General features: G+C 45.3%; 1 protein-coding gene across 1 annotated transcript; it reads right to left on the bottom strand.

The window, feature by feature from the left end:
* Positions 1-4,814: 4,814 nt before the first annotated feature.
* Positions 4,815-36,150, bottom strand: LOC142187944 (vomeronasal type-2 receptor 26-like). Its single transcript, XM_075261760.1, has 6 exons — positions 36,125-36,150; positions 35,355-35,646; positions 31,819-32,838; positions 8,938-9,105; positions 7,869-7,992; positions 4,815-5,722 (listed from the first exon to the last, which is right to left on the bottom strand). The coding sequence occupies exons 1-6, from the start codon at positions 36,148-36,150 to the stop codon at positions 4,815-4,817; spliced, it is 2,538 nt and encodes an 845-aa protein (XP_075117861.1).
* Positions 36,151-72,089: the final 35,939 nt, after the last annotated feature.

Below are 72,089 nucleotides of genomic sequence, written 5' to 3' on the forward strand. Positions count from 1 at the left end.
TGTCTTTTGGTCTAACTTACTCTTCAAAGTGTAATGATGAGAAGACCCCAGTTAATGTATTTTTCTTTGACATGTATTGTACTATAAACAAATTACTAATCTTGTTAGTCCTATATTGTGTTTACATTGCTGGTCGATTCTCCTCAGTGGTGTTACATGTATACAGCCCTTTTATTGTATATCTCACCCTTGCCCCCTCTCAGGAGCTGTTTTTGGGTTCTTTTCCACTCTTCGACTTTGTTCAACCACTTCAAGAATCCAAGGAGCTAAAAAATTTCTCTGTCCTGATGTCCAAACACTGGAGCATCCACCATCTTCTGCCGATTTTGTGGTTGTGGACCCGCAACCAGCGTTTCTCAGCCTTAGTGATGATGACGAGACACTGTTGCCATCAGGGCAAGGCTGTGGTTATGTGCGGTTCGCAGTAAGAGGAGAGTGAGCAATTGGAAGAGGAGGTGGTGGAGGACAAGGCCACCGACCCAACCTGGACAGGGGTGATGTGTAGCGTGGAAAGCAGTGTAGATGTGGAGGCAAGTGCAGCACCAAAAAAGGTGGCTAGAGGCAGAGGCTTGTTCAGAGGCACAGGACAGCTGCTTCACAGAAGCCAGGCCAGATCCACCGAGGACCAAGATGTTCCCTGTACTAGCCACTCACCCATCGAAGCAACATACCTCGATGGTGTGTAGATATTTCAATCTATGTGCGGAGGACAAACTGAGTGCAATTTGCACACTGTGCAACTCAAAACTGAATAGGGTATCTGAGAAAAGCAATCTGAGCACCTCAGCCATGCATCATCATTTGCAAGTCAAACACTGGGCTCAGTGGGAGAGAGCAAACGCAGGACATTGTTTGTTTGTTTGCTTGTTTGTTTGTGATAATGGCCAAAACCTGGTAGCGGCTCTGAAGCTTGCCAGACTAAAACACGGTCCACGCCTGGTCCATGGTTTCAACTTGGTGGTGCCAACCTTACCAAAACGTACACCAAAGTTCATGAGCTACTAATGAAAGAGCGGCCACTTCCGTAAGTCTACAGTAGCCGCTGCTAGCCGGAAAACCCTCCAGCTACGCCTACATCTGCCTGAAGCACCGGCTGTTGTTCGAGGTCACCACACACTGAAACCCTAGATAACATGTGTTGAGTAGGGTGTGTGAGCAGCGGAGACCTTTGATGGAGTTCCATCTCCAAAACCCAAGGGTTCATCAAAGTCAGCTCCCTCAGTTTCTCAACCATGAGTGCCCATGGATGGCAGGCTTATGTGAAATCCGATCCCATCCTTTCTACTGGACACTTTCCAAACTCGATAGAACCTCTATGAAAGTCTAAATACTTTGAAACCTTCTTTCCCCAACATTAGTATGGACAGAAACGAAAATTTAAAGCAAAAGAAACATTAGCATGAACCCTTTTAAATCACATTGCCCATGACAACCACAGATTGCATAGGCAATAAGAAATCCAACAGCCCCCACCCTTAACTGTCATATTGTGTGATGTGGTAAAAAATTTAATTTTGACGGGCTCACGTTAAGGGCCACAAAAGTGAGTTAGAGCCCCTTAAACTGAGCTACCTTCAGAGATTGAGACCCTTGAGGTAACTTCAGCCTTTTACCAGCACAAAATTGGTATACAATCCATCAGTTTGTGAAGTCACTCATTCCTGTATACTGTCATACAGTATATAGGACCTAATATATGTTCAATATATCTAGCCTCGGTGTATACAAAAAAAAAAAAAATGTATACATCTCAAAATGCTTAAGGCTAGTGCTAAGGGACGTGGACGAGGACGTGCCCAGGGGCGTGGAAATGCTGCTGGGGTGCAAGGTTGCGGTGAAGCTACAGCTAGAGGCAGAGGCATGTCCAGAGGCAGAGGACAGCTGCTTCAAAGAAGCCAGGCCAGAGCCAGCAAGACCCAAGATTTTCCCTGTACTAGCCACTCGCCCAAAACTCGCCCATGTTGGCCACCTCCCTCGATGTTGTGTAGATTTTGCAATGTATGCGTGGAGGACAAACTGACTGCAATTTCCACACTGTGAAACTCAAAACTAAATAGGGGCTCTGAGAAAAGCAACCTGAGCACCTCAGCCATGTGCCGTCATTTGTAAGGCAAGCAGTGGAAGAGAGCAAACGCAGGACAATTGTCGGCCGGTGTTGCCAACACTGACTCTTCTGCTATTTCCAGTGCTGGCGCTGCAGTCCAGACCACCAGCCAGGACACCGCCACATCTGCCTCGGACACTATGGGGACTTCACCCTCATCCTTCGCTTTTCCTGCCTCTGCTCCTTTTGCCTGCACCATCATGCGCCTCTTCCCAGCAAATCTCCATCTCCCAGGTGTTTGATCGCAGGCAGAAGTACAGCGCAACCCACCCACATGCCCAAGCCTTAAACACCCACATCTCAAAACTGCTGGCCCTGGAGATGTTGGCGTTTCTGCTTGTGGAGACTCGCTATGCTGCCCCTAGCCATCACTACATCTCTTGGTGTGCCGTCCCCGTCTTGCGCCAGCATGTGTCCCATAACATCAATTAGGCGCTGAGTTCCGCGCTTTGCTCTAAGGTCCACTTGACCACCGATGCATGGACGCTGCTTCTCTATAATGACAGGCAGGGTGAATGTAGTGGAGGCTGGGCCCAGCTCACAAAATGGGGCAGCCTATCTCCTCTCCAAGCACAAAATTTATGCCTGGGGTCCTCAGAAAGCCTGCTGCTCCACTGCAACATCGACCACACCTGCGAGCTGTAAACGCTGCAGCACTGGCGTGTGGAAACGTCAGCAGGTCGTGCTGAAGCTCAGCTTGGCTGACAGAACCACCCCCCCCCACCCCCCGAGGTGAGGGATGTCATCCTAGTTGAAATGGCAATGTTGTTGTTGCCGATGCACCTGGGCCAGGCATGGTCGTGTGTGATAATGGCCGGAACCTGGTAGCGGCTCTGGAGCTTGTCAGACTCAAACACGGTCCACACATGGCCCACGTTTTCAACTTGTTGGTGGTAAGGTTTTTAAAAACCTACCTCATTGTGCCTGATATACTGGTGAATGTGCAGCCATTTTTGTAAGTCTAAAGTAGCCGCTGCTAGGCAGAATACATTCAGAGCACACTCCTGTCATCTTCTCATGGTTGGATGATGGTGGAAGAAGAGGAGCATGAAGTGGCAAATGATGTCACTGTCACACACGAGGCTAGCGGGGAAATTCAGTGTGTGCCATTGCTTCAGTGCGGATGGTGTGAAGGGGAGTTGAAAATGGAGGAACTGGAGAGTGACCCTTACAGTTGGGGGCTGCAAAGTCATGCCAAGTAACACACTGGCACACATGGCTGACTTCATGTTGGGTTGCTTTTCCAGAGATAAAGGCATAGTTCACACCATGGAGAGCAACCAATGCTGGATTTTTGCAAGCCTCAATCCCCGGTATAAAAATAACATCTTGTCTTTCATTCTGGTAGAGGAGAGGACCAATCGCATAAATGATTGCCACAAGCACCTGGTGCAGAATATGATGGAAATGTTTCTGTCAACCCTCGCTGGCGGCAGAGAGGATATTTCCTCAAAGAGACTAACAACTACCATCTGGTCCACAACCACCAGGGGAACACTCTCCAAGGTGCAGGACACGATAATGCCCCCTCCCCCTTGCCAAACTACCACCACTGTGGGCCCTAGTGTCATCAGGAGGGAAAAGTATAGGCACATGTTACGTGAGTACCTGGCCAACCACAGCCCTGTCCTCTCCAATCCCTCTGCGCCTGACACGTATTGGGTGGAGAAGTTGGACCTGTGGCCCTTGGGGTGAGTGGAGGCTTCCCACAGGTGAGGTTTGGGTGAGTTTGGTGAGGGGGTGCAAGTAGGCCCCCCAATTAGCCTTTTTGGTGGCATAGAGTGTACACAATGAACCCCAACTTTCACTTGCTGAGCCACTCTTCTACTTGTAACTTCATGATAGAACCTGCGTGTCTAGGCTTTCTTTTCAGTTCTACTTAGATTTGTGCACCTGCATTTCAAGTTTATGCCCCATTCTGGCCACAAGCAGAGATTCAGCCGTGCCACCCCCAGTAGTAATTCTTTCACCCCTCTTTTCACTTGTGACTTTCCCCAGCAGAGTTTACAGTGTCAGCCCAATCCTGTCGCTTCAGCCCAGGTATATACCGTATATCAGTGCTACGGAATTTCAGCCCTAAAAAGTGGTTTTGAGAACTTTCTGTAGGATGAGCCTATAAGCTGATGGTGTTTATAGACTCATCAAGCAGTGTTGCTGTTTTCTTTCCTGCCTAGAAGAAGCTAAAATTTCTCTCTGACCCTCAGCACGAAGTCTCTATCTATCCCAGCCGCAAAAGACACAAACATGGCTGCCACTATTCTTATAGATCCGAAGTCACCTGATTTTGCCAGCCAATGACTTTTTCCTATTCTTTTTCAATGCCTACGTTTTTCTGCTTCCTGTCCCACCTCCCCTGCACAGTTATTGGTGCAAAAAAAAGCGCAAGGGAAGGTGGGAGGGGATACAAATTTTTACTGTATTTACCGCATGGTATTCGATTGGAATCGGATATGTTGAATACCTTAATATTTGATCAAATATCTACTCGATCGAACTGTATTCGCTCATCTCTAAATGTTACTAATTGTTAAAGATTATGTAATGTTCTAATTACTGGAGAAATTACTGTAGACAATATCATAATAATCCTATATATACATGAGTCATTAATATACAAGATGTAGAGAAGCTTTGATTTTAGTGTAATATAGTTTGAAAATTTGTAATGTTCAGAGTTAGTCACTATTATAAGGGGGTTAATAGTTTACAGTCATTCCTTTCTTCTCCCCAGCAGATCAGTTTTTCTGTTCATTTCTGATCTAAATAAAATAATAAAACATTTTGGGAAAAACACACAAGCTAAAAGTCCAGCACTGGAAGCCATTACTGCAAATATCTCCACGGCCACCATGTATTTCCCTCTGGTGCTCAGATAAGCCGGGATCATGGCCATCCAGACACTACAGAACAGCAGCATGCTGAAGGTGATGTACTTGGCCTCATTAAAACTGTCCGGTAATGTCCTCACCATGAAAGCCAGAAGAAAGCTGACAGCGGCCAGGAGCCCCATATAACCCAACATGGAGTAGAACCAGAGATCTGAGCCCTCATTACACTGAATGATGATCTTCTCAGGATAAGACTGAGTGTCCAGGTCCTGGAATGGGGGAGAAATAGACAACCACAGAACACAGATGACAACCTGGAAGGATGAACACAACAACACTATGGTATAGGGCAGCTTCACACTCAGCCATTTTCTCCAGGGGCTTCCAGGCTTGGTGGACTTAAAAGCAACACAGACAATAACAGTCTTGGCCAGAAGTGAAGAGACAGTGACTGAGAAGAAGACTCCAAAACTGGTTTCACGTAATCTACAAGTGACATCACTGGGACGACCAAGAAACAAGAAGACAGAGAGGAAGCTAAGGATGATGGAGACCAGGAGGAGATAACTCAGGTTCCGGTTATTAGCTCTAACAATAGGAGTGTCCCGGTAGGAAATAAATATTCTAAATATGGAGCCGGTCACAAGACATCCGAAGAGCGAGACAGAGGAAGATACAGAAGCAATGGTGTCATTATGGTAAGAGATGAATTCCATTACTTTAGGCAGACATCGGTCTCTCTTCTCATTCGGCCATTCGTCACTTTCACATTTCAAGCAGTTCTCGGCATCTGTAGGAAAAAAATCATAATCCATCACATTTTATGGAGCACCTACTATGTATCTATCTATTGCTGGGAAGGTGGCTTGGTAGAAGCAGTGGTGCAGACCCAACCAGTCAGAAACAGAGACACAAATCTTTCATCAAAGTGGATTATTTAAAAAATAAATAATAGCAAAATAAATAAACCTTTATATCAGACACAGGAGAAGCAAAATAAAATATAGCCTTAACTTCAGGCAAAATAACATCAAACACCGTGATCATCTGAGCGTTAACTAAACTTTCAGCCACACAAAATCAACCAAAGAAACACTGTACCGTATCACAAGCCTCTCAGTGTCAGGACAGACCCAGCCACTTCCTCTCCCCCCATGAACTAGATACTATTTAGTACTACTACTCTTAGTAGAACATCATCACACTAAGACAATACTACTACTCCTATTATCATATGCCAGTTATATTGCAGATGTCTCCTTCTGAACATCACCATACTAGTACAGTCATGGCCAAAAGTTTTGAGAATGATACAAATATTAATTTTTACAAAGTCTACTGCTTCAGTTTTCCTAATGGCAATTTGGTAGCTTAACAGCAATTACTTGCAAAGTAAATATTTGCCTAGAAAATGAACTTTATCCCCCAAAACATATTTCAACATCATTGCAGCCCTGCCTTAAAAGGACCAGGTAACATTGTTTCAGTGATTGCTCCATTAACACAGGTGTGGGTGTTGATGAGGACAGGGCTGGAGATCAATCTGTCATGATTAAGTAAGAATGACACCACTGGACACTGTAAAAGGAGGCTGGTGCTTGACATCATTGTTTCTCTTCTGTTAACCATGGTTATCTCTAAAGAAACACGTGCAGTCATCATTGCACTACACAAAAATGGCCTAACAGGGGAAGAGTATCGCAGCTAGAAAGATTGCACCTCAGTCAACAATCTATCGCATCATCAAGAACTTCAAGGAGAGAGGTTCCATTGTTGGCAAAAAGGCTCCAGGACGCCCCAGAAAGACCAGCAAGTGCCAGGACCGTCTCTTAAAAGTGTTTCATCTGCGGGATCGGGCTACCAGCAGTGCAGAGCTTGCTCAGGAATGGCAGCAGGCAGGTGTGAGTGCATCTGCACGCACTGTGAGGCGGAGACTCTTGGAACAAGGCCTGGTCTCAAGGAGGGCAGCAAAGAAGCCACTTCTCTCCAGAAAAAACATAAGGGACAAACTGATATTCTGCAAAAGGTACAGGGAATGGACTGGTGAGGACTGGGGTAAAGTCATTTTCTCTGATGAATCCCATTTTCAATAGTTTGAGACATCTGGAAAACAGCTTATTGGGAGAAGATGAGGTGAGCGCTACCACCAGTCTTGTCTCATGCCAACTGTAAAGCATCCTGAAACCATTTATGTGTGGGGTTGCTTCTCAGCCAAGGGAATCGGCTCTCTCACAGTCTTGCCTAAAAACACAGCCATGAATAAAGAATGGGACCAGAATGTCCTCCAAGGTCAACTTCTCCCAACCGTCCAAGATCAGTTTGGCCATCAACAATGCCTTTTCCAGCATGATGGAGCACCTTGCCATAAAGCAAAGGTGATAACTAAATGGCTCAGGGAACAAAACAGAGAGATTTTGGGTCCATGGCCTGGAAACTCCCCAGATCTTAATCCCATTGAGAACTTGTGGTCAATCATCAAGAGACGGGTGGACAAACAAAAACCTACAAATTCTGACAAAATGCAAGCATTGATTGTGCAAGAATGGACTGCTATGAGTCAGGATTTGGTCCAGAAGTTGATTGAGAGCATGCCAGGGAGAATTGCAGAGGTCCTGAAGAAGAAGGGTCAACACTGCAAATATTGGAACGCTGCATTAACTCATTCTAACTGTCAATATAAGCTTTTTTTACTCATAATATGATTGCAATTATATTTCTGTATGTGATAAAATCATCTGACAAACACACATAAACCAGAGGGCAGCAGATCATGTGAAAATAGAAGATTTGTGTCATTCTCAAAACTTTTGGCCATGACTGTAGGACATTACTTCTACTCCTACTAGAATATCATCACACTGGTAAGACAGTACTACTACTCCTACTAGAACATCATACACTGGTAAGACAGTACTACTACTACTACTATCATATACCAGTTACATTGGAGATCTCTCCCTCTGAACATGGCACGCAGTCATAGCAGCAGGTGTGAATTGTTTCTCTTGCCTTCTTTCTGCTTCCAGGTAAACATGGCTCTGAGCAGCGAGATATTGGGATCTGAAGGAGAAGACAAGAACCTTTACTGGAGTGACACAGAATGGACATGTATGATAGCAGTAATGAGGTGACCTCGGAGCGTGGACTATAGAAGGTGAAGTGTCCATTCATATTGTTAGGGGCACAAGACCCCTGAGTTATGTTGTCATAGTTCTAATTGATCCACAATAGGGTGACGAGCTCGGGAAAGATAACAGACAGACAGCAGTGTATCTTATCCAGAATGTTTCAGTTTATTAACACAGAAGGGCAGGTTTATAGATCATCACAGTCACAGCCAAGCTACAAGGCATTTATCCTTATCTGATCATGTTCTTAGTTTCTTACAGTTTTGACTAGCTTGATCCAGTAGTATTTACAGTTTCAACACGTACACAGGACATAGTGTCTCCGTTTAACCAGTTTAACCGGCTCCTTGTGTAACAGCCTGCTCATCTCTGAGAGACAGAGATAGAGAGAGAGCGAAGATAGAGCAGTCTTGGCTCCCACCTTTGTTCATACGTAATTTTCAAAAGAATTTCAAAGCCTCACATCTCCCCCATTTTAAACGTTATTTTCATATTGATTAGTACCTTCATCTAGATCCCTAGATGCCAGACCTGCTGGATTCCCCATCTGATATTCCTATAATGTCTACCACTTATATCTATCTTTATCATAACATCGATTAGAACATATCAAAATTAACTTGAAAAAACAATATATAAGCGATATGATCATACCAACTTGTACAATGGTTTGTAATATCCCAGTTATCCATACACCTATTCCCTTGAACCAATTAGCAGGATTCAAAAAGGAAAAAATGTCTGACCACCAGCTATCTTCATTTTCCACAAACTCCTTCTCATATTCTTTCCTTAATCTGTATATATTCTCTGATTCTTGTTTTCCTTTGATATTACCTTCTGGATCGATATAATGGCAACAGGTAGGTGCCACCACCTGACACATTCCACCCTGGGCCGCAGTAATATAATCTAGTACCAGGGCATGTTGGTTGGTGACTATGATCAGCTGGTTTTGTACCGCTATGGTCGTATTAAGTACGCCTAAGATACCCCATATTTGATCATCTAAGTAAACGGTGGCTTCCACCAATTGATCCCACATCTGCATAATCATAGGATATACGAGTACAGTACTCACTATCTTGTTTCCAGCACCTATTTGTACCAAATGAGGTCTACCACTTTCCCTAGGGGCGTCATCAGCTGCTCTCTTATACATAGTGTGTTTAGGTATGGGTTTTTGCATTTATTCTTATCAACTATAAAGGTGGCAGGAGTGAATCCGTTAAGAAAGCATAAAACAAATAATGTCCATCTTTTCATTCCTGCCGTGGTTCAGGAACCTTTTTACAATGGGAAGCGTGTATCCAGGTAGATTTTCCCTCCAATTCGACTGAAGTGACAGTTGTCAGCAGCACTTGGAAGGGACCATCAAATCGAGGTCCAGGGGGTTTTCTGATATGTCTTTTCACGACCACCCAATCACCACCTGCAAGCTATGTGTTCCTGAAAACTCAAAAAGGGTCTGGAATAGAAGAAAACACCTGTTCATGTGTTACTTTCAATCTTTGACACTGGTTCTGGACATAGCTGGCAGTGCTGTCATAACTGAGTTGTAAAGTCTGGGGAAAATACAACCTTAGTCTAGGCACACTTCCAAAAAGCACCTCGAATGGTAACAGACCTTTCTTTCTATTAGGAGTGGTCCTCCCTGAGTATAATGCTAGAGACAGGCACTCTGGCCAGGGCCTTCCTGTCTCTGCCATGGTTTTCTGGATTTTTAACTTGTGTGCCGTTCAACCTTTCCACTTTGCCTGACCTCTGCTCAATCCCCAATGCAGACATTATTTCCTTCATTATTTCACCTGTGAATTGTGTACCTCTATCAGACTCTATCACCTCAGGTATCCCGAATCTACACACAAGTTCAGACATCAATTTCTTGGCAATTACCTGTGCGGTTGTCCGGCCCACAGGATAGGCCTCTACTACAAAAACCAATACGTACTCGTACATTCCAGACTTAGGCAACTGTATGTAATCTACTTGTATTCTCTGAAATGGATACAGGGGTTTTGGTGTGCATTTGGTAGGTGTTTTAACTACCTGTCCTGGATTGTGTAGAGCACATATGTGACATGCTTTTACGTGATTACCTGCAGCCCTTCCAAAACCTGAGGCAAACCATAATTTACCCACTAGTGACTCCATGGCATTTCAAGAGGCATGCACCTTACCGTGGGCCAAACCAGCCATTTGGGGGTATGCTGCTGCGGGCAGACACAGTCTATCCCCCATTTTCCACATTCCTTCACATTCTCTGGCATCAGCCTTTGTCCATTTCTCAATTTCCTCACCAGTCACCTTAGAGTACAGCCCCTTGGGGTCTGCTAGGTCAATATCCATTTTTCTCACCTGGTTGAGACCCTTCCATGGCAACAGTGCCGCTGCTTTGGCTGCTCGATCAGCCTTTTCATTTCCAATACTCTCAGGGTCTCTTCCCTTTGTGTGAGCTCTGATTTTCACAATTGCCAACTGCTTAGGGAGCCTCCATCAACTGACTTACTAAGTTTCCATTCTTAATTGGCTTGCCCTGTGCCATCAGGAAGTTCCTGGACCTCCATATTGGACCATAACCATGTGCAATGCCAAAAGCGTACCTGGAGTCAGTGTAAATGTTTGCTGCACTATCCTTCGCTACTTTGCAGGCTTCTGTAAGGGCTTTCAATTCAACCTCTTGTGCTGACATGTGTGGTGGAAGGGCTTCTTGTACTATGGTGTCATGTATAGTGACTACAGCATACCTTGTAACAAATTTGCCTTTTTCTGTTAGGTACCTGGAACCGTCCACAAATATCTCATAGTCAGGATCCTCCAATGGGGCATCAGTAACATGACTGAAGCTGCCTCTTCTGAGAGGGAGTTCAAAAATTTCTCATCATCTATTCCCCCATTTGAATCATGAACTCCTACTGGTAAAAGAGTTGCAGGATTCAAAAGTCAAACAACGCTGAAATGAGATGTTGGAGGAGGATTGTAGAGCAAATTCCATCTTGCTCTGTCTTGCCAAGGAAATATGACGTCTGTCTACTGGTGTGAGGATTGCATAGATGTCGTGGTGTGTATACCACCAGGGGGTGGTCTAGGACAATGTCTGAGCTTTTCTCAGGCAGGGCCTGTACGGAGAGTACAATCCTTACACAAGAGGGTGTTCCCCTTGTGACAGCATCCAATCATGCACTATAATGTGCCACAGGACACTTTCTATCTCCATGTTGTTATGTGAGAATTGCAGTAGCATGTCCCATCATCTCAGTGACATAGATTTGAAAGGGCTTCTGATAGTCAGGCAAACCTAAGGCACTGGCTCCTGCTCCAATTTCTCCTTGTCAAACAGGTTTTACAAGCACATTCACAGTTTATCTGATCCATGGCTTACAATATGACAGCCGAGCCAAAAAAGGTATGTAACTGAGTATGGGGGGTTGGCACCTGCAGTTCTCTTACCACTTTGGTCCGTTCATCTGAAAGATGTTTGGTACTTTGGCTCAGACAATGACCTAAATACACCACCTTTTGCTTACAAAATTGCAGCTTGTCTTTACTGGCCTTACAACCGTTCTGGTAGAGGAAACACAGCAGGTTTATGGTAGCAGCTTCACACACTTTGGACCATAGCAAGCCACAAAATTCATATTACCCTCTGCAGCCTAGCCCCTAACCCCACTCAATCTCACATACATATACTTTACCACTTTGCCCCTCACCTTAACGATACTCCAGGAGGCGCTCTTTAACGCTCCGGAGCAGCCATGTTTGCCAACCCCCACCGCTCTGACAATCCGCGACACCGCCCACCCATGTCAATACCCCTAGGCGGTCTAATATATGCAAAAAAAAGTTTTAAAAAAAGTAAAAAAAAAAAATATTAAAAACAAAAAAAAAAGGATTAAAAATTCAAATCACGGACTGGTCTTGGAGATTAAATGAATCATTGCTGGATTCTGCAGACCATATCCAATTTCTCTCTAAACACTTGACGGACTTTTTTGAACTTAACGCTTCTCCCTCTATTAGCTTCACCACAGTTTGGGAGACCCACAAGGCGTATGTCAGAGGCCTTCTCATCTCCCTGGCAGCAAAAGTTAAACGACAGCGGCAGAGGGAGATAGATAGCGTATTGTCTCGTATCTCGGACATTGAGCGCGCTCACAAACGAACGCATCTTCTATCCGCACTAGCGGAACTGACCCAGTTGAGGGGGAAACTACTGGACATACTCAACTACAGGGCAGCCAAGCGCTATCTGCATTACAAGAAACTCTTATACGCTCATGGTGACAAAGGAGGGAAGTTAATGACGAGTTTGCTCCGCAAAGAGAAACTGAAGTCCTTTATCTCTTCGATCAAGGACTCTGCTGGTAGGGCTTGTAATTCCACTGACGAAATTGCCGATGCATTTGTTGCTTTTTATTCTGCGCTGTACAACCTCCCCACTGGACAGCAGCAGCCCCCTGGTCATGACAGAGCTGCCGACATACAGATATTTCTGGACAGTTTGGACTTACCTAGCCTCACTGCGGAATCAGCACAATCTCTTCTGTCACCTGTTTCTTTGGAGGAGGTGGTTGCCACCGTGAACAGTTTCCCAACTGGGAAGAGCCCGGGGCCTGATGGCTTGCCCTTACAATATTATAAAAAGTTCAAGACGGTATTGGCCCCCCAGCTCTCTCTATTCTGCAACGCTCTCTTGAAGGGCACCCCCCTTCCCAAACAGTCACAGGAGGCAAACATTGTTCTAATCCCGAAAGAGGGGAAAGACCTACTTCACTGTGGAAGCTACAGACCCATCTCCTTATTGAATCTGAACATAAAGGTCTGGGCGAAAATACTGGCCAAGCGTCTACAACCTTTCGTTCCATCACTAGTTCGGGAGGAGCAGTCTGGTTTTGTCTTGGGGAGAGAGGGTCGCCACAATACCGCCAAACTACTCCCGCTAATTCACCTGGCTCACAAACGCAAAATACCGCTGGTCTTGCTGAGTGTTGACGCCGAAAAGGCGTTTGACAGGGTGGCGTGGGACTTTATGGTGGCGGTCCTTAAGCGATCGGGAGTTCCTGAGGCCTTCATCGCCGCAATCCTTACCTTGTATGCTCAACCCACGGCCAGACTAAAAATAAACGGAATTCTCTCTGACAGCTTCAATATCTCCAATGGAACGAGACAGGGCTGCCCGCTTTCACCCACATTGTTTGTATTAGCTCTGGAACCCCTTCTGCAAGCGGTTAGACAAGATAGTAAGATCTGTGGGATGGAAACTGGCTCACACTCGCTACAGGCAACGGCTTATGCAGACGATGTCCTATTCGCAATTACTAACCCCACTGTCGGCCTCCCCGCGCTTGTGGACCTTCTTAACCGCTATGGCACACTCTGGCTACAAAGCTAATTTCCACAAATCGGAGGTACTGAATGTGACCCTACCTCCACACCTTGTCCGGTCGCTACACTCAGCTACACCTTTTGTCTGGCCCTCCGCACCTCTGAAATACCTGGGTATTCGCCTCACCTCCTCCATTGACAATCTATATGCAGCGAACTTTCCCCCTTTACTAGAGGAGTTAAAACGATCACTACAGGAATATGAGTCTTTGCCACTATCCTGGTTCGGGAGGAAAAACTTGGTCAAGGTTTACTTGTTCCCCAAAATCTTGTACAGATTTGCCATGTTGCCGATAGCCATACCGGACACCTTCTTCAGGTCTCTGAGAAGCCTTATTTCACGCTTCATTTGGAGAGGGAAACCTCCTCGTATTTCCTGGTTACAACTGACTAAAGGGAAGAGACAAGGAGGCGTCGGTCTGCCAGATGTGAGACAATACCATACTGCCATCCGCCTGCTGTGGTGGTCTGACCTAGCTGTCCCACTGCTCTCCCAGGTGCCTGCAGCCTTTTTACATGCCTGTGAGGACTCACCGCTTCCGGCGACTTTGTGGTTCCCGAAACTGACATCCAAATCTCCCAGGAACACCTGCCCTCTTCTTCCGGTCTCCTCAGCTGCCTGGTTGGACTTATTGGAGACGCTGATGCCGAAGCCCTCACCCCTCCTACCACTCAATCTTCTCCCTTACCTGTGTGGCCGGGGCACTACGGTCAACAAAGACATGTGGGATAAATTCAAATCCCTTTCCCTCCTTGACATCACCACTCCCACAGGCTTGCTACCAGCGACCGATGTGTGCCAACTTCTTTCGGAGGTCAAACTGACGTTCTTACATAGACAACATCTGTCATCTGTCCTTGCGGATCTCCAGGGAAAATTCTCTTTCCGCACCCACCTAACGGAGTTTGAAAAATTATTGGCTTCCAAAACATTGCTACTTCGCGGTGTATCTACCTTCCTGCATCGCTTCGTGGCCCCTCCGGACCACTTCAAACCTAAGTTTGTCTTGGCGTGGGAGAAGGAACTCGGCCTGTCCCTGTCGCCCGACGACATAGATGCCATCCTTTCTGCCTCTCATGGCTTTTCCCCATGCATCAGGCTTCAAGAAAACAGCTACAAGCTACTTGCCCGGTGGTACCGTACTCCGGAATGGCTATTTGACAAGAAACTCCACTCTTCGGACAGATGCTGGAGGTGCTTGACAGGACCCGGCTCCTACTTACATATTTGGTGGAACTGTCCGGTCATAGTCCCCTATTGGGCTGAGATCCAATCTTACATAAGGCTAGTGAGCTACCCCTACTTTCAAATCACCCCTGAGATGATTTTTCTTTCTTTACCCTCCAAGGAGTACAGTCCTTCCAAAGACAAACTTGTAACACATCTACTGTCTGCGGCAAAATCATTGATCCCGCTTTTCTGGATGCAGAGAGAATCCCCCCCAATTTCACTTTTCAAAGACAAGGTCAATCAGATCGCCAGATTTGAAGAGCTGCTTTGCTGGTCCTCTCGCACACACGATAAGTACCTTAGGATCTGGACACCCTGGCTGATACAAAAGCGCTGATTTAGCGACTGGCCTACTCCCCCTCCCTCTCCCCCCCCCCCTCGGTCTTTGTCTCTTGTCTTACGTCTCCTCAATGTTCCTTCTTTGTCTGTGTCCTCTTTCACCTTTCTCTTTACTGTCTGTGATTTTGAAATGCTGCCTATTTGACGACTTTGTAATGTTTTCTATTTTACGCCCTTGTGAATATTGAACTTCTGCTGATTGTGTGTTGTTTTAATTCCATACACTCTGTAAGCGACAGTTCTTACGATTTCTGTATTGTTATCACTTTTTGAAAATAAATAAAACTTTTGAATTAAAAAAAAAAAAAAATTCAAATCACCCCCCTTTCCCTAGAACACATATAAAAGTAGTTAAAAACTGAAACACATACATGTTAGGTATCCCCGCGTCCAAAATCGCCCGCTCTACAAAGCTATACAAATATTTTTCCTATTCGGTAAACGCTGTAGCGGGAAAAATGGTCAAAAGTGCCAAACCGCCGTTTTTTCACTGTTTTGATTCTGATAAAAATTTGAATAAAAAGTGATCAAAGCAATAACATTTCCCGATATGGTAGAACTACAAAGTACACCCAGTCCCGCAAAAAAGATGCCATATACATCCCTGTACATGTACGTATAAAAAAGTTACGGCTGTCGGAATATGGCGACTTTTCAAAAAAAAAATTTTTTAACAGTTTTGGTTTTGTTTTTAATGGGTCAAAATGTAACTAAAACCATATAAATGTGGTATCCCCGGAATCATAACGAAACACAGAATACAGGGGACAGGTCATTTTGGTTGCAAACCTTACCTTACCCGCGCTTGTATATACCCACTTCTACAATCACCGCAGACGAAATCGCGGGTACCAGCTAGTCACCCATATATTCTACAGGAGTACATACAAAACCTACTGAGGAGAGTGAGCTAAAACATAATCACAACATCATATCCATGAATATCCTTATCTATACATTGGCACCATACCTTATTTTTCATTTAACCATGGGTTAACCCTTTTCGTCCAAATCATTTTCCTTTGGAGACAACAGATATTATACTTAGTCTTACAAACCATGCTGACACAGACACAGGCCAGAGTTCACTCTGTAATTTGACTCTTCTGTGTTTTCCTATACGTGTGGATAAAGATGAAAGTCAACTAATGCTTGGTTTTTCTACTACATGACAAGAATATGAAAATATGATTTAACCCTATAGAGACACAGCTCAAAAGTGACTTGAGGACCAGGCCTCTTTTTTCAAAACTGATATGTGTCACTTTAAATGGCAATAACTTTGAGATGCTTTAACTTACACAAGTGATTCTGAGATTGTTTTTTCGTAACACATTGTACTTCACGTCAGTAGTAAATTTTAGTCGATATGTTTTGTCTTTAATTATGAAAAAATAGGAAATTTGGTGAAAATTTTGAAAAAAATGCAGTTTTCAAACCTTTCAAATAGAAATCCAAACTACCCAATTTTTTTCATAAATATAATTAACCATGTCTCTGATTTATGTAGCAGTCACATTTTAATCACCCTTTCATTTTTTTCAGATATTATAAGGCTTACAAGTCAAGCAGTAATTTTCCAAATTTTCAAGAAAATTTCCAAAACACATTTTTCAAGGGACCAGTTCAGTTCTGAAGGGTACTTGAAAGGCCTCTCTAATAAAACCCCCCGAAATTCACCCCATTTTAAAAACTGCACCCCTGAAAGAATCCAACACAGCAGCTAGAAAGTTTCTTAACCCTTTCAGCATTTCACAACAATTACAACAAAATGGAGGTCAAATTTACATTTTTCAATTTCTGTCACTAATATATTCATTTAGCCCTAGAATTTACACATTTACTAAGGGTTAAAGGAGAAACTGCACCCCACATTGTGTTACACAATTTCTCCCGAACATGACAATACCCCCTTATGTGCTGGTACCCTAATGTACGGGCACACGGTCGCTCTCAGAGCGGATGGAGCGCTAATTGGATTTTGTAGGGCAGATTTTGCTAGAATACTTTTCAGGCACCATGTCCCGTTTGCAGAGCTCCCAAGGTGCCAAAACAGTGGAAACCCCCCAAATGTGACCCCATTTTGGAAACTAGACCCTTCAAGGAATTTGCCAAGGGGTATAGTGAGCCCTTTGACACTACAGGAGTGTAACAGAATTGGCCCAACAAAAGGAAAAGTGACATTTTTTGCTATAAAATGTTGCTTTAACCCCAAATTTTGCATTTCCACAAGGGGATAAAAGAGAAAATGCACCCCACAAATTGTTACGCATTTTGTCCCAACTACAGAAATGCCCCACATGTGGATGTAAAGTGATGTATGGGCACACTGTAAGGTCCAGAACGGAAGGATCGCTATTGGGATTTTGGAGGGCAAATTTAGCTGAAATCTGTTTCAGGCACCATATTGCATTTGGAGAGCCCCTGAAGTGCTAGAACAGTGGAACCCCCTCCCCCCCCCCCAAATGACCCCATTTTGAAAACTAGACCCCTCAAGGAATTTATCAAGGGGTTTAGTGAGCACTTGGACCCTACAGGTGTTTCACAGATTTTTTTACCATTGAGATGTGAAAATGAAAAATTACTTTTTTCCAATAAATCGTCCATTTAGCGCCATATTTTTAATTTTTACAAGTAGTTAGAGAATTAAAAGCCCCCCCCAGTTTGTTACACAATTTCTCCTGAACATGGCAATACCCCAAATGTGGCCATAATCTGCTGTATGGGTACATGTTGGGGCTCAGAATGGAAAGAGGGCTATTTGGCTTTTGAGGGCAGTTTTCTGGTGCCATGTCGCATTTGCAGAGCCCCTAAAGTACCAATACAATGAAAACCCCTCAAAAGTGACCCCATTTTAGAAACTACACCTGTCAAGGAATGAATCAAGGGGTATTATCATTTTGAGCATAAAAATGCTTCCCAAAAATTAATGTACAAAATGAAAATTTAAATTTTTAAAGAAATATGTCATTTCGGTGCCCAATACGTTGCACCCACTTCGTGTTGTCAGAGACCTGCACTCCTAAAACTATTAAGTGGGCCATCCCGAGGGGCAAAAAATTATATATGAGGGTGTAAACTTCTGCTTGGGCACACAGCAGGGTTTAGAAGGGAAGGAGCACTGCGCTTTTTAGCTTTTGGGGTATAGATTTAGAGGGACTTTCTGGGTGCCATGATGTTTTTGCAGAGCCCTGGAGGTGCCAGTGAACTGGAATTCCCCAAGAAGTGACCCCATTTTGTAAGGGCAATTTTAGGGTCTCTGAAAAAGTGTCATGGCATCCAAAAGAAAAACCCCAAACCGTCTAAGTCTGTGCTACAAAAACCAAATAACCCTTCTTCCCTTCTGTGTCTGGCTGTGCCCTAATATCAATTTATACCCACATATGACATTACGTACGTTATCCCGGGTACACCAGTGTCATACATGTGGCATAAAATGCAGTTTGGGCGCACAGCAGGGCACAGAAGGGAAGGAGCGCAACGCGGCTTTTGGAGTACAGATTCAGATGTTTGGTATCTGGACGCGATGTCATGTTTGTAGAGCCTGTAGGGTACCAGAAAAGTGGATTCCCCAAAGGAGTGACCCCAGTTTGAAAACTGCACCCCTCAAAGAATTTCTCAGGGGGTGTAGTGAATATTAGTTTCTCAGACGTGACTGCACAGCGGATGGCGAAGAGGGAATATATAAGCAGTGCGGAGGACATTGGGGTCATCAAATTCCCTACTATGTCCCAGTAGCTCCTATAATTGGGGGAGTCACTCTGTGGGTCACTTTGGGGTCACTTCTGGTGTCTTTTCCCTCATAAGCTGTAAATCTGGGGTGTCCCCTGATATCCACTCGCACAGCTTATATATTCTCTACCTGACACAGCCAGTTGAGTTCTAATAATTTGGCGATTTTTGCGGGCTTTTGTTCTTGCATTACTAGATGCTATATTTTCTTTATTTTTCTGGTGACGTGGCCATATACGGGCTTGTTGTTTGCGGGATGAGATGTATTTTGTAATGACACCATCTTTGGGTGCCTACAACTTACTGAATACATTTTATTAACTCTTTTTTTGCTGGATTTAAATAAAAAAAATCAATTCCGGTATTGCGTTTTACCTTTTAAATCTTTCGCCATGCAGCGTACAGTATAAGTAACATATTATCTTTATTCTGCGGGTCGGTACGGTTACGGCGATACCTCATTTATATTATTTTTTTTATGCGTAACTAATTCTGCAGAACAAAAACACATTTGGAGACATAAATCAATGTTTTTTTGCATCGCCATCTTCTGAGAGGCGTAACATTTTATTTTTTGGTTGACAGTGTTGGTTGGGGGCTTATTTTTTTGCGGGACAATGTGCGCTTTTTATTGGTACTGTTGTGGGGTACATATGACTTTTTGATCACTTTTTATAGCACATTCTGTAAGGTTAGATGGCGAAAAATCACTACTTCCGGTGGGTTTTTTCCATTTTTTTTTTCCGTCATTCACCGTGTACATTAAATATTGTTTCAGTTTTATTGTACAGATTGTTACGGACGCGGCAATACCAAATATGTATTGTTTTGATTAATTTTTAGGTTTTTTTTTTATATAATTCATTTTCTATAGAAAAAAAGGGTTTTGGGGGCTTGATAACTTTATTAATTGTTTCAAAACACTTTATTTTTTTTTTCTATTTTTTTTTTAACTTTTTCATGTGTCCCTATGGGACACTTGGATTAGTGATGATTGCATCACTGATGCTCTAGTATAGAGTGAGTCACAGGCTTCAGTAAGAGCCTGCACGTTATCACTATAACAGGAAGTGAGCCAGTGGACGGGACAGCTCAGCTCCAGGAGATCCCGGCCAGGATACAAGAGGTAAGTGGAGCTCAGGGCTGGCTGGGGTGACTAATCAGACCTCTGGCTACATAGTAGGGATACCATCACCCCCCGATCTCGCAGGGGGGGTTGCCGGGGATCCCTACAAGATCGGGCAACCCGTTGTTTGCCGTGATCATGTTTGATCACGGCAATCAACGGGTTAAAACCCAAAATCGGCACTCATGTCCGATGGAGGGGGATGGAGCAGGGTGTTAGGTGTCAGATACAACTAACACCCGCTCCAAGAATGCCCGCACTGCGCTGCGGGGATTGTTTATACCCATGACGTACTATTACTTCATGGGTCATTAAGTACCTATGAAATAATAGTACGTCATGGGTCGCTAAGGGGTTAAGAAAACAGTCAATACTGACACAAACATTACATATGAATATTTTTGTGCAATTTATGAAAATTTCCATGGCAAACCACACTCATCTAATTACCACAGATGTTCAGAACCTCTTAAACTATATTTGAGGTTGCCTTAAGGGCCAACTGCCAGACTTTAAACATTTTCTTTACAAGATTTCAATCAAAGTTTTTACCACTGTAACACATCACAATATTCTTACACAAGGCTTAAAAGTCAAATACTGGCATTGCTAAAAACAGCTTACACTATACAATTACAAATTGAACCATATATTCATAATTTTCCATACATTATACCAGTGGTGTTACAATCTATCACTTATAGCTGACATCTTAGTTACCCACCTTGTCTCATCCTCTCCTCCTCCACCTTCTTGCTAAGTTCTACCAAAGCATGTATACCTCTGCTGTAGATAAGAGGGACACTGGGGCTGGAGAGCCTGACCTTCATTGTGAGGTGTCCTGACCTCTATCAGGGACAGGCAGGCAGCTTCTAGACTGGCTTTTGTACTTGTCACTTCGCTTAGGACTCCAGCAATTTCTGGCCAAATGTCCTTTTTTTTCACAATTAAAAAATTTTCGAGTTCCCCTCCGCCCTTGTTGCCTAGGGCGGGTGCCCTGTCAGCCTTGATTACTAGGATTATCCAGGTTTATAGTACCTGAATTGGTGTAATTTTTCACTGGAGCTGCCTTTTTCTTTCTCTCATCTACAGCAAACCCAACAGCCTTGACATACAAGTCATCTGGGTTTGTGCGTCTCAAATCTGGGTTGCAGCTTCTGATCTTTTCGGCCATATTTGGTCTGATTCCTTGCATAAATGCTTCAGCAATCATGGTGTTTTTCAAAGCATTATGGGCCTGATCCCACTCAGAGTCTACTAACTTGGTGAGTAGTCTGCCATAATATGCTTCAACAGACTCTCCCTTCTGTGTTCTGTGACTACCTTCAATCAGAGCATATATTCCCCTTTATAACTTGTGCTCCCGTATCTGTCCTGCATGATCTAATCTCCATTGGTCCCAAAATTTACTATCAAACAGTCATGTCTTAGGAACTTCTTCTCTCTCTCCCATCCCTATTAGTTCATATGGGGTGTACACTATCTCAGAGGGTCCCTTCCCCATACTAACTGATGGCCAGTCAGCCGTGAGCTTCCCACTCCTCTAGGGCAATTAAGACAATAGAGGGTCACTTTTGACTTCTCTTAGTGGGTCCTCCCAAACAGACACTCTTCTTTCATTGAACTCATCTCTAATGTGCATATTCTGGCTTAGTGTCCCTTTATCGAGACACCCCTGAATCTTTGCACTTTTACTTGATGTGCATGTTCTGACTTAGTGCTCAGGGCAAAAACCTCATTCGGTTTCCACAGACTCAACTTTCTGTCTGTGCGTCTGGCCTGACGTGTTAAGAGTTCTGTTTGCACTTGAAAAAGGGCCCGTAGCGGCCCGAAACGTGTCGTGCTATATCACAATAAATCTATTCCATTGGACCATTTGGTCTCCACATCATTTCTCTAACAGCGAGCGCAGACCCAACACGAACTTCTGGTTCTTGGTCCCTATTCTTCTCCGTTTACTCTGTGTTTTGTTGTCTCTGCTGCCACTCCCATCTGTTTTTCCAATCAAACGCATATAGAGGTTGTGACTGCTCACAACCTTTTCAGGTGAGAACTACTGCACTCAGCGCGCTCAGTGTCTCTCTTTTGTGTTCTCCCACCTAGGTTTTGGGGTTACACAATGTGAACAACTGGATTGAGCGGACATAACCTGACTGAATTTCGGTGTCTCCAACCTAGATTTTGGGGGTACACACCCTGGATATCTGGATTGAGCATACATAGCCGGAACTAATTGCTCTGTATCCTTGTTTTGGGGTTACACAGCTTGAAAAGCTGGTTTGCACGTATATATCAAGAAGTAACTGCTGTGGATTGCTGTTGTGGCCCCCCTAAATAAAAGTTGTTTGTCTGGTATGTAGCAAGAAGTAACCGTTCTGTATCCCTGTTTTCCACCGTCCGGGGAAAGCTGGACTGATGTCCCTACAGTGTATAGCTCTGAGAAAAGCTGTTGGTTTTCTTCTTTAGTTCTTCCCTGCCTATCTGAAGCTAATCGCTATCTAGCCCTCAGCAGATATGTTTCTCTCCCTATCTCTGATCGCAAAAATGGCGAATATACCGGCGGCCGTTCTTATAAATGGCAGGTCATATGTTTTTGGCAGCCAATGGGTTTTTTCAATTTTTTCACTGCCTGTTGTCGTAGTTCCTGTCCCACCTCCCCTGCACAGTTATTGGTGCAAAAAAGCGCGCCAGGGTAGGTGGGAGGGGATACAAATTTTTACTGCATTTGTGGCCTGGTATTTGATTGGAATCGAATACCTCGAACGGCCTGATATTCCATTGAATAACTACTGAATCGAACGGTGTTCGCTCATCTCTAGTAGATATACCATAAGCTCTTTAATGGTAGGCTCACTATCTCTTTGGGGCCATTCACCGCTGCGACTAACGATAGTCAAATTCCAAAGTTGGGGAACCGCTATAATGTGGCCAAGTGGCGTCCCGAAGAAGGGGAGACCCCTTGCCATGTGGTGCAGGAGAAGATGGTCGCTGCTAAGTTGCAGTAAGAGAAGACAACCACGCCTCTGTGACAGCTATGTACCATGTCAGGTTGGGCTTAGACCAAAACTAGGTGTAGAGAATCACTAGGGCCAACAGTGCAGCAAGAGTAAATGGAGTGAGTGGTGTCTAGCAACAGTTGAAAAAAGTTTGAGATTGGTTAGTCTGAAACCTTCCTGGTGTGGGTTCTGCCCTCATTTTGTTGAGGTTTCCGGCAGAGCATACTTCATGGCACATCTGGACTTCAGCGTCAGACACTGCCTTCCCCCCTCCCCACTCCCAAGTTGTTTTTTAAAGTCCTGGCATTTTATGACATGGAGATGCCAAATGTATTTGTTTAGTTTTATTATTACCTTTTATAAGGAAGAGGGATTTAAAAGAGAATTATATATATATATATATATATATATATATATATATATATATATATATATATAATTTTTTTTTAAAAAGCTTTAAAAATAAAATGTTATCTTGTGTTTAAACCCCCATTGAAAGCCCTCAATAATGATGCAATCTAAATAATTGAATAATATAATTTATAATAATCATTTTTTTTAAAGCCAGGATTGGGGTCAGTAACTGCTGTATTGCAGTCTATGGTGAAATTCTTGTAGAAGTGTTAATACTGTACTAGTCATGCTGAAGCTTAAAGTAAAACCCAACTCAATCCATCATGTGCCTCGGTCACATCTAGTTTTCCTTAATATTTTGCTTTAGCAATGCTGCTTTGTTTGCCTGCTATGTTAGATTATTCCACTCATTATTTACACAGTGTTTCATTGGTACAACACCTGTATCTGATAAGACCGAATTGATGGGGGGGGGGGGTCACTGCTCTCTGGAGAGGCTGAGTTCTCTACCTGTTATGTATAATTCTGCGGACAGGACAATCAGTTCAGCTAATTGCAGTTTGCTGATAAAGAGTCGGACAGTGTTGGATCATTTCTATATGTAAACACGCAGGTAACACTCACAGTTCTCTCCTCTGCAGCAGGTATGTTTGTTTTTCTCTCCAACCCTGTGAATGTAATATACATTTACTCTGCATATTATTTGATCACATTTACATTTCATTTCCAGTAATCATTATAAATAATCTCTCCTGGTAAAGGCAATGTGTGTCTAATGAGGTATTTCATATTGTCCTGGTCATCACACAAAGTCACCCACCAGCTTGTGGAAGAATACAGGAAGTTTGAAGGAGAGAACAGGCAAACTGCTGAGAGGGGGATGGGAAAACCCATTCAGCCATATTTGAGCTAAGTTAAAAGTGGGCACATCTCTTTTTTTCTACTTTTGCATGCTCATAACTAAGGAGCCCATATAGTAGCTCAGTCTTCATTTCACTCTCATTGACTCCTAATTATCATTCTTTAAGGTTTAATTGATTTAATACCTTTTGTATTAATGTGTTTGTCGATGACTAAAGCAAAAATACAAGTATAATGTATATACAAAGTAACTCAACAGCTTACATAGGTTCATTCTATTTGTGATCTACAGTGCCCTGCAAAAGTATTCACACCCCTTAAACTGTTTCATATTTTATATTTTATTGAGATTTTCAGTGGTAGACCAACACAAAGTAGCTGATAATTGTGAAGTGAAATGAAAATGATACATGGTTTTCCGAATGTTAATCAACACAGTAAACATGTGGAAGAAGGCTGGAGGTTAGAGGAGACTAAAGGTGAACTTTTTGGCCTAAGTGAAACACACTCTGTGTTGTGGAAAAGTAACCCTGCTCATCCCCTGAATACACCATCTCCATTGTGACATATGGTGGGAGCAGTGTCATGCTGGGGGGAGGCTTTTCTTAAGCAGGGGCAGTGAAGCTGCTCAGAGGTGATGATAAAGAAGATGATGATGGTGAAGAAAGATGGATGAAGTTAAATACTGTACAGTGCAATCCTAGAAGAAAACCTGTTGGAGGATGCAAAAGACTTGAGACTGGGAAAGAGATTCCAGCAATACAATGACCCTAATAATACATCCAGTGCTACAGTGCAATGTTTTGGATCAAATAATATTCCTGTGTTAGAACAGTGCAGTCATTCTCCAGACCTAAATCCCATTGAGCATCTGTGGCAAGAAATGAAAATTACTGTTTATAGACGTCTCCATCCAACCTGGCTGAGCTTGAGCTATTTTGCAAATAAGGATGGGCAAAAATCTTAGTTCCTAGATGCGCAAAGCTGGTAGAGACAGACGCCAAAAGAATTCTAGCTGCAACTGCAGCAAAAGTTGGCTCTACAAAGCAGCAGCATAAATACTGGGGGAACAGTGGTAGCTGCTTCCACAGAGCCCGGAACATTAGGGGGCATGGCGGGCCTCTGATATTTTTTTTAAATAGGCCATGACCTGCTGGAGTAATCCCAGCAGATAACGAGCCCTATTTACTTAATTATTCCCACTTGTGCTCATGGTCGTTGGTGCAGGGATTGGTAAGTAAGGCCATGGTCCCACTAACCCCTACAAACACTGCTATCATTATACTCTGGGGACTTTTTTGAACCCCAAGTATAATGATTGAAGGGCTAGGAGAGGTGAGGATACATAACTGTTACTTACCAGTCCTGTGCCCTGGCAGGCTTTGGGTCTGTTTGGTGATGTCCCTGACCTCACGCAGTCCAGGCTGATGTCATTATTAGAGATGAGTGAACACTATTCGAAATGGCCGTTTCGAATAGCATGCACCCATAGGAATGAATGGAAGCGGCTGGCACGCAGACTTTGCCGCCGGCCGCTTAACCCCCTGCGTGCTGGCTGCGATCATTCATTCCTATGGGTGTGTGTCTATTCGAAACGGGAGTTTCAAATAGTGTTCACTCATCTCTAGTCATTATGCATCGCGATGCAGGCCTGGCTCACGTGACGTCTAGTCCAACATTGAAGAGGGACAAAAGTAGCGGGGAGCGCACCAGAACCAAGGAGAGGTAAGTAACAGTGGTTTTTTTTATGTTTGTATCCTCCCCTGAGTCTCTCATCCTTCATCCTTATATTCTGGGGTTTGAAAAAACACCAGAGTATAATAATTGTTCATGGGTGGTCCACAATGGGGCATAATACTGTGTACAGGGGCCGCTATGGCACATAATATTGTGTACAGGGGACAATTATGGGGCATAATAGTGTGTAGGGGCACGATGGGGCATAATGGTGTGTGCAGTAAATTGGTTTATGCAGGGGAGTTGGGGTTGGGGGGGCATATCAAATGTTCACCTTGGGATGTAGCTATTCCTAGTTATACCATTGCTAAAAACTATTGATATGGGTGAGGTGTGAATATTTTTACACATCACACTTTTCAGATTTTTATTTGATTAAAATCATTGGCTACTTTGTGTTGCTTTCACTGAAAATCTCAATAAATACATTCAAGTTTGTGGCTGTGAAGTGACAAAATATGAAAAAGTTAAAGGGGTGTGTCAGGGTCTGGGGTTGCTAGGTGGGGTGGCATAGACACAAAACTCCAGATTCTTTAGTCCAAAAACAAAGGTAGAGTTTATTTTCACTCAAAAAGGTAGTGCAGCAACAAAAGGAAGCAATACAAAAATAACTCCCAGCCTGGCTAGGCTCTAACTAAACACAGAATAGGTGACCTCACCTAGAATAACAGAAATCCAAAAGCCAGTAGAATCATTCAGGACACAGCTCCAAAAATATTACCCCTCTGTTTGCTCTCCAGCCAAGCTCTGCCAAAGTGTTGCTGCTGGAGCAACTTCTTAAGCCTCCTTGACGAGGAGACTCTCTGCAGTTGAGTCGCTGCCGGAACATCCCCAAACTGTGTACCGGAGGGAGGTGGAATAACAGGTCCCACTACCAAACCTACCTGTCATTCCAAAAAATCCAGCCCAGTACTGAGCATTTACCAAAATGCTCAGCAGACGAAAGTTGTCTGCTAGGGAGTCGGGACAAACACTCCTGGAGTTTTCTCATCTCACCCACCTGAGTAGTCTGGGTGAGATGTACACCCCCTCAATTTCCTGACCAGCCAATGGCTTACATATCCCCCCTCTTCTCCAGACCGGAGGGTTGGGCATTTGTGGCCATCATACAATGCAACCTTGATAGGGCATCAGCGTTTCCCAATAATTTCCCTGGCCTGTGTTCTACATCAAACACAAAATTTTGCAGAGACAGGAACCATCGGATAACCCAAGCATTTCTGTCCTTTTTGATTTTCATCCATGTAAGGGGAGCATGGTCAGTGATCAATTTAAACTTTCTGCCCAGGAGGTAATACCTCAGAGCATCCAGCCCCACTTAATGGCCAAACATTCCCTCTCTACAATAGTGTAATTTTTCTCAGCGGGGGACAGCTTCCTGCTCAGGTACATTACTGGATGCTCCTCACCATTTACCACCTGGGACAGCACTGCTCCTAGACCTGCATTTGAGGCATCTGTCTGCACCAGGAACTCCTTCCTAAAGTCAGGGGCTATCAGCACTGGCTGCTGGCATAGAGCTTGCTTTAACCTCTAGAACGCCTCCTCTGCCTCTGGTGTCCAGTGGATCATCAATGACTTCCCACCTTTCATCAGGTCAGTGAGAGGAGCTGCAATAGAGGCAAAGTTTGGCACAAACCTTCGATAGTAGCCCGCAATGCCAAAAAATACCCTGACTTGCTTCTTGGTTAGCGGTATTGACCAGTTCTGTATTGCCTCCACCTTATTGATTTGGGGCTTTATTACCCCTTTGCCAATGACATAACCCAGGTACTTGGCTTCCTCCAGCCCTAAATTACATGTCTCAGGTTTCATAGTAATGCCTGCCTCACTTATGGAGTCTAGTACTGCCTGCACCTTACAGAAATGACTTCCCCAGTATGGACTATGAATGTCCACATTGTCCAGGTAAGCCGCTGCATAGTCATGATGTGGCCGCAAGATCTGGTCCATCAACCTCTGAAAGGTAGCAGGAGCTCCAATCAGTCCAAATGGCATAACCCTGTACTGGAACAGCCCTTCTGGAACAACAAAGGCAGATTTCTCCTTGGCTTCTTTAGACAAAGGTATTTGCCAGTAACCTTTTGTAAGGTCCAGTGTGGTTATGTACCAGGCATTACCCAACTTCTCAATCAGCTCATCAACCCTGGGCATGGGATAAGCGTCAAACTTGGAAATCTCATTCAATTTTCTAAAAGCATTGCAGAACCGCCAAGTACCATTGGGCTTTGCTATCAACACAATTGGGTTAGACCACTCACTTTTGGATTCCTCAATTACACCTAAATCCAGCATGTGCATAATCTCAGCTGACACTACCTCCCTACGTGCCTCTGGTATTCTGTAGGGTTTGAGGTTTACTTTCCTCCCAGGTTCTGTCTCTACATGGTGCTCAATCAGGTGTGTACGCCTTGGTAGATCAGAGAACTTGCATCTATGCTTCTGCAGGAACTCTTTTGCCTCTTGTTGTTGGGGTACTGAGAGGGTCTCATTCACACGGAATGGAGGGATTGGCGGCAACGAATCACCCACCTCTGTATTTGAGGCCACCAAGGATTCCCTCTGGTTCCAGGGCTTAATCAAGTTCACATGGTAGATTTGAAAAGGCTTCCTTTTCCCTGGTTGGTGAATCTTATAGTTGACTGTCCCTACTTTTTCCACAATTTCATATGGGCCTTGCCATTTTGCTAAGAACTTACTCTCCACAGTAGGCACCAAAATAAGGACTCTGTCCCCTGGGTTAAACTCTCGGACTCTGACAGAACAATTGTAAATTCTGCTTTGGGCCTCTTGTGCTCTTTGCAGATGTTCTTTCACAATTGGCATGACTGTTGAAATGCAATCCTGTATTTGAGCTACATGCTCTATGACACTACGGTATGGGGAAGCCTCAGTTTCCCAGGTTTCTTTGGTTATATCTAGTAAGGCCCTGGGGTGTCTACCATAGACTAATTCAAAAAGGGAAAAACCTGTAGACGCTTGTGGAACCTCTCTAATAGAGAACATCAGGTATGGCGACAGGCAATCCCAGTCACGACCATCTTTTTCTACCACCTTTTTAAGCATATGCTTGAGAGTCTTATTAAAGTGCTCCACTAACCCATCTGTCTGGGGGTGATACACAGAGGTCCGTATGTGGGTAATATTAAACAGCTTACATAGCTCTTTCATCACCTTTGACATGAAGGGCGTGCCTTGGTCGGTCAGTATCTCTTTAGGTATGCCTATTCTTGAAAACATATAGAATAACAAACGGGCAATACTCTTTGATGTCGTATTGCGCAAGGGAACCGCCTCAGGATAGCGAGTAGCATAATCTAAGACAACCAGAATATATTGGTGACCTCTAGCTGACTTGACTATTGGACCAACCAAGTCCATACCAATCCTTTCAAAAAGGCACTTCAATGATGGGCAGGGGAGCCAAGGGACTATGGAAATGTAGGACTGGGGCTTGTACCTGACACGAAGGACAGGGCGCACAATAGTCCTTCACTTCCCTGAACACGCCTGGCCAATCCTCTCCTGTGTTTTCTCCGCCCCTAGGTGTCCCCCAGGCACATGATTATGGGCCATATCAATTAACACACGGCGGTATGGCTTTGGTACAAGAAGCTGCTCCACAATTTCCCCATTACTTTTTGCAATCAGATACAAGAGGTCATTATTCATAGCAAAATGTGGTGGTCAGCATCAGGTTCCTGAGGCACATTGTTAACAACTGTCACATTATCATGAGCATTAGCAAGAGTGGGATCTCTACACTGTGCAGTACCAGAATTATCCCTTGAGACCTCTAATTCAGGTATGTTAGGCTGAGGAGCTGGGGAAGAGGCATCATCCTCCTCTCTAGGTAGGACCTGTAATGGATAGGTGTCGCCCTTCTCATGCACTTTGGGCGTAGGCGGGGTTTCCACCTTTGGTTGTGTGGTTGTACCTTTTCCCCACAAATCCCAGAACAAAGGGAAATCACATCACAAAATCACATTCTGCATAAGGTTTTTTACAACACCCACTTCATAATAAACAGATCCTACTATAGTCTCTATTGTGACCTTGGACATTGGGTAGTCCTTGACATCCCCATGGATGCAACAAACACTCATACGTTTGTCTGGGATAAATTCCCCAGCTATCAAGCTGGCATGCATCAGAGTGACCAGGCTACCAGAGTCCAACAACTCCTGGATAGAATGGCCATTCACCTCAACTTGACAGACCTGAGGCCCAGTCCCTAGTCCCAATGCCACAGCACAGACAGGTCTGGCAAATAATGATCGACACCCACCAGCATCACAGTCCATTGGCTCAGAGGTGACTGGGCACTGGGCAGTAATATGTCCTCGCTCATGGCATCTCCAACACTGTACCAGCCCTGGATTCTCCAGCAGAGAGTCCCTTCTTGGGCTGGTGGACGGCCTAGAAAACACATCTCCAGCTCTTTTCCCTCCACTGTCAAATAATGGAACAGTCTTACCGAGAGGCGCCCTCCACTGGGTGTTCCTGGGGGATGGTCGCGCTGTAGGGTCATCACGGAGTTCACCCCAATCACCAGTTACCTCTCCAGAAGGCTGACGAGCTGGTTGGCATCTTTGGGGTCTCAATGTCCAACCCAGCACTGCAAATGTAGGAGGAAGAGCACTGGTGAACCGATCTAGGACCACTTTCTCCACCATCTTTGTAGGCATACAGGTGTCTGGTTTCAGCCACTTTTTTCACCAGGTGAATCAGGTTGTACATCTGGGATCTAGCAGGCTTGTCCATATGGTAGCTCCAAGTATGTACCCACCGGGCATGGACAGCAGTGGTTACCCCCAGCCGAGCAAGAATTTCTGCCTTTAACTTATCATAGTCCTGGACATCTTGCTGGCAGAAGTCATAATGGGCCTTCTGGGGTTCACCGGTCAAATAGGGTGCAATGACGTCTGACGAGTCAGCAGCTGGCAGTTTCTCCCATTCAGCCACTCTCTCAAACACAGTCAGGAAGGCCTCCAGGTCATCATCTGCGGTCATCTTCTGCAAAGCTCTTTGCACAGCCTGCTTCTCATCTCTGTGCTCCACAGGTCTCTGCAGTCCAGTGACACCAGTCTCTTTCAGGAGCACAAATTGCTCCATCAGCAAATGATTCCTTTGTTGTTGCTGCACATTGGACTGTACAAGATGCTTCAGTATCTCCTCCATAGTCTGGGTCTGTATAGAGGCAGCAGCCTTCACTCAAGATAAGATAAGATAATCCTTTAAATAAGAAGAAGGAGGAGCCTTCACTCCAGCAAGGAGTGGACATGCCATTGCCCCTAACAACTGCTGTATGCCCACGTCCTCCACCAATTGTCAGGGTCTGGGGTTGCTAGGTGGGGTGGCATAGACACACAAGTCCAGTTTCTTTAGTCCAAAAACAAAGGTAGAGTTTATTTTCACTCAAAAAGGTAGTGCAGCAACAAAAGGAAACAATACAAAAATAAATACCTGCCTGGCTAGGCTCTAACTAAACATAGAATAGGTTACCTCACCTAGAATCACAGAAATCCAAAAAGTCAGTAGACTCACTCAGGACACAGCTCCAAAAATATGACCCATCTGTTTGCTCTCCAGCCAAGCTCTACCAAAGATTTGCTGCTGGAGCAACTTCTTAAGCCTCCCTGACGAGGAGACTCTCTGCAGCTGAATCACTGCTGGATCATCCCCAAAGTGTGGACTGGACTGGAGGGGGGTGGATTGACAGGTCCCATTACCAATCCTATCTGTCATTCCAAAAAATCCAGCCCAGTAGAGAGCATTTACCAAAATGCTCAGCAGACGAAAGTTGTCTGCTGAGAAAAAATATTCCTGGAGTTTTCTCATCTCACCCACCTGAGTAGTCTGGGTGAGATGTACACCCCCTCCATTACCTGACCAGCCATCAGCGTACAGGTGTCAATACTGTACCACTGTATGTAATGATATATAAGGGCAGAGAGAAGCTTTATATAATCTCATGTATAATGGAAGGCTTCTTACCTCCTGGGTGTGACTCCATGTTATAGACGAGTTATTTATATAAAGCTTCTGACCACTGACAGCCCATGGGGTAACATTTCCTACATTGACCTCACGTATGGGCTGTGTGGCTCCATGTACAATGATCCAGTTTAAGATCTTATATGGATGTACGGTTTCCCTCTGGTCATTGAAGTAATATGAAGGTCTCTTTGGATCCAGTGGATGCTTTGTCATCTGTAGGTGGCGCTGTAACTTCTGTGTGTATTGGGTAAGTCCAGTTATTGGATTTTCTTGATATTTGTCTTTTATGAGTAAGAACATTTCATGGAGAGCTTTCGCCAGGACTTCTACAGCCTCGTACAGTCTTTGAGAGACACCTGATGTGAGGCGAAATCTCAGGCTTGGTACAATATCCATTACACTCTCATTAAGGTCTTCATCAGTGTAGTTTATTGTAATGAAGGAATCTGTCTTTTTATTTCTTATTATTGGCTCTATTTTTTTCCAGAAAGACTCATAGAAAATTATTTTTGGGAGTTTCCTGTAGCTTTTCACAAAATCTTCCACTTCTAAGAAAGGTTGTGATAAAATGTCGATGGCTAGACTTCCATGAAATTCTGAGTACTGAATGTCTGTAATGTAATAATTAAAGGCCCATGATGGTGGAAGGATGAGAGTTCTGTCTGTAAATACCGGTAAAGATATTACATTCACAGAAAATGTCCCGCACAATATAATGACCCTGACTTGTGGATTGTTTATTGCATGTGATGTCTTCTTATATTCTGCATTCGTCTTTGTAAGTTTTATGGTGAAGGCCACACAGATCCCGCGCTCTCTCAGGTACTTTGTCAGTATCTGCAGTTCTTTCTCACCATAATCATCATCTGATACTAAAATCCCAACCCAGGTCCAGCCAAAGTGCTCCAACAGTTCGGTGACCACCATATTGTGGATGTGACTATTTTGAACTGTCCGGAAAACATGTGGATAGAGGAGTCTATCAGATAATGAGGGGTCGGTGGCTCCATAGCTGATCTGTACAAGACACAAGAGACAAAGATCATTCCTAACACAATATTTATATACTGTACTTTCAGTACTGGACATCTCCACCCCAGGACTCTATCTATATATGGTCCAATGCAGGGATGTGCAGCTCCTCAAATTAACACATCAGCCTTACATAAACAATTTCTTACATCAGCCTGAAGAGGACGCCAGAGATTGTTGGATGCCACAATCATGCCCAGGAGAGGTGAGATAACATGATTATTAGTGGTTATTCTCCCTAACATCCCCTGAGTATGATCGTGGTTCATGGGTGACGTCTTCAAAGGTTTTGTGTTTTTGTAAATTCCTCAGGTGCACCGTTAAATATTCTGCAATTACGGTGAAACTTGTGACCACGTGTTGAGAGACCTTATCACAATAGGAGGAGCCAGTTTGTTATAAATCAGTGTAGAGGTTTATTAATATCTTGAAGGAAAACACAGGAACAGTGAAAACATCCAAAATAATAGAAATAGTCAATGTCTCAATAGCTTACATCTTCAGAGAAGTTAGAGTTCTTCATCTGGATATCTTATAGTTACAGCTTGGTTCATGCTTGTCATCTGGTTGATGGACTTGGGCTGGTCAAGATGTCCTCCATGAATGACCACCTGCCTGGACCACCCACCTTGGTCTTCCCAAAGAGACCCAGACGTGTATTTCTTACTCATTTATATACATGAGAGAGGGTGTTACCTTCCATCTTGTTGCTATGTAAGGAGATTTCTAAAATGGTGTACTCTAACCGCACCCATGTACCCATAATATAGAAGTGTGATGTCAGTAGATTTTAACCCTTTGTGTGCTAGAGAATATTGTAATATTATAATATTTAACATTCACAAGGTGAAGCCATGCATTTCGAGTCCAAATGTTGTGCGGTAGAGAGCAACGCAAAGGTCTGGACATTGAACTCATTATCCAAAGAGGATTAGTGTATCAGCCTTAGTGTTTACACAATGAGGGTCTCACCACGAACCCCATCATACTCCTTGTCTGACACTATGGTCAACTGGTGAGGTGTTATGACTGTGTATAGTTATTTGGTTTAAAGATGGAGAGCGAGACTCCCCCTCCCCCTCTCATGACATCAGCCTGAGAGGAGACTGGGAGAGTTATCTGGTCTCTCTGGAGGAAGAGGGTTTCAGCCACATGCTCTTTGACTTGTCTCCCCTGGGAGGGGTGGGGGGCGACAAAACTTGTTCTACTTCTGGAAGCCATATGTGAGAGGCAGGCATATACACTACACATGCCCATGTTTGAGAACCTGTATATCCTGAATGAGTACCATTGTATATAGTTACAGAATGTATGCTGATTACATTATATTGTATGGACTAACACTCGTAGTATTGCCCTTTGGTCACAAGATGTTTACCCCCCCCCCCCCACTAGGGGTTATCAGGTATGTCTGGGTTTAGGGGTTTCTATAAGTTTGTTAGCCCTCGTAATCCAGCTTTACACACAAAACACTTCCTTCTTTATCAGAGGTATTAATAGGTAATTTGAGTGCCATCCTAGATGGGCCCGTCGGTAAGCAAACTATAGTGAGGTAGTTTACATATATAGAGCCTACCATGTTATGCAGCACTGGGGTCTCGGCTACCCTGTCAAGTGTGTGAAATTCTGTGTGGTTCTTTTACCATGGTTTTAGTAAAATACGTTTTTAGCCGAACTAGTATTGGGTCGGTCTTCATATCTGTGACTTCACTGTATTCTGGGGAGCCCACCCCTGTCACAGCTTACACATGTGAGCAGGTTTAAGCTCCTTACTGACTAAAGCGTGTGCCCTGAGGCCTGGGGACGAGGCCACAGAGAACCAAGTACAGGCTCTTGTTGGTATTGTTCCATCTTTTATTCCCATTTTATTTTCTGTATTGTATTATGCTTCTAACTGTATTTGCTTGTCACACACTGATACTTATTTCTGTACATGTCAGTGGCTAGTGCCGACCCACTCAGGTTAATAAATATATAAAGTTTATAAAGGTCAGTTCATATTATCCTATAGGACCTGGGCACACTCGTGGGGTGCGAGTGGAGAGTAAGAAAGAAGTCAGTAATGATCTATACTTCCTAGCACTCGGCAGTGCCCACACGCTGTAACTTTATGGCTGAGTTACTGAAGTTCATTCCCCTTTTTGCAAATAACACTCTTACCACTAATATCTAGCAGGGAAGAAATGTCAGGTTGTGACTTGGTTCTGCGATGTCTCCAATTACATGACCATGCTGAGGTTCAGTGAGCTCCAGAAAACCAACTATTCTATCTCTAATGTTTGTAAGATAATGGGCTGGGTTTTACATGCTGGGGCAATAGGGCTGAATAAACCACTGGAATTCAATGAGAAGAAGCTGGGAACCAATCATTGTCTCCATATAATGTATATTGCTAATATCAAACCTCTATCATTCATACTACACACATCACCCATATATCCTGCTCCAAACATATTACATGTCTGCTATACACTAATAGACAATGCCGGAGTATCTAATACCTGAGGATATCCATATAGTCCGAGGATTTGTGCTGCAGGAATAGTGGTAGATGATTGGTGGTCTCCAATGATACCGGCGAGCTGGCCATGCCCCCTACAGGAGTAGTTAGGTATTACATTACCCCGGCCAGATAGAAGATGTAATATACGGCTTACCGCCACTCGTCCATCTACACATGAGTCATAAACATGGTATCCCAGTGTAATATTGGGTAAAATGTCAGGATTCTGGTTAATATTATCAATGGCAGTGAGAACAATGAGATAATGTATAATCCCCTGAAGTTGTGGCCTGTAAATAGATAAAGATATATCCTGGTAAGTAACTGACTATGCACTACACCACCTCAGTAAGATGAGATAGTCCTGCTCATTCCTTATTAGCTTTACCATACACAATGCAGTTAAAAATATGTCCCCCCCCCCTCCTGATGTCCAAATAGCTTTGCCTTACAGTCATTAGCAGGGCTGTCTAGATTATTTCCAGAGATATCACTAGTTGAAAACTCAGTCAGGATTAGAATTTTTATATCATATATTATACAGCTGCATATAAATATAGTGACCCAGATTGTGTTTTCAACCAGTCATATCTCTGGAAGTAATATAGATAGCATGGGGTTCCGGGGCTTCCTCTCTGCATTCAGTGGTCCCTTTGCATTCCCTCGCAGTCTCCTGGTTGGCTTCATGTTCCCCAGCGGAACAGTGAGGTCTATTATGGGGTCGCAATGGTCACATGGGGTGGGCCCAAGTCATGATTCTTACAGAACCTGTTAGATTTATTGAGATCGTCCATTTTTGGGGTCATTATATTGATGACGTGCTTTTTATTTGGCAGTGGTCAGTTGACAGTCTTGAATAATTTTTGGCAGCACTGAATGACAATAACATGAATACTAAATTGACCTATGGATGGAGTTCTACAAAAATTGAGCTATATTGTAAAGATACGGCTACAAATTAGTTTTTACATTCTCATTCTACACATCCTGATTCTCTAATTCTCAATATTCCTATAGGCCAAGAGCCTGTCGTATCTGTTCCACGAATGAAGCTTTTAAGTCTGCTCATGAATTGAGCACAAGATTCAGACAATGTGGTTACCGGGATCATTGGATTTGTAATGGTTTTCTTCATGCTAATGCATCACAACGCTGTGATTTGTTGCAGCCTTCATGTTCTCACAATTTATCTCAACAGTCTTATCAACAGGTAGGATTTATTACCACTTTTAACTCACGTTGGTTTCAGGTACAGTGGATTCTAAAGAAATATTGGGGAGTTCTTACCTGTGACCCCATTTTCAAGCATTATGTGGGCCCACATCCTTTTAAAGACCAACAAATAGCAACATCGACTCCGGTTGTGTATTTACTAGTAGTGACAGAAAACATCATTTTTGTATTTTTTCACATTTCATTTGTCACTCTATAGGGGTAATATATCATGCCATACACCCATGTGCCCTTATTTACATGGGTCTTACTACTCGAGAGTAACAAAGACGTGTGGGCGAACACATCTTGGGCTTTATTGTTTCCACAAATTGTGACCATATTTTTCTCTTAAGACAATCCCAAAGCATTTCAAGTTATTCCATAATTCAGACCCTAGGGTATTGGTCATTGATGGCGTTAGGTTGGGATCCAGGATGGGTAACTGGGAAAATGCACTTGCCCAGAAGGAATGCTAGTGGATATTTACACTTAATACTACACAACCGCATGGTTTAAATGAACAAATCCGCTTCGCTTCATTTTTGTAAATGATTTCTATTTTGGTCTCCTTTAGAGATGAGCGAACATAGTTCGATCGAATACATATTTGATCGAATCTCAGGCCGTTTGGGGTATTCGAATGTAATAATAATACCACGAGGCAAACGCAGTAAAAATTCATAACCCCTCCCACCTTCCCTGGAGCGTTTTTTGCACCAATAACTGTGCAGGGGAGGTGGGACAGGAACTACGACAACGGAGGCAGTTAAAAAAATTGAAAAAACCCATTGGCTGCCGCAAACATGTGACCTCCAATTTATAAGAACCGCCGCCGCCGTATTCGCCATTTTTGCGGTCAGAGAAAGAGAGAGAGAGAGACATCTGCTGAGGGCTAGATAGCGATTAGCTTCAGATAGGAAGGCAAGAACTAAAGAAGAAAACCAACAGCTCTTCTCAGAGCTATACACTGTAGGGACATCAGTCCAGCTTTCCCCGGACGGTGGAAAACAGGGATACAGAACAGTTACTTGTTGCTATATATGTGCAAACCAGCTTTTGTTAGGTGTGTCCCCCACAAAATTGCAGAAATCCACAGCAGTTATTTCTTGCTATATACGTGATAAACAGCTTTTATTAGGGGTGTCCCACAAAAAAAGAGCAGAAATCCACAGCAGGCAGTTCTTGCTAAAATAAAATGTGTAAGGCTAGCGCAAGGGTACGGGGACGAGGACGGGGGCGTGAAAATGCAGATGTGGAGCAAGGTATTCCTCATGCAACAGCCTCTACTGTGCCTACTGCTCTGCAGCAGCAAGCATTGTGCTTCCCCACAGTCCCTGGCTTGATGGCCACATTATGTAGGGTGCAGGGTACAACCCTAACCAGGCCCGAGCACCCTGAAGAGGTATTACAATGACTGGCGGACAATGCTTCCAGCACATTCTCCACCAGCCAGTCAGCCTCTACCTCAACTCCTCCTCCTACCCAACAGTCTGGTCCTCCTTCCTCACAACATGCCCAATCTTCCCAGCAACCTAATCCCACCTTTCCCACCTCCTAGGAGCTGTTTTCTGGTCCATTCACTGACCCTCTTTCTGTCCCACCACATCCTAAATCACCAAAGGTAACAGATGAGTTGCTGTGTCCTGATACACAAACGCTGGAGCATCCGTTATCTCCTGTTGTTGTTGTTGAGCAGCAATCGGCCCTCAGTGACGACAATGACGAGACACAGTTGCCATCAGGGCAGCCTGTTGCCATGTGCGGTGTGCAAGAGGAGGAGGAGCCGTCAGAGGAATTGTAAGAGGAAGTGGTGGACGACGAGGACACTGACCCGATCTGGACAGGGCGGATGTCAAGCGGGGAGAGCAGTGTAGATGTGGAGGGAAGTGCAGCACCAAAGAGGGTGGCTAGAGGCAGAGGCATGTTGAGAGGCAGAGGACAGCTGCTTCACCAAAGCCAGGCCACAGCCAGCAGGGCCCAAAATGTTCCCTCTTGTACCCAGCCTAGAAAAAATCCCACATCGAGGCCACGGTCTTCGGTGGTGTGGAATTTTTTAAATGTCTGTGCGACAGACAAATATACTGCGGTTTGCACACTCTGCAACTCAAAACTGAGTAGGGGCTCTGAAAAGAGCAACCTTACAACCACTGCCATGCGCCGTCATTTGGAAGGCAAGCACTGGGCTCAGTGGCAGAGAGCAAATGCAGGACAATCGTCGTCCAGCTTTGCCGCCACTGCCTCTCCCATTGTTGCTAGTGCTGCAGTCCAGACCATCAGCCAAGAAACGTCCACATCTTCCTCCACCACTTCTCACTCACCCTCCCCTTTTACTGCCTCAGCTCCTTCTCATGCCTTAGCTCCTTCTCCTGTACATTCATGCGCCTCTTCACAGCAACCCATCATCTCCCAGACTTTTGAGTGCAGGCAAAAATACAGCGCTACCCACCCCCATTCACAAGCCTTAAACGCGCACATCTCCAAACTCCTGGCTCAGGATATGTTTTTGTTCCGGCTTGTGGAAACTCAGGCCTTGCGTGACCTGATGGCAAGTGCGGCACCTCGCTATGCCGTCCCAAGCCGTCACTACTTCTCCCACTGTGCCGTCCCCGACTTGCACTAGCATGTGTCACGTAACATCAGGCGGGCCCTTAGTTCTGCGCTAAGTTGCACAAAGTTCCACTTGACCACCGACATGTGGACAAGTGCATGCGGACAGGCACGCTACATTTAACTGACGGCACACTGGGTGAATTTAGTTGAGGCTGGGACCGGGTCACAATCTGGGGCGGTCTACCTCATTTCCCCACCCAACATTCCTGGCAGGGGCTCTTAACCACCACCCTCCTCCTCCTCCTCCACCTCTGCCATCACATCGACCCCAGCTACCTGCTGGAAATGCTGCAGCACTGGTGTGCGGAGAAGTCAGCAGGCCGTGCTGAAGCTCATAAACTTGGGGGACAGACAGCACACTGCCTCCGAGGTGAGGGATGCCCTCCTCGATGAGACGGCAACATGGTTTTTGCCGCTGCACCTGGGCCCAGGCATGGTCGTGTGCGATAACGGCCGCAACCTGGTAGCGCCTCTGGAGCTTTCCAACCTCTCACACGTTCCATGCCTGGCCCAGGTGTTCAATTTAGTTGTGCAACGTTTTTTATAAATTTACCCAAATGTACCCGAGCTACTGGTGAAAGTGTGACGCTTGTGTGCCCACGTTCGCAAGTCTCCAGTAGCCGCTGCTAGCCTCCGAAGCCTCCAGCAATGCCACCATCTGCCTGAACACCAGCTGATGTGCAACGTCCCCACATGCTGGAACTTGACGTATCACATATTGAGCAGAGTGTGTGAGCAGCAGAGACCCTTGATGGAGTACCATCTCCAAAAGGGTTCCTCAGAGTCAGCTCCCTCAGTTTCTGCACCATGAGTGGCCATGGATGGCAGACTTATGCGAGATCTTGCGTGTCTTTGAGGAGTCAACCATGAGGGTCAGCTGTGACGACGCACTCGTGAGTGTCAGAATCCTGCTCCTGTGTGTGATGCGAGAATCCCTCATCGCCATCAGGGATAACGCATTGTACGCTGAGGAGTCGGGCATAGGAGCAGAACCATCACAGCAGGATATTCATGGCACACTCCTGTCCGCTTCACAGCGTACATTGAGGGAGGAGGAGGAGGACGAAGTGGCAGATCTTATTGTCACACAGGAGGCTAGCGGGGAAATTCATTGTGTCCCATTGCTGCAGCACGGTTGGGGCGAAATGGAGGAGGAGGAAATGGAGAGTGAGCATTCCGAGGTGAGGGCAACCAAGTGATGCCAAGTAACACTCTGGCACACATGGCTGAATACATGTTGTAGTGCTTTGCAACGGACAAATGCATTTTCAAAATCCTGGAGAGCAACAACTACTGGATTTTTGCAATCCTCGACCCCCAGTATAAAAATAATGTTTGTAATTTTATTCTGGTAGAGGGGAGGGCCAGTCGCATGAGTCATTGCCACAAGCAACTGGTGCAGAATATTATGGAGATGTTTCCATCAACTGACATTGGCGGCAACAGGAGAGTTCCTCCAACAGGCGACAAACTGTCATCCGGTTCACACCCGGCAGGGGCACACTATCCAAGGTCTGGGACACGTTAATGGCACCCCGTGGCCAAAGTACTGCCACTCAGCGGCCTAGTGTCACCAGGAGGGACAAGTATAGGCGCATGTTGCGGCAGTACCTGGCCGACACCAGCCCTGTCCTCTCCGATCCCTCTGCGCCCTATACTTATTGGGTCTCCAAGTTGGATTTGTGGCTGGAACTTGCGCTGTACTCATTGGAGGTCCTTTCCTGCTGCCAGCGTGCTTTCGGAAAGAGTCTTCAGCGCAGCCAGTGGCATAACTCTGCTGGTTAGAGTCTCAATCCACTCTGATTCTCCCCAACTCTGCTGGTTAGAGGCTCTACTCACTCCAGGGGCCAAAAACACTGTATTTTAAAGGCTCTACTCAGTCCAAGGGCCCAAAACACTGCATTTTAAAGGCTCTACTCACTACAAAGGCCAAAAACACTGCATTTTAAAGGCCCTACTCACTCTAAGGGGCCACAAACTACACTCACCGGCCACTTTATTAGGTACACCATGCTAGTAACGGGTTGGACCCCCTTTTGCCTTCAGAACTGCCTCAATTCTTCGTGGCATAGATTCAACAAGGTGCTGGAAGCATTCCTCAGAGATTTTGGTCCATATTGACATGATGGCATCACACAGTTGCAGTCGCAGATTTGTCGGCTGCACATCCATGATGCGAATCTCCCGTTCCACCACATCCCAAAGATGCTCCTCTATTGGATTGAGATCTGGTGACTGTGGAGGCCATTGGAGTACAGTGAACTCATTGTCATGTTCAAGAAACCAGTCTGAGATGATTCCAGCTTTATGACATGGCATTGCATTATCCTGCTGAAAGTAGCCATCAGATGTTGGGTACATTGTGGTCATAAAGGGATGGACATGGTCAGCAACAATACTCAGGTAGGCTTTGGCGTTGCAACGATGCTCAATTGGTACCAAGGGGCCCAAAGAGTGCCAAGAAAATATTCCCCACACCATGACACCACCACCACCAGCCTGAACCGTTACCGATACAAGGCAGGATGGATCCATGCTTTCATGTTGTTGACGCCAAATTCTGACCCTACCATCCGAATGTCGCAGCAGAAATCAAGACTCATCAGACCAGGCAACGTTTTTCCAATCTTCAATTGTCCAATTTCGATGAGCTTGTGCAAACTGTAGCCTCAGTTTCCTGTTCTTAGCTGAAAGGAGTGGCAGCCGGTGTGGTCTTCTGCTGCTGTAGCCCATCTGCCTCAAAGTTCGACGTACTGTGTGTTCAGAGATGCTCTTCTGGCTACCTTGGTTGTAACGGGTGGCTATTTGAGTCACTGTTGCCTTTCTATCAGCTCGAACCAGTCTGGCCATTCTCCTCTGACCTCTGGCATCAACAACGCATTTCCGCCCACAGAACTGCCGCTCACTGGATGTTTTTTCTTTTTCGGACCATTCTCTGTAAACCCTAGAGATGGTTGTGCATGAAAATCCCAGTAGATCAGCAGTTTCTGAAATACTCAGACCAGCCCTTCTGGCACCAACAACCATGCCACGTTCAAAGGCACTCAAATCACCTTTCTTCCCCATACTGATGCTCGGTTTGAACTGCAGGAGATTGTCTTGACCATGTCTACATGCCTAAATGCACTGAGTTGCCGCCATGTGATTGGCTGATTAGAAATTAAGTGTTAACGAGCAGTTGGACAGGTGTACCTAATAAAGTGGCCGGTGAGTGTAAATCTCTGCTGTTTACAGGCTCAACTCACCCAAAGGGAAAAAAAACAAAATCTCTGCTGTTTAAATGCTCAACTCACCCAAAGGACCAACAAATGTCTGCTGGTGCAAGGCTGAACTAAGTTAAAAGGCCTAAAACTCTGCAGGAAAAAGGCTGAAGTCACCTAAAGGGCCTCAATCTCTGCTGGTAGCTCAGCTTAAGGGCCTGTAACTTAATTTGGAAGGGCACACGTTAAGGGCCAGAAAACTGAATATTTGAAAGTCTCATCACATCACTCACACATGAACAATGACAGTTAAGGGTGGAGGCTTTTGGATTTCACATTGCCTATTCCATCTGTGGTTGTCATGGGCAATGTGATCAGATAAGGAAAAAGGGCTGGGCAGTTTGCTCAGGACTATAAAAACCCACTGTATTTTACAAATAAATGAAACACTTGAATCACTGACAGCTGCAGCTGTGTTGTGTTTCCCTGAGCTCACAAAACATCCTCCTAATTGAATTAGGCCTACTACAACATAACCCAGGTGTCTTGAGCCCCTAAACAAAATTGGTGCCCAACATGGGGCATCGATAATCGTTGAATATGCAGCCGATAGTTTACTGGTCCATTCACCGACCGATTTTGAAGATGGGCCTGGAGGACCTCAGATGAATAAAACAGCGCTGGAAGGTATGCCTTTGTCTTGCCAAATAACTAATCTGAGTTCCTACGTGTCCCGGATCATGTGTGTCGATGAGTGAGGTTAGTTGCTGCATATTCCTGTAACAATCAATGCCATATTACCGTATTTTTCGGACTATAAGACGCACCCAGGTTTTAGAGGAGAAAAATAGGGAAAAAAAAATTTCAGGCAAAAAATGGTAAAATATTTAATATATGGGAGTTGTAGTTTTGGAACAGCTGCAAGGCCACATTGACAGGTGACCCTGCAGCTGTACGGGGATGTATAGGGCGTTTTTTTTTGTGGGGCCAGGTGTACTTTTTAGATATACCATTTTGGGAAATGTTTATTGCTTAGATCACCTTTTATTTAATTCAGAGGCAAAATACAGAGAAAAACCCGGCAGTTTAGCACTTTTGATTTTGACGTTCACTGTACATAAAAATATTAGTAGACCGGGCATTTTCAGACACAGGGATACCTAATGTGTATGTTTCACAGTAATGTTATACTTTTATATGTATTCTAGGGAAAGGAGGTGAACTTTTATTTATTTTATTTTTTTATTATATTTTTTTTAAGTGTTTTTTTTTTTTTTTTTTTTTTACTATTTTATTATCCCCCGCCTAGGGGGCTTGAACCTGCAATCATTTGGGAGATTCTATACATTACTATCGCGGAGGGTCATAGACCAGCCGCGATAGTAATATATATCTATGACAAGCCTCGGAGCCTTCATTAGGCTCCCGGCTGTCATCGGAACAGGTCGACTCCTGCGGCCTCCGCTGTGCAGGAGCCGGCCTGCATCACTAAAGGTATGGGGCCGGTGGGGACCGGCCCCGGGGCTAACTGACTGCCGGGACCTGTGGAGGAGGAGCGGATTTGCAGCATGGCCGCGCTTCCACCGCTGGTTTTCTTCAGCGGCAGTAGTGCGGCAATCTGCAGGCCCCGGCAGCTAAGACAGTCCCCGGCATCTGCTGTAATAGACCGGCGGATGCCGGGGAGTGTCTTAGCTGCCGGGGCCTGCAGTATAGTCACGCTCCTGCCGCTGAAGAAAACCAGCGGTGGCAGTAGCGCGGCAATCTGCAGGCCCCGGGAGCTAAGACACTCCCCGGCATCCGCCGGTCTATTACAGCAGATGCCGGGGACTGTCTTAGCTGCCGGGGCCTGCAGATTGCCGCGCTACTGCCGCTGAAGAAAACAAGCGGTGGCAGTAGCGCGGCCATCCCACATTCAGACTATAAGACGCACCCTCATTTTCCTCCGAAATTTGGGGGAAAAAAAGTGCGTCTTATAGTCCGAAAAATACGGTATATAGTATGGAAGAACCTAAAAAGTATGTTGCCTGTTGTGTGGTGGGAAACGTTATACCTCATTCTTTGTCTACTGTCCATGCTGTCATTTGGTTGCTACATCTGTTATAAAGTACAGTCCTATGAAAAAGTTTGGGCACCCCTATTAATCTTAATCACTTTTAGTTCTAAATATTTTGGTGTTTGCAACAGCCATATTACTGTGTCCAACAGTTATTAGATATATCAAATATCTAATAACTGTTGGACACAGTAATATTTTAGGATTGAAATGAGGTTTATTGTACTAACAGAAAATGTGCACTATGCAATAAACCAAAATTTGACTGGTGCAAATGTATGGGCACCTCAACAGAAAAGTGCCAGTAATATTTAGTAGCTCCTCCTTTTGCCTCTAGTCGCTTCCTGTAACTTTTAATCAATTCCTGGATCCTGGATGAAGGTATTTTGGACCATTCCTCTTTACAAAACAATTCAAGTTCAGTTAAGTTTGATGGTGGCCAAGCATGGACAGCCCACTCTCAAATGATCTGAAAAGAAAGATTGTTCAACATAGTTGTTCAGGGGAAGGATACAAAAAGTTGTCTCAGAGATTTAACCTGTCAGTTTCCACTGTGAGGAACATAGTAAGGAAATGGAAGAGCACAGGGACAGTTCTTGTTAAGCCCAGAAGTGGCAGGCCAAGAAAAATATCAGAAAGGCAGAGAAGAAGAATGGTGAGAATAGTCAAGGACAATCCACAGACCACCTCCAAAGAGCTGCAGCATCATCTTGCTGCAGATTGTGTCACTGTGCATCGGTCATCAATACAGCGCACTTTGCACAAGGAGAAGCTGTATGGGAGAGTGATGAGAAAGAAGCCGTTTCTGCAAGCACGCCACAAACAGAGTCACTGCCTGAGGTCAGTGCCGCACCTCCCATGAGGCGACCTGAAGCGACCGCTTCAGGCAGCGCTATGCCAGGGCCACAGGGAGGGCAGCATTTTTGCTGACCTAAGCCAGTCCAGGACAAGCTGTCCTGGACTGGCTTAGGGTCACCGTCACTGAGCGGTGGATTGGGGAGGCCGCTGGGGCAGCGTTGCTCCAGCGACCGCCCCTCACGCTCAGGCAGAGAGCAGGTCCTCTCCCTGCCTGCTCAAGACAATCGCTCCGCTCGGCCCCGCCGCCTCCGCTCGACCCACCCCGCCCCCTCCGCTCGACCCACCCCGCCCCCTCCGTTCCGCCCCCTCTGTTCCGCCCCCTCTCTGGCTTTCTGACGTCTGCTTCAGGCGGCAGAAAGCCATGGTTCACCCCTGCCTGAGGTATGCAAAAGCACATTAGGACAAGCCAGCTTCATTTTGGAAGAAGGTCCTGTGGACTGATGAAACACAGATTGAGTTGTTTGGTCATACAAAAAGGCGTTATGCATGGTGTCCAAAAAAAAACAGCATTCCAAGAAAAACACTTGCTACCCACTGTAAAATTTGGTGGAGATTCCATCATGCTTTGGGGCTGTGTGGCCAATGCCGGCATCGGGAATCTTGTTAAAGTTGAGGGTCGCATGGATTCCACTCAGTATCAGCAGATTCTTGAGAATAATGTTCAAGAATCAGTGACGAAGTTGAAGTTACGCCGGGGATGGATATTTCTGCAAGACAATGATCCAAAACACCGCTCCAAATAGACTCAGGCATTCATTACAATGGAATGGCCATCCCAGTTCCCAGACCTGAATATCATTGAACATCTGTGGGATGATTGGAAGCGAGCTGTCCATGCTCGGCGACCATCAAACTTAACTGAACTTGAATTGTTTTGTAAAGAGGAATGGTCCAAAATCCCTTCATCCAGGATCCAGGAACTGATTAAAAGTTACAGGAAGCGACTAGAGGCTGTTATCTTTGCAAAAGGAAGATCTACTAAATATTACTGGCACTTTTCTGTTGAGGTGTCCAGACTTTTGCACCGGTCACATTTTGGTTTAATGCATATTGCACATTTTCTGTTAGTACAATAAACCTCATTTCAATCCTGAAATATTACTGTGTCCATCAGTTATTAGATATATCAAACTGAAATGGCTGCTGCAAACACCAAAATATTTAGAATAAATGATTAAGATTAATAGGGGTGCCCAAACTTTTTCATAGGACTGTATATAAGGTGGCACAGAAGGGAGAATCATTCTCCATCCTTAATCCCTAGAGTTGCGAGAGTAAAAGTACTGAGTGATTGAAAAGTCCTTGTTTTGGAACACTAGCCTCCAGCAATGCCTGGACGGTCAGGGTCGAATGAGACCCGAGTAGTAGCACTAAGTACTCAGTAGAATCCGTGCAAGTACATGCAAAGATTCAGGGCTGTTTAGGCAAAGGGACGCAGACAGAAAGTTGAGTCTGTGGAAACCGAATGAGGTTTTGCCCTGAGCGCTATGCCAGATATTTTGTATCCGTCTTCTCCCAAGAAACTAATGGAAATATCGACATTAATGGTGATGGAGATGAGGGGAAGGAGGACTCCAAGCTGACTATAAGCGAAGGTCTGGTAAGAGAGCACTTAGCCAAGTTACAGGAAACCAAGTCCCCAGGACCAGATGATTTACACCCTAGAGTCCTGAAAGAGATAGCAGAGGAAATAACAGAACCCCTTGCTATAATCTTCGGTAAGTCATGGGAAACAGGAGTGGTCCCTTTAGATTTGAAGGGCAAATGTTGTCCCCATCTACAAAAAGGGGAAAAGGGACGATCCAGGAAATTACAGGCCAGTAAGTCTGACCTCGATAGCAAGAAAAATCTTTGAGCAAATTGTCAAGGAACATTTACTTCGGTACCTGGATGGGAAGGCATTAATTAACCAGAGCCAGCACGGCTTTATGACCAATAAATCTTGTCAGACTAACCTGATTTCCTTCTACAACAAAATCACTGAATGGTTGGACCAAGGGAATGCCGTGGACATAGTATATCTTGACTTCAGTAAGGCATTTGATAAAGTATCACATAACCTTCTTATTGAAAAAATGATTAAGTATGGCTTTGACAAAAAATCAGTTAGGTGGATTCACAACTGGCTTAATGATCGGGCACAACGAGTAATACTAAATGGCTACACATCCAACTGGAAGAAAGTCAAAAGCGGGGGGGCCGCAGGGCTCTGTTCTGGGCCCAGTACTTTTTAATATCTTTATAAATGATCTGGACGATGGAATTATTGGGGAACTCATAAAATTTGCAGATGATACGAAGATAGGAGGAATAGCCAACACTAGAGAGGAGAGAGAGTGTATTCAAAAGGACTTAGACACACTGGAACAATGGGCTGAGACCAACAAAATGGGATTTAACAGGGACAAATGCAAAGTTCTACATCTGGGTAACAGAAATGTAAAAAACATATATAGTATGGGAGGAATAGAACTAAGTGATAGCATAGGGGAAAAGGACTTGGGCATAATAGTAGATCACAAATTCAACATGAGCCAACAGTGCGGTGCTGCTGCAAAAAAGGCTAATAAAATTCCGGGATGTATTAAGACAAGCATTGAATCTAGATGAAGAGAGGTCATTATTCCGCTGTACTCTTCCCTGGTCAGACCACACCTGGAATACTGTGTACAGTTCTGGGCGCCTCAATTCAAGAAAGACATCGATATATTGGAGCAAGTCCAGAGAAGAGCAACCAAAATGGTGGAAGGTCTGCAAACCATGTCCTATGAGGAGCGGCTAAAAGAACTGGGATTGTTTAGTTTGCAGAAGAGAAGGCTGAGGGGAGATTTAATAGCAGTCTACAAATATCTGAAAGGTAGTCACAGTGCAGAAGGATCTCCCCTATTCTCATTAGCACAAGGAAGTACAAGAAGCAATGGGATGAAACTAAAGGGGAAGAGATACAGATTAGACATTAGGAAAAACTTTCTGACAGTGAGGGTAGTGAGAGAGTGGAATAGGCTGCCACGGGAGGTGGTGGGCGCTCCATCAATGGAAATCTTCAAGCGGAATCTGGATAAACATATAGCTGGGATGATTTAGGAAAACCTGCACTCGCAGGGGGTTGGACCCGATGGCCCTTGAGGTCCCTTCCAACTCTACCAAAAAGAAAAAAAAAAGAACATGCACATCAGAAACAGAGTGACTGTTTGGGAGTTCCCACTAAGAGAAGTCGGAGTGACCCTTGAGAAGTCAAAGTGACCCTCTATTGTTTTAATTGCCCTAGAGGAGTGGGAAGCTCACGGCTAACTAGCTATCAGCCAGTATGGGGAAGGGACCCTCCGAGATATGGTACACCCCATATGAACTAATAGGGATGGGGGAAGGGAAAGAAGTTGCCGCCCAAATAAAGACAATCCTTAAGAGAGCAGGGGTTTCCAAGACAGGATTATTTGATAGTAAATTTTGGGACCAATGGAGATTAGACTATGCAGGACAGATACAGGAATAGAGTGAAATGTGTTTTAACTGTGAAAAACAAGGACACTTGGCCAGAGATTGATGGTGTGCTAAGCGATGTGACAATAAAAAAGACAGTCTAGAAGCTGCCTGCCTGTCCCTGATCAAGGTCAGGACAACTCACAATGAAGGTCAGGCTCTCCAGCCCCAGTGTCCCTCTTATCTACAGCAGAGGTATACATGCTTTGGTAGAACTTAGCAAGAAGGTGGAGGAGGAGAGGATGAGACAAGGTGGGTAACTAAGATGTCAGCTATAAGTGATAGATTGTAACACCACTGGTATAATATATGGAAAATTATGAATATATGGTTCAATTTGTAATTGTATAGTGTAAAATGCTTTTAGCAATGCCAGAAATTGACTTTTAAGCCTTGTGTAAGAATATTGTGATGTTTTGCAGTGGTAAAAAAAAAACCTTTGATTGGAATCTCGTAAAGAAAATGCTAAAAGTCTGGCAGTTGGCCCTTAAGGCAACCTCAAATATAGTTTAAGAGGTTCTGAACATCTGTGGTAATTAGAAGAGTGGGGTTTGCCATGGAAATATTCAAAAATTGCACAAAAATATTAATATGTAATTTTGGTGTCAGTATTGACTGTTTGTCTGCTTAAATTATATTTTATATTCTTGTCATGTAGTAGGAAAACCAAGCATTAGCTGACTATCATTCTTATCAGTGCGTCTAGGAAAACACAGAAGAGTCAAATTGCAGAGTGAACTCTGGCCTGTGTCTGTGTCAGCACGGTTTGTAGTCTAGGTATAATATCTGTTGTCTCCAAAGGAAAATGATTTGGATGAAAAGGGTTAACTCACAGTAAATGAAAAATAAGGTATGGTGCCAATGTATAGATAAGGATGTTCATGAATATGATGTTGTGATTATGTTTTGTACGATATCATGTGAATTTATTGTTTTGTCTGTTATCGTCACCTGAACTATTGTATTCACTAAAAGAGTAAAGAGGTGACAGTGGAAGTGACAGTGTGGGTATGACTGGACACGAGGGGAGGGAAATTTATGGGAAATTAAGTTAAGTTTAAAAAAAAAAGGTGGAAGGGGAAGCCTGACACCTATAGACTGGTACATGGTCTGTGAGAGGTCAATAAGGTCACAGAGTTAGACACACCTGTGGTGCCCAAGCCGCACACTCCGTTGTCCCATATACCTGCTCATACAGTTGTTGATCTTTCAAATGCATTTTGGTCATCCTGATTGTCAATATCTATTTGCTTTTACTTTCAGGGGTAAACAGTACACGTGGACAGTCCGGCCACAAGGCAGACTAAACAACTCGAATGCCTACACTGGAGCTATGCAGATGGTATTGGGAGCCTGGGAAACACCTGATCAGGTTATTCTATTACAGTGTGTTGATGATCTCCTACTCTGTGCCCCGGATAGACCCACCTGTCTGCACACCTCTATAAGTTCCTTGCAGAAAATGGATGCAAAGCTAGCAATGATAAATTATAATGGTGCCAGCCAAAGGTTGTCTTTCTTGGTCACTGTTTAGGAAATGGAGCAAAAGCATCTTACTGATGACAGGAGGAAGGTTATTGATGACTTGCAGGTGCCGAGGTCACATGCCCAGTTACGTACGTTTTTGGGGCTTGTCTATTGATGCCTTCTATCAATTGAAGGTGCAGGTAGCTAGTGTTCCCGCTGTGAGACTACCAGACTACCAAAAGCCCTTTCAGCCATACATATCTGAGATGTGGGCCGTGGCACAGCTGTCATAACACAAAAACATGGTCACAGGCTTGTAGCATACTACAGTGCCAGACTTGATGCTGTTGCTAGGGGAGGGCCCTCCTGTGTCAGCCGTTATAGTCGGCTTACAGTAGGCGCTTATGTGAATGCATGTGTGATCTGTGCTCTGAACAATCCGAGACCAGACCACAGTACCCCTTTCAGAGAATACAAATAGATTACATACAACTGTTGAAGGTAGAGACATATGAATACATCCTGGTTGTTGTGGATTTATTAAGGCCACAGCAAAAGTTACAGTCAAGAAACTGTTCTCTGAGTTGATCTGCAGATTTGGTTTGCCTGAGACCATTGAGTCACACAGAGGTACACATTTTATAGGTGAGGTAATGAGAGTTCCATCATGGAGAGTCTTGGAATAGAACTGGCCGTTCACACTCCATACCATCCCCAGAGCTCAGATAAGGTGGAGAGACTGAATGGCACTACATACATAAGTAGGACTTACTGTGAACACCATATATCTTCGTAATTTATCTCTGGGTTTTCTTCAACATTTGTAGATTGGTATATTGTCAGCAACCCGCCAATGATGAGATCTCCATCCTTGTAATGTTCCTGTATATCATCCCAAACAGGCTTTATCTTCAAGTCACAGAATAATTGTGTAAGAGGAAGTTGTGAAAGAAGCAACAGAATAAGGAAACTGCACATCTCCTTGTGGGAACAGGACAATGACATATCTCTTGTCCTCAGTAAGACATGATGGATAGAAGCAGTGACACAGACAGCACGGCCCCCAGGATCAGGACATGCTATATGGTGACTGCTCTCATCTCCCCTCCTTTTATACAGTATGATGGGATAGATGTTACATTCTCTGCTCTCATTGCATATTATTCTGAAACGGCTCCCGGAGGATTGTGCTCTGAACTGTCCTTACTATAGAGACTTGTAGAAGAAATAACCAGTCCCAGCCGTCCTTGTGTTATACTGAATATACCACAGACATATTCCACAGCCCTGTACAAAGATTGTCATCACTCACATTAACCCCTGACACTGCTGAGGTCACAATCTAATGTTCCCTCTCATAAACATGTACACACAGGGGACAGATTTATTGGGAACTCTCCTATCAGAACTCTATAGATGTGTCTTCTCTTACTTTCCTCTTGGTCAGACATGTCCAGTTAAATCTATATCCAAAAACACAGCAATGGAGGTATGATTTCATATAAAAATACAAAATCTTTTGATTATACATAAATCCTAAAATCTTTTACACACAATACAGCCCAAAATAGGATCCAAGATTTACACCAAACTCGGGGGTATGGCAGTATTTTGTTATGCCGCCAGGAGAGGTGAATATGGCCGTATGTTTAATATGTGGGCCCAAGGTGAAGCGTGGCTAGAGTGCCAATATTGGCACCACATCGTCACCATAGAGTGGCCTGGGAGAGCTGTGACTCCAATGTGGTGGTCCTGTCTTGCAGAGGAACCATTGCATCACTCAGTGGCTCCTCCTGTCCAAGTTGCTGGTGCTGCAGTCCCTCCTTTTCCAATTGGTGGACTCTGCACCATTCAGACAACTGATGGATTGTGCCAAGATTGTGGAGAGTCCCAAGCCGTCATTTCTTTGCCAAGAAAGCAGTACCAGCCCTGCACAAATATGTAGAACAGAAGGTGGGCCAGTATTTGAGCCTGTTGGTGTTTGCCAAAGTGTACGGCAGCGCCGATGTGTGGAGCTGTAATTACGATCAAGGACGATATATGTCACTTATAGACTCCTGGGTAGAGATGGGCGAATACCGTTCAATAGAATAGGTATTTGATCGAATACTAAGCTATTTGACATATTTGATTCCAAATGAATACCACACAGTAAACACAGTAAAAAGTTGTGTCCCCTCCCACCTTACCTCGTGCTTTTTTAGCACCAATAACTGTGCAGGGGAGGTGGGACAGGAAGCAGGAAAACGTAGGCATCGAAAAAAAGGGAAAAAGTCATTGGCTGGCGAAATCAGGTGACCTCAGATCTATAAGAATAGTGTCATATTTGTGTTAGATGCGGCTTGGAGTTAGACCGGGAGAGACATTCTGCTCAGAGCTATAGAGGATTTAGCTTCTGTTAGGCAGGCAATATACAAACAACAGCTCTTTGAAGAGTTACACTGCTCAAAGAGTGTATATACACCTCCAGTATATACACTCGTACTGTAAAAAAATTCACAAAAGCCCTTTTTAGGGCTCAAATTCCCTATCACTGGTGTAAAGTATATACCTGTCAAACAGGGGTATGAAGCACTGTGTATACTTTCCATCCGGTATATACCGTACTTCACATACGCTCAATATATATACCATCCGTGTATACTTGCAACATCAGTGTGTGCGCCCATTATACCTTTCACATAGGGGTGTGACGCAAAGTATATATTTTCATCTGGTATACCATACTTCACATAAGTTAAATATATATAGCGTCCATGTATACTTGCAACAGTACGCTTGTATACATCAGTGTGTGTGCCCATTATACCTGATCCATAGGGGTGTGAAGCAAAGTGTATATTTCTATCCGGTATACCAAACTTCACATACGCTCAATATATATACCGTCCGTGTATACTTTCAAAAGTACGCTTGTATACATCGTAAAATGCATAAGGCTAACACAAAGGGACAGGGACGAGGATGATGATGGGGGTGTGGAAATGCAGCTGGGGGCCAGGGTCGCGGTCAAGCTACTGCGCATACAATGCCTAATGGTGAGGGGCAGTCAGTATTGCGCTTCTCCACAATCCCTGGCTTGATGGCTATGTTAAGCAGGGTTCAGGGTACAACGCTGATGAGGCCAGAGCACCAGGAACAGGTGTTACAATGGCTAGCGGATAATGCTTCCAGCAGATTTTCCACCAGCCAGTCAGCCACTACCTCCAGTTGTCATCCTACCCAAGAGCCTGGCCCTCCTTCCTCCCAACATGCCCAATCTTCCCAGCAGAGTCATCCCACCCTTGCCCCTTTCCAGGAGCTGATTTTGGGTCCTTTTACTGTCTCTCAGTCTGTTCAACCACTTCCCGAATCCCAGGAGCTACCAGACAACTTTGTGTGTCCTGATGCCCAAACACTGGAGCATCCGCCATGTCCTGGCGATTTTGTGGTTGTGGACTCACACCCAACATTTCTCATCCTCAGTGATGATGATGAGACACAGTTGCCATCAGGGCAAGCTGTGGTTATGTGCGGTGTGCAGGAGGAGGAGCAGAGTGAGCAATTGGAAGAGGAGGTGGTGGACGAGGAGGCGAACGACCTGACCTGGACAGGGTTGATGTCTAGCGGGGAACACAGTGTAGATGTGGAGGCAGACGCAGCCATAGACCATTATAGTCTATGGGTAAAAATGCTTTGTTTCACGGGAACCCACCATTTGTGTCAGGAGGGTCACCAAGTCCACTATGACACCTCAGGAAATGAGGGCAACACCTCTGCAATGCAACTAGGACAGCAGGGGATCTAACACACCAAAGTCCCTCTATTACTCCACCATCACAACCTATCAACTACACACTTTCCACACTCAAAAAAACCTCTATGAAAGTGGGAAAATACCTGAAAATCTCTTTCCTCCCCAATTGGATGGACAGAAACCCAAACTTTAAACTAAAGAAACATTAACAAGCACCCCTTTAAATCACGTTGCCCATGAGAACAACAGATGGCATAGGCCAGGGGTCATCAAACTGTGGCCCGCCAAGCACTTCTGTCTCGCCCCGCCGACAACGCCGGCAGGCGTGCATTTAACCTTGTACCAGCAGTGCTTTTGGTCCTTGGAGTGAAAAGAGCCTTTAAACACCAGAGTTTTTGGCCTTTGGAGTGAGTAGAGCCTCTAACCAGCAGAGTTGGGGGGAATCAGGGTGGATTGAGACTCTAACCAGCAGAGTTGGGGGGAATCAGGGTGGATTGAGACTCTAACCAGCAGAGTTTGGGGGAATCCGAGTGGATTGAGACTCTAACCAGCAGAGTTGGGGAGAATCAGGGTGGATTGAGCCTAGTAGGAGCAGAATTGTGCAATGCTGATGGTGGAGAGGTATGAGGAGGAGGAGGAGGAGGAATTGTAGAGGGTGAGCACACACACGAAACTTCATGTCGGGGTGCTTGAGACTGGTGGACATCCAAATGATGAGTCTATCCATTGGCTGTTCATTTTGATCAGTGTCAGCCGGTCAGCACTGTCAGCTGAAAGCCGGCTGTGCCTATCCGTAGTTATGCCACCGGCTGCGCTGAAGACCCTATCCAATAGCATGGTGGCGGCAGGGCAGGAAAGGACCTCCAATGTGTACAGCGAAAGTTACAGCCACAAATCCAACTTGGAGACTCAATAAGTATAGGGTGCAGAGGGATTGGAGAGGACAGGGCTGGGGTCGGCCAGGTACTCCCACAACATGCGCCTATACTTTTCCCTCCTGGTGACACTAGGCCCCTCAGTGGCGGTAGTTTGGCCAGGGGGTGCCATTAACATGTCCCAGACCTTGGAGAGTGTGCCCCTGCCGGGTGTGGACCAGATGACAGTGTGTCACCTGTTGGAGGAACTCTCCTGTGTGCCACCAACGACAGTTGGTGGAAACATCTCCATCATATTCTGCATCAGTTGCTTGTGGCAATCACTAATGCGACTGGCCCTCCCCTCTACTGGCATAAAATGTGAGATATTATTTTTATACCGGGGGTCGAGGATTGCAAAAATCCAGTAGTCGCTGCTCTCGTCAGTTGCAAAGCACTCCAACATGTATTCAGCCATGTGTGCCAGAGTGTTACTTGGTGTCACTTGGCTGCCCCCACTGGAATGGTCACTCTCCATTTCCTCCTCTTCCTCCTCCTCCATTTATCCCCATCCGCGCTGCAGCAATGGGACGCAATGAACTGCCCCGCTACCCTCCTGTGTGACAATGAGATCATCTGCCACTTCATTATCCTCCTCCTCTTCCTCCCTCAATATACGCTGTGAAGCAGTCAGTTCAAGACTGGACAGGGGTAATACAGTGGATGTGGTGTATCTGGACTTTGTAAGGTAATTAATAATGAGGAGGATAGTAGACTATTACAGGGGGATCTAAGGAAACTAAGGACCTGGGATTGGAAGCTCATCTGAATATTTCTGGTGCATGCTGGGAAGAGGAGAAGAGTCGCCTTAATCTCATCGATTGCTGGGAATTGCTGGGTCTCGCTGGTTAGAGGACATTGCAAAACCGTGCGCCTAACGGCGCGCGAGTTTCTACACTTCGTAGACGGCGACAGACGAGGAAAAAACAAAACAAAAAAAACATATACAAGATCATTCATCCAAATTTAATGAGCAACATGGAAGAGGAGAAAACCCACATGGTGAGCTGCAACACTTGCTATATGTTTACAGATCTGCCGGACCATAAAGCCAACTTCACCTGTATGAAATGTAAACTAGTGGCCCTTTTAGAAGAAAAAGTGCAGAGGTTGGAAGAAAGAATAGTGACGTTGAGAAGCATCAAAGAAAGTGAGGTCTTCATTGATGAAGCTGAAGCAAGCCTCCAGAACACAGTAGGGGATGAAAGTGCTAAAGAGCCTACAGTTGCAGAGACTGATGCAAGTCCCCCGAATACAGTAAGGGAAGAATACTTGAGAGAACCTACAGAGGCAGAAAACTGGACACATGTGACCAAGAGATGCAAATGGATCACAAGGCCATCACAACTCACACAGCTAAGTAACCGATATGAAACTCTCATGCAGGCGGATGAAAATGACAAAAATAACCTATCAGCAAAAGAAGAAACAAAAGTCACCCAGAGACAATCAGGTCACCAGAGACAATCAGGAGCAACAAGAAATGGTGTTGCGAGGAAGAAAAGAAGAGTAGTGGTTATGGGTGACTCACTGCTAAGAGGCGCAGAGGCAGCTGTCTGCAGGCCAGACTTAACCGCACGAGAAGTATGCTGCCTCCCAGGAGCAAAAATCAAGGATGTGGCTGATAGGATACCAAGCCTCCTCAGCTCCAAGGACGACTACCCATTCCTACTGATACATGTGGGTACAAACGACACGGCAAAAAATGATTTACCAACTATCTATAAGGACTTCGAAAATTTGGGGAAGACAGTGAAGGAACTGGATGCGCAGGTAGTATTCTCATCAATCCTCCCAGTTGATGGTCATGGCATCAGGAGATGGAATAGAATACTAGAGGTAAACACCTGGCTTCGACGGTGGTGCCGAGAGCAAGGATTTGGATTTTTGGACCATGGCGTGAATTACCTCTACGATGGACTCCTTGCTAGAGACGGGATACATCTCACAAAACCTGGGAAAAACATATTTGCCAGAAGACTTGCCACACTCATCAGAAGGGCTTTAAACTAGAAGAAGAGGGGATGGGAAGAAAAAAGAAAGACAAGAACATGCAGCTAAAAGACATACTAAACAAGGTTACTAGATGTGGTAAAGAGGACCCAAGACAGGATACTCAGAAGGAAAAGGATACAACAGAGCACAATCTGAAATGTTTTTACACAAACGCACAAAGCATGGGAAACAAACAAGGAGAACTAGAGCTGATGATACACAAGGAAAACTATGACGTCATCGGCATCACAGAAACCTGGTGGAACGACATGCATGATTGGAACATACAGATGGAAGGATACAACTTATTCAAAAAGAATAGAACTAATAAAAGAGGGGGTGGAGTTGCATTGTATGTTAAAAAAGAACACATCTCCACAGAAATTACAGTTTTACAGAATGATAATCTACTGGAAATTATTTGGGTAGTAATTCAAGGGAAAAACAATGATAAGGACATCATACTAGGCGTTTATTACAGACCACCAGGACAGACAGAAGACATGGATGAGATTTTTTCACAGCAAATGACCACGCTCTCAAAGAAACATGAAATAGTGATCATGGGAGACTTCAATTACCCTGACATTCATTGGGAAACCCACACAGCCAAGAGTAAAGGCTCCATCAAATTTGTATCCTCTCTAGCAGACAACTTCATTGCCCAGCTAGTAGAAGAAAACACGAGAGGAACATCCATTTTGGACCTAGTCCTAACCAACAAAGAGCACATGGTTGAGGGACTACGGGTAGCAGGGACACTGGGATTCAGCGATCATGCTATACTTGAGTTTGGGGTTGCAAGAAGAAGAAGACCTGAGAAGACACAGACTTCAAGGCTCGACTTTAGCAGGGCAGACTTCAAGAGCCTGAAGGCAAGGGTTAGCAGAATTCCATGGTGCAAAATTCTTAAGCACAAAAATGCACATGAAGGGTGGGAAATCTTCCGTAGGGAAATCATTAAAGCACAGGAACTAACAATACCTAGAAGGAAGAAAAATGGAAAGCACCTAAAAATATCAGGATGGATGACCAAAAAATTACATAACCTGCTAAAAAGGAAAAAGGAAGCATACAAAAAGTGGAAGATGGGAACTATACCTAAGGAAGCGTACACAGCAGTCTGCAGACTCTGCAAGACAAGCATCAAAGGAGCTAAGGCTGAACACGAATTGAAGCTTGCAAAAGAGGCAAAGAGTAAGGTAAAAGGATTTTGGGGATATGTTAAAAGCAAAAGAAAAGTGAAGGAGACCATTGGAGTCCTGAAGAATGACAAAGGAGAAACAGTTATCATGGTGGAACAGCAGGTGGAGCTACTAAATTCATATTTTGTATCCGTCTTCTCCCAAGAAACTAATGGAAATATCGACATTAATGGTGATGGAGATGAGGGGAAGGAGAACTCCAAGCTGACTATAAGCAAAGGTCTGGTAAGAGAGCACTTAGCCAAGTTACAGGAAACCAAGTCCCCAGGACCAGATGATTTACACCCTAGAGTCCTGAAAGAGATAGCAGAGGAAATAACAGAACCCCTTGCTATAATCTTCGGTAAGTCATGGGAAACAGGAGTGGTCCCTTTAGATTGGAAAAGGGCAAATGTTGTCCCCATCTACAAAAAGGGGAAAAGGGACAATCCAGGAAATTATATTCCGGTAAGTCTGACCTCGATAGCAGGAAAAATCTTTGAGCAAATTGTCAAGGAACATTTACTTCGGTACCTGGATGGGAAGGCATTAATTAACCAGAGCCAGCATGGCTTTATGACCAATAAATCTTGTCAGACTAACCTGATTTCCTTCTACAACAAAATCACTGAATGGTTGGACCAAGGGAATGCCGTGGACATAGTATATCTTAACTTCAGTAAGGCATTTGATAAAGTATCACATAACCTTCTTATTGAAAAAATGATTAAGTATGGCTATGACAAAAAATCAGTTCGGTGGATTCACAACTGGCTTAATGATCGGGCACAACGAGTAATACTAAATGGCTACACATCCAACTGGAAGAAAGTCAAAAGCGGGGTGCCGCAGGGCTCTGTTCTGGGCCCAGTACTTTTTAATATCTTTATAAATGATCTGGACGATGGAATTATTGGGGAACTCATAAAATTTGCAGATGATACGAAGATAGGAGGAATAGCCAACACTAGAGAGGAGAGAGAGTGTATTCAAAAGGACTTAGACACACTGGAACAATGGGCTGAGACCAACAAAATGGTATTTAACAGGGACAAATGCAAAGTTCTACATCTGGATAACAGAAATGTAAAAAAACATATATAGTATGGGAGGAATAGAACTAAGTGATAGCATAGGGGAAAAGGACTTGGGCATAATAGTAGATCACAAATTCAACATGAGCCAACAGTGCGGTGCTGCTGCAAAAAAGGCAAATAAAATTCTGGGATGTATTAAGACAAGCATTGAATCTAGATGAAGAGAGGTCATTATTCCGCTGTACTCTTCCCTGGTCAGACCACACCTGGAATACTGTGTACAGTTCTGGGCGCCTCAATTCAAGAAAGACATCGATATATTGGAGCAAGTCCAGAGAAGAGCAACCAAAATGGTGGAAGGTCTGCAAACCATGTCCTATGAGGAGCGGCTAAAAGAACTGGGATTGTTTAGTTTGCAGAAGAGAAGGCTGAGGGGAGATTTAATAGCAGTCTACAAATATCTGAAAGGTAGTCACAGTGCAGAGGGATCTCCCCTATTCTCATTAGCACAAGGAAGTACAAGAAGCAATGGGATGAAACTAAAGGGAAAGAGATACAGATTAGACATTAGGAAAAACTTTCTGACAGTGAGGGTAGTGAGAGAGTGGAATAGGCTGCCACGGGAGGTGGTGGACGCTCCATCAATGGAAATCTTCAAGCGGAATCTGGATAAACATATGCTGGGATGATTTAGGAAAACCTGCACTCGCAGGGGGTTGGACCCGATGGCCCTTGAGGTCCCTTCCAACTCTACCAAAAAAGAAAAGAAAAAAAAAAAAGAGTAGTAGTACTGTCTTACCAGTGTGATGATGTTCTAGTAGGAGTAGTAGTACTGTCTTACCAGTGTGATGATGTTCTAGTAGGAGTTGTAGTACTGTCTTACCAGTGTATGAGGTTGTAAAGGGGGAAGGAGGAAGGGAAAAACACGGCAGCCGACTGGCTACCGGGGCTCTTGCAGGAACTTTTAGGATACAGCTAGAGATGAGCGAACACTAAAATGTTCGAGGTTCGAAATTTGAATCGAACAGCCGCTCACTGTTCGTGTGTAGGAACGGGTTTCGAACCCCATTATAGTCTATGGGGAACATATACTCGTTAAGGGGGAAACCCAAATCCGTGTCTGGAGGGTCACCAAGTCCACTATGACACCCCAGGAAATGATGCCAACACCTCTGGAATGACACTGGGACAGCAGGGGAAGCATGTCTGGGGGCATCTAACACACCAAAGACCCTCTATTACCCCAACATCACAGCCTAACAACTACACACTTTACACACTCAATACCACCTCTCTGACAGTAGGAAAACACCTTGAAACGTGTGTATTTGGCACTTGCAGTGAGGAGAGCTTGTCACCAGCAGTGAATTTGGCCCTTGTAGTAAGTTGAGGTTGGCACCAACATTTGTTTTGAAAATCAGGGTGGATTGAGCCTCTAACCAGCAGAGTTGGGGCAAATTCATGGTGGAGGGAGCCTCTAAAAACCCCAGTTTGGACCAATTCATGGTGGAGGGAGCCTCTAACCAGCCCAGTTTCGGCAAATTCATGGTGGAGGGAGCCTCTAAAAACCCCAGTTTGGACCAATTCATGGTGGAGGGAGCCTCTAAAAACCCCAGTTTGGACCAATTCATGGTGGAGGGAGCCTCTAACCAGCCCAGTTTGGGCAAATTCATGGTGGAGGGAGCCTCTAAAAACCCCAGTTTGGACCAATTCATGGTGGAGGGAGCCTCTAAAAACCCCAGTTTGGACCAATTCATGGTGGAGGGAGCCTCTAACCAGCCCAGTTTGGGCAAATTCATGGTGGAGGGAGCCTCTAAAAACCCCAGTTTGGACCAATTCATGGTGGAGGGAGCCTCTAAACAGCAGAGTTGGGGGAAATCAGGGTGGAGGGAGCCTCTAACCAGCAGAGTTGTGGGAAAACAGGGTGGAGGGAGACTCTAACCAGCAGAGTTGGGGGAAATCAGGGTGGAGGGAGCCTCTAACCAGCAGAGTTGGGGGAAATCATGGTGGAGGGAGCCTAGTATTAGCAGAATTGTGCAACGCTTATGGTGGATGAGTATGAGGATGCGGAGGAATTGGAGAGATTGAGCACAGACATGGAGTTTCATGTTGGGGTGCTTTACACAGGTGGGCACAAAAATGAAGGCTCTATCCAGTGGTGGTTCATTTTTATCAAAGTGAGCCGGTCGGCACTCTCAGCTGACAGACGGGTGCGCTTGTCAGTGATGATGCCACCAGCTGCACTGAACACCCTCTCAGATAGGACGCTGGCGGCAGGACAGGACAGCACCTCCAAGGCATATAGGGAAAGTTCAAGCCACAGGTCCAACTTCGACACCCAATACGTGTAGGGCGCAGAGGGGTCGGAGAGGACAGGGCTGTGGTCGGAAAGGTATTCCCGCAACATGCGCCTATACTTCTCACGCCTGGTGACACTAGGACCCTCCGTGGCGGCACTTTGGCGAGGGGGTGCCATCAAGGTGTCCCAGACCTTAGACAGTGTGCCCCTTGTTTGTGTGGACCGGTGAGAACTTGGTCGCCTACTGGAGGAACTGCCCTCCCTGCCGCCAACGTCACATGCTGGAAACATCTCCATCATATTCTGCACCAATTGCTTGTGGCAAGCATTGATGCGATTGGCCCTCCCCTCTACCTGAATAAAAGAGGAGATGTTGTTTTTATACCGGGGGTCAAGGATAGCAAAGATCCAGTACTGGTTGTCCTCCATGATTTTGACAATACGCTTGTCGGTTGTAAAGCACCCCAACATGAACTCAGCCATGTCTGCCACAGTGTTAGTTGGCATGACTCCTCTGGCCCCACTGGAAAGTTCAATCTCCATTTCCTCCTCATCGTCCATGTCTACCCATCCGCGCTGCAACAATGGGACGATTCGAAGTTGCCCGGAAGCCTCCTGTATCACCATCACATCATCGGAAAACTCTTCTTCCTCCTCCTCCTCCTCCATTAAACGCGATGAAGCGGACAGATGTGTGGACCTACTCTCCAGCTGTGACGGATCGGATGCTATCCCTGACTCCTCTGTGTGATCTGAGTTATCCCTGATGTCAATCAGGGATTCTCTCAGAACACACAAGAGCGGGATTGTAAGGCTCACCATCGCATCCTCAGAGCTCACCCTCCTTGTGGACTCCTCAAAGACCCGTAGGATGTCACAAAGGTCTCTCATCCATGGCCACTCATGGATGAGAAACTGAGGCAGCTGACTTTGTGGCACCCTAGGGTTTTGTAGCTGGTATTCCATCAAAGGTCTCTGCTGCTCAACCACTCTATTCAACATCTGAAACGTTGAGTTCCAGCGTGTGGGGACGTCGCACAAAAGCCGGTGTTGTGGCACATGCAGGCGTTGCTGGAGAGATTTTAAGCTAGCAGCGGCTACTGTCGACTTGCGAAAGTGGGCGCACATGCGCCGCACTTTCACCAGTAGCTCTGGAACATTGGGGTAGCTCTTTAGGAAACGTTGCACCACTAGGTTGAAGACGTGGGCCAGGCATGGAACATGTTGGAGTCCGGCAAGCTCCAGAGCTGCTACCAGGTTCCGGCCGTTATCACAAACGACCATGCCTGGGCCCAGGTGCAGCGGCTCAAACCATATTGCCGTCTCATCGAGGAGGGCATCCCTCACCTCGGAGGCAGTGTGCTGTCTGTCCCCCAAGCTGATCAGCTTCAGCACGGCTTGCTGACGTCTACCAACGCCAGTGCTGCAACGTTTCCAACTCGTAGCTGGGGTCAATCTAACAGCGGAGGAGGAGGCGGTGGCGGAGGAGGAGGCGGTGGAGGAGGAGGAGGAGGAGGGGGATGTTCTTCTCGTGTCCCTGCCAGGAATGTTAGGCGGGGAGACGAGGTACACCGGGCCAGTTTGGGAAGCAGTCCCAGCCTCAATGAAATGTGCCGTCAGTGAAATGTAGCGTCCCTGTCCGCATGCACTTGTCCACGCGTCGGTGGTCAAGTGGACCTTTGTGCAAAGCGCGGAACTAAGGGCCCGCCTGATGTTGAGTGACACGTGCTGGTGCAAGGCGGGGACGGCACACCGGGAGAAGTAGTGACGGCTAGGGATGGCATAGCGAGGTGCCGCAGTTGCCATCAGGTCCAGGAAGGCGGGAGTTTCAACAAGCCGGAACGCCAACATCTCCTGGGCCAGCAGTTTAGCGATGTTGACGTTCAAGGCTTGCGCGTGTGGGTGGTTAGCAGTGTATTTCTGCCGCCGCTCCAATGTCTGAGAGATGGTGGGTTGTTGTAAAGAAGCGCCTAATGGTGCCTTTGATGGTGCAGGAGAAGTAGATAAGACAGGAACAGGGGAGGATGAGGAAGAAGTCAACAAAGTGGCGGAGGCAGATGAAGTGGTGTCCTGGCTCGTCCTCTGGAGTGCATCGCCAGCACAGTCAGCAGTGGCAGTGGCAGAGGCAGAGGCAGAGGCAGTGGCAGTGGCGTGAACGGCATGCGGCCTTTGTCCTGCCGTTGCTGCCTGCCACTGATTCCAGTGCTTGGATTCCAAATGACGGCGCATTGAAGTGGTGGACAGGTTGCTCTTCTCAGAGCCCCTAATCAATTTCGAGAGGCAAATTGTGCAGACAACACTATATCTGTCCTCGGCGCATTCCTTGAAAAAACTCCACACCTTCGAGAAATGTGCCCTCGAGGTGGGAGTTTTTCGGGGCTTGGTACGAACTGGAACATCTTGGGAGATTCCGGGTGTGGCCTGGCTTCGCCTAAGCTGCTGACCTCTGCCTCTAGCTACCCTTTTTGGTGCTGCACCTGCCTCAACATCCACACTTCTTTCCCCGCTTGACATCCCCCCTGTCCAGGTCGGGTCAGTGTCCTCATCATCCACCACTTCCTCTTCCAACTCCTGTCTCATCTCCTCCTCCCGCACAATGCGCAGGTCAACTGGATGCCCTGATGGCAACTACGTCACATCATCGTCGATGAGGGTGGGTTGCTGGTCATCCACCACCAAATCGAACGGAGATGGAGGAGACTCTAGTGTTTGAGCATCTGGACACAGATGCTCCTCTGTTAGGTTCGTGGAATCGCGACGTGGAGGGGCAGGTTGAGGGACAATGAAAGGAGCGGAGAACAGCTCTGGGGAGCAGGGACAGTTGGGGTTATTGTTCTGTGAAGCTTGGGAATTTTGGGAGGAAGGAGGACAAGACTGTTGGGTAATAGGAGGAGAGGAGGCAGAGTCTGACTGGCTGCTGGACAATGTGCTGTAAGCGTTATCTGACAGCCATTGCAAGACCTGTTCCTGGTTCTCGGGCCTACTAAGGTTTGTACCCTGCAGTTTAGTTAATGTGGCAAGCAACCCTGGCACTGTGGAGTGGCACAATGCTTGCTGCCCCACAGGAGTAGGCACGGGATGCCCTGTGGCTTCACTGCTACCTTGCTCCCCAGAACCATTCCCCCGACCTCGCCCACGGCCTCGTCCACGTCCCTTTCCGGGAGCCTTGCACATTTTGAATTCCCAGTTAGAAATTGGCACTATATACCAGTAGCAAAAATTGTGGGTGCACGTAACCCCAATATATTCTTTGAATTCCCAGTCAGACAATGGCACTATATACCAGTAGCAAGAAATGAGGGTATTTATAACCCCAATATATTCTTTGAATTCCCAGTCAGACAATGGCACTATATACCAGTAGCAAGAAATGAGGGTATTTATAACCCCAATATATTCTTTGAATTCCCAGTCAGACAATGGCACTATATAGCAGTAGCAAAAATTGTGGGTGCACGTAACCCCAATATATTCTTTGAATTCCCAGTCAGACAATGGCACTATATACCAGTAGCAAGAAATGAGGGTATTTATAACCCCAATATATTCTTTGAATTCCCAGTCAGACAATGGCACTATATAGCAGTAGCAAAAATTGTGGGTGCACGTAACCCCAATATATTCTTTGAATTCCCAGTCAGACAATGGCACTATATAGCAGTAGCAAAAATTGTGGGTGCACGTAACCCCAATATATTCTTTGAATTCCCAGTCAGAAACTGGCACTATATGGCAGTAGCAAGAAATGAGGGTATTTGTAACCCCAATATATTCTTTGAATTCCCAGTCAGACAATGGCACTATATGGCAGTAGCAAAAATTGTGGGTGTATATAGCCCCAATCCTATTGCTAGGGGACTTGCAGGGTATTTCTGAGGTGAAGATGGGGGGGGGGCACACCGTTGGAACGGGGATTTGGGGTGTATATATGGGGTATACGGGAATACACTGTCAGTGTATTCCATTCAGGATCCTGGGAAAGCTGGGTTGCGGCGATTGAGCCCGTCAGTGCCACGTTACACTGACAAGCTTCTCCCTGGAATTTAGCTCTTATAAGAGCTGTTGGTTGTCTTCTCCTTCCTATCCTAGCCTGTCCCTGCCTACCCAGAATCTAAGCCCTAGCTAACTGGACGGAAACCTCCGTCCCCGGTGAATTGCAAGCTCAGAATGACGCGAAGCTGGGCGGCGCTGTTCTTTTAAATTAGAGGTCACATGTTTTCGGCAGCCAATGGGTTTTGCCTACTTTTTTCAACGTCACCGGTGTCGTAGTTCCTGTCCCACCTACCCTGCGCTGTTATTGGAGCAAAAAAGGCGCCAGGGAAGGTGGGAAGGGAATCGAGTAATGGCGCACTTTACCACGCGGTGTTCGATTCGATTCGAACATGCCGAACAGCCTAATATCCGATCGAACATGAGTTCGATAGAACACTGTTTGCTCATCTCTAGATACAGCGGTTCCACGGACAGACACAAACACACCAGACACAAAGTAAGAAACCTAATTTTTACTCTATACCCTTTTTGGGTGAACTCCAGGCTAACGGGCCTGATGAAATCAATAAATACAAGACACTCAGCCGAGGGCCGAGACCCCTGAGTGACACTGCACTGTGACCTAATATGTCAGAATTAGTGAACTATGCCTTTAACTAGCGGCTACCTATATAAAGCAGCTACAATTTACCTATTAATACCAAGCTAACAAAACAATGTAAGTATGCAGAGGAAGGTCACCTGCGGTGTCACACTGGGGTTAACAATATCACAGTTTACTATTTAACCTTCTCAATTCCCAATGTCCACATTTCAACACACTACCCCAACCCTGCAGGGAGGACTTCAGCAACCGGTTTTGTTTAATCAGAAGTTGGTGCTTAGCTGCACAAGTCTCAGTGAAACAAATAACTCCTCTTATGACGTACTTCTGGTACTATAATCCAGGATATAGTGTCTCTTTTGAATAGCAGGACAACCCGTGCTGTATCTCCGTTCAGATAGAACTCACTTTAAAGCAAAATGGCCGGAACCAGTCTATGCTAGGTTTTTGGCGCCAAAAACTATTTACTGCGTGTATACACTATTCACCCTTATGAAAGGTGAATCGGAGCTCCGCTTACCCGGGTTAGCAAGGGGGCGAACAGTCAGATGGATTTTCCAAAGAAAACAGGAATCTCCTTGCCTCCAGGCAACTGGAACACGGTGTCACAAGGGCTGGTCCTTCCTTTCATCCGCTCCGCGGCGTCTGTACCGCAACCGTCTCCACCTCTCCTGACATGGGAACCAGCAACAGGTCCGGGCTTCTCCAGAGCTGGCCCTGGCCTGAAACAAGCGTTGCACGGCAGCAAAATGGCGATGGATTGTCCCTCAGATCTCTCACTACTCAACAGCCAGCTTCTTCTCACACACTCCAGTTCACTTCCTCCACTCGTCACTTCCTGGTTCTTCCTTTACCTAACACAGCGGCATCTTGTGGTCAAAAAGAATTACTACAATAGAATTTTTCATTACAAAAATATCTCCTTTTACAACTGCTATTATCACATCACACACTTGTCAGTGGGAAGTGTTCTGAGACTGTGATAGCATTAGTCACCCCGTGACAATGTTCTAGTAGGAGTAGTAGTACTGTCTTACCAGTGTGATGATGTTCTAGTAGGAGTAGTAGTACTGTCTTACCAGTGTGATGATGCTATAGTAGGAGTAGTAGTAGTACTGTCTTACCAGTGTATGATGTTCTAGTAGGAGTAGTAGTACTGTCTTACCAGTGTGATGATGTTCTAGTAGGAGTAGTAGTACTGTCTTACCAGTGTGATGATGTTCTAGTAGGAGTAGTAGTACTGTCTTACCAGTGTGATGATATTCTAGTAGGAGTAGTAGTACTGTCTTACCAGTGTGATGATGCTATAGTAGGAGTAGTAGTACTGTCTTACCAGTGTATGATGTTCTAGTAGGAGTAGTAGTACTGTCTTACCAGTGTGATGATGTTCTAGTAGGAGTAGTAGTACTGTCTTACCAGTGTGATGATGATCTAGTAGGAGTAGTAGTACTGTCTTACCAGTGTGATGATGGTCTAGTAGGAGTAGTAGTACTGTCTTACCAGTATGATGATGTTCTAGTAGGAGTAGTAGTACTGTCTTACTAGTATGGTGATGTTCAGAAGGAGACATCTGCAATATAACTGGCATATGATAATAGGAGTAGTAGTATTGTCTTAGTGTGATGATGTTCTACTAAGAGTAGTAGTACTAAATAGTATCTAGTTCATGGGGGGAGAGGAAGTGGCTGGGTCTGTCCTGACACTGAGAGGCTTGTGATACAGTACAGTGTTTCTTTGGTTGATTTTGTGTGGCTGAAAGTTTAGTTAACGCTCAGATGATCACGGTGTTTGACGTTATTTTGCCTGAAGTTAAGGCTATATTTTATTTTGCTTCTCCTGTGTCTGATATAAAGGTTTATTTATTTTTCTATTATTTATTTTTTAAATAATCCACTTTGATGAAAGATTTGTGTCTCTGTTTCTGACTGGTTGGGTCTGCACCACTGCTTCTACCAAGCCACCTTCCCAGCAATAGATAGATACATAGTAGGTTCTCCATAAAATGTGATGGATTATGTTTTTTTTCCCTACAGATGCCGAGAACTGCATGAAATGTCAAAGTGATGAATGGCCGAATGAGAAGAGAGACCGATGTCTGCCCAAAGTAATAGAATTCATCTCTTACCATAATGACACCATTGCTTTTGTATCTTCCTCCGTCTCGCTCTTCGGATGTCTTGTGACCGGCTCCATATTTAGAATATTTATTTCCTACCGGGACACTCCTATTGTTAGAGCTAATAACCGGAACCTGAGTTATCTCCTCCTGGTCTCCATCATCCTCAGCTTCCTCTCTGTCTTCTTGTTTCTTGGTCGTCCCAGTGATGTCACTTGTAGATTATGTGAATCCAGTTTTGGAGTCTTCTTCTCAGTGGCCGTCTCTTCACTTCTGGCCAAGACTGTTATGGTTTGTGTTGCTTTTAAGTCCACCAAGCCTGGAACTCCCTGGAGACAATGGCTGAGTGTGAAGCTGTCCTATACCATAGTGTTGTTGTGTTCCTCCTTCCAGGTTGTCATCTGTGTTCTGTGGTTGTCTATTTCTCCCCCATTCCAGGACCTGGACACTCACTCTTATCCTGAGAAGATCATCATTCAGTGTAATGAGGGCTCAGATCTCTGGTTCTACTCCATGTTGGGTTATATGGGGCTCCTGGCCGCTGTCAGCTTTCTTCTGGCTTTCATGGTGAGGACATTACCGGACAGTTTTAATGAGGCCAAGTACATCACCTTCAGCATGCTGCTGTTCTGTAGTGTCTGGATGGCCATGATCCCGGCTTATCTGAGCACCAGAGGGAAGTACATGGTGGCCGTGGAGATATTTGCAGTAATGGCTTCCAGTGCTGGACTTTTAGCTTGTGTGTTTTTCCCAAAATGTTTTATTATTTTATTTAGATCAGAAATGAACAGAAAAACTGATCTGCTGGGGAGAAGAAAGGAATGACTGTAAAATATTAACCCCCTTATAATAGTGACTAACTCTGAACATTACAAATTTTCAAACTATATTACACTAAAATCAAAGCTTCTCTACATCTTGTATATTAATGACTCATGTATATATAGGATTATTATGATATTGTCTACAGTAATTTCTCCAGTAATTAGAACATTACATAATCTTTAACAATTAGTAATATTTAGAGATGAGCGAATACCGTTCGATCAAGTAGATATTTGATCGAATATTAAGGTATTCAACATATCCGATTCCAATTGAATACCACACGGTAAATGCAGTAAAAATTTGTATCCCCTCCCACCTTTCCTGGCGCTTTTTCTGCACCAATAACTGTGCAGGGGAGGTGGGACAGGAAGCAGGTAAATGTAGGCATTGAAAAAAAATAGGAAAACGTAATTGGCTGGCAAAATCAGGTGACCTCGGATCTATAAGAATAGTGGCAGCCATGTTTGTGTCTTTTGCGGCTGGGATAGATAGAGAGAGACTTCGTGCTGAGGGTCAGAGAGAAATTTTAGCTTCTGCTAGGCAGGAAATATTCTGAAAATAGCAACATTGCTTGATGAGTCTATAAACACCATCAGCTTATAGGCTCATCCTACAGAAAGTTCTCAAAACCACTTTTAGGGCTGAAATTCCGTAGCACTGGTATACAGTATATACCTGGGCTGTAGCAACAGAATAGGTCTGACACTGTAAACTCACAAGTGAAAAGAGGGGTGAAAGAATTACTACTGGGGGTGGCACGGCTGAATCTCTGCTTGTCGCCTGAAGCAACAGAATGGGACATAAACTTGAAAAGCAGGTGCACAAATCTAAGTAGAACTGAAAAGAAAGCCTAGACACGCAGGTTCTATCATGAAGTTACAAGTAGAAGAGTGGCTCACAGTGGCGGATCCAGGGTTTGCGGGGCCCTGGGCAATTGACTTTGGCGGGGCCCTACTTACTGGGGGTCTCGCACTTCTAACCTGTACTTCCCAACTGTTGAAGACTAGAAAGAGGGAACAAAAATTAGGCCCCGCCCACTTTTATGTTGACTCCACCCATTCTCATTTCATGTGATTCCACATAGTATAATCCTCCTACAGTCACCCGTAAATTATATCTCCCCCCCATTTTCATATACACCCTTCATCTACCTCTAGTTTCATGTGCCCCCCTCTATCTCTGTCCCCAGTTTCATGCCATTCTCCCCCTTTATCTGCCCACAGTTTCATTTCCCCCCCCGTCTCTGCCCCAGTGTCATGCCGTTCTCCCCCCTCCATCTGCCCCAGTGTCATGCTGGTCTCACTCTCACTCTCACACTCACACACACACTCACCATTCCTCGTTCCCTCGCAGCTCTCTTCCTCATACACATATTGTAGCCGCGATGTGATGACGTCATCACATAGCGGCTACAAATGCCGGAGCCCGGAGCTCAGCGTTAAAGCAGGAGCTGAGCTGTGACAGCTCCTGCTTTAAACACCTATGTATTCGGCTCATCGGCGTACCGCCGATGAGCCGAATACATAGGCATTTAAAGCAGGAGCTGTCAGCTCCTGCTTTAACGCTGAGCTCAGTTGGAATCGGGACATGCTGACCGGGACCATTTTGTTAGGTCCCGGCCGCGCCGTGGGGCCCCGCTAAGCACGGGGCCCCGGCTCGCCCGGCCCTGGATCCGCCCCTGGTGCCTCAGCAAGTGAAAGTTGGGGTTCATTGTGTACACTCTATGCCACCAAAAAGGCTAACTGAGTGGCCTACTTACACCCCCTCACCAAACTCACCCAAACCTCACCTGGGGGAAAGTCTCCACTCACCCCAAGGGCCACAGGTCCAACTTTTACACCCAATATGTGTCAGGCGCAGAGGGATTGGAGAGGACAGGGCTGTGGTTGGCCAGGTGCTCACGTAATTTTCCCTCGCCTATAATTTTCCCTCCTGGTGACACTAGGCCCCACAGTGGTGGCATGGGGGAGGGGGCATTATCGTGTCCTGCACCTTGGAGACTGTTCCGCTGGTGGTTGTGGACCGGATGGAAGTTGTGAGCCTCTTTGAGGAAATCTCCTCTCTGCCGCCAGCGACGGTTGACAGAAACATTTCCATCATATTCTGCACCAGGTGCTTGTGGCAATCATTTATGCGATTGGTCCTCTCCTCTACCAGAATGAAAGACGAGATGTTATTTTTATACCAGGGATTGAGACTTGCAAAAATCCAGCATTGGTTGCTCTCCATGATGTGAACTATGCCTTTGTCTCTGGAAAAGCAACCCAACATGAAGTCAGCCATGTGTGCCAGTGTGTTACTTGGCATGACTTTGCTGCCTCCAACTGTAAGGGTCACTCTCCAGTTCCTCCATTTTAAACTCCAATTCACACCATCCGCACTGAAGCAATGGCACACACTGGACTTCCCTGCTAGCCTCATGTGTGACAGTGACATCATTTGCCACTTCATGCTCCTCCTCTTCCACCATCATCCAACGATGAGAAGATGACAGGAGTGTGCTCTGGTGTTTTCTGGCTAGCAGCGGCTACTTTAGACTTACAAAAATGGCTGCACTTTCACCAGTATATCAGGCACAATGGAGTAGGTTTTTAAAAACCTTACCACCAACAAGTTGAAAACGTGGGCCATGTGTGGACCGTGTTTGAGTCTGACAAGCTCCAGAGCCGCTACCAGGTTCCGGCCATTATCACACACGACCATGCCTGGCCCAGGTGCATCAGCGAGAACTACATTGCCATTTCAACTAGGATGACATCCCTCACCTCAGGGGGTGTGTGGTTTCTGTCAGCCAAGCTGAGCTTCAGCATGACCTGCTGACATTTCCACACGCCAGTGCTGCAGCATTTACAGCTCGCAGGTGTGGTCAATGTTGCAGTGAAGCAGCAGGCTTTCCGAGAACTCCAGGCATAAATTTTGTGCTTGGAGAGGAGATAGGCTGCCCCATTTTGTGAGCTGGGCCCAGCCTCCACTACATTCACCCTGTCTGTCATTGTAGAGAAGCAGCGTCCATGCATCGGTGGTCAAGTGGACCTTAGAGCAAAGCGCGGAACTCAGGGCCTAATTAAAGTTATGGGACACATGCTGGCGCAAGACGGGGACGGCACACCAAGAGATGTAGTGATGGCTAAGGGCAGCATAGCG

Source organism: Leptodactylus fuscus, chromosome 1, assembly GCF_031893055.1.
Source record: "Leptodactylus fuscus isolate aLepFus1 chromosome 1, aLepFus1.hap2, whole genome shotgun sequence".
In the NCBI taxonomy this organism is placed as follows: domain Eukaryota; kingdom Metazoa; phylum Chordata; class Amphibia; order Anura; family Leptodactylidae; genus Leptodactylus; species Leptodactylus fuscus.

Bases quoted from the DNA above. Each gene is read 5' to 3' on its own strand.
- LOC142187944 (XM_075261760.1), bottom strand. From the start codon at position 36,150: ATGGACGATCTCAATAAATCTAACAG. The intron at 35,647-36,124 runs GTTCTGTAAGAA...ATCTATTTACAG, and splicing joins GATCTCAATAAATCTAACAG to GCCACAACTTCAGGGGATTA. The intron at 7,993-8,937 runs GTGGTGGCACCT...CTTCTCCTTCAG, and splicing joins CCCAGGGTGGAATGTGTCAG to ATCCCAATATCTCGCTGCTC.